Raw genomic sequence first — 72,089 nt, forward strand, 5'->3', positions numbered from 1 at the left:
TTGGAAAAGGCAAAACTATGCCAACAATAAAAAGATCAGTAGTTATCAGGGGTGGGAGGGATGAACGAATGGAGCACAGAGGATTTTTAGGACAGAGAAACTACCCAATATGATACTATAATGATAATACATGTCATTATTATATATTTGTCCAAACCAATAGAATATATGGCACCTAGAGCGAGCCCTAAAGTAAACAGTGGGGCTTGGTGTGGTTATGATGTGTCAATGTAAATTTATCAATTGAAACAAATGTACCACTCTGCAGGGGTATTGATAGTGGAGGGGGTGCTGCAGGTGTGGGGACTTGGGGTTTAGGGATAATTTCTGCCCTTTCCTCTTAACTTTGCTGTGGACTTAAAACTGCTCTAAGAAAGTCTTTATAAACAAACGACCAAACATGAAAAGATGATTTCTCTCTGGAGAAGCAGAGCACGCCCTTCAGGCACAGGTAGAGCATGGGTAGACTGTACCTTATCCTTCTAATGAGCTGTGGGGGTGGGGCACGCAGGACCCAGGACCGAGGGAGAAGGATGTGCCTGACCAAAAAGAAGGGCTGGCCTGTTCCTGGCTGGGCACAGTTCCTGATGGCACAGGTGTCCCTGCTGAATGGGGTCCAATGTGGTAGCCACTAGCCACAAAGAGTTACTTAAATTTACATTAATGAAAACAAAAACTGACTATTCAATGCTCACCAGCCCTGTTTCGAGTGCTTAGCAAACTATGCAGCTAATGGCTACTGTCCTGGACCACATGGATTCAGAACATTTCCATCATCTCAGAAAGTTCTACTGGAGTGCGCTGCTCTAGACTCTAGGCAGAACGGCACGCTGACCTGGGGATGGAGTAAAATCACAAACCCAGAAGGCGTGTGGTCCACGCCCCCCAGCCCCAGATCCTGAGTGACATCTGAGCGCAGGACACTGCTCCTACTGGGGCGATATCAAAAGGTGGGGCCCACGCGGGCCGGGGTGGGGAAAGGCCTTGAGAGGCGTGTTAACTGAATCAGTGCTTGAAGAGCGACTTCTCTTTTGCAACTCTTGCTGGTCTGACAGGCTCCTACAGAATTACATCACTTCCTAAAAAACAGGCAAACACCTCTCCTTCAAGTTAGCACCGACCCAAACAAGCAGGAAACAGGAAATGTTCACGTTTCAGCGGGACTGACACTGCGCGCAGCAGCATCACGATGCCGGGGCGCGCGCCCCCCGAGGCTCCGCGCGCCGCCCTCTTCCTCGCCGCGGTCCTCGCGTCCTTTCCCACCCGCCCGGCGCAGGGTAAGCACCCCTCGGCTTTCCACTCCCGGCGAGGAGGATGAGGAAGGCTTGTCTGGTACCCGAGGCTACAGATCTCTGCCGGGGAGCGTAACACTTGGAAAAACCTAAGCCTTACTGTGAAAAAAGTGGAGGAAAGTCTAGCTGTCTTTTTGTGAGGGAGGAGGGACTTGGCTTCGTTCGCTGCCGGCTGATCCAGCTGCAGTTCGCTTCTGGAATTTAAGCTCCCCGCAGTCTTTGTTTCCCAAGATGTAATTTACCGGTCCTAGTCATTTACCGGCTTTAATGGGCATATTAAGAAAATGATCAACTCTTTGGCAGTTCCTGGAAAAGACCGTTTCAATCAGCTGAAACAGAGAAATCATGAATTAACTTTTAGTAATGTGGGCCGAGAAGTCTGCTGGTTCCAAAAAGTCCTGGAAAAACTGGGCTATGGAAATTTAGGGCTGGAAAGTAGACTAAAGAAACACCATGTTTAAAAAAAAAAAAAAAAAAAAGTAAGCAGGAAATTGTCTGAGGAATCCCCAGGCATCCATTCCAACTTGTAAGGTCTTTCATCAGCTTTCCTTTGATCTTGTTACCTTGGGAGAGATTTTCTTTGCGTTGATTGTGACTGATGAAGCTTTGTTTTTAAAAAGTTATGTGATTGTAGTGAATCAAAGGTATCAGAAAAGACAAAGTATTAAATCTCCTAGTGTTGAGCTAAGAGCAGCAATTGACAGTTGCTACAACCAGCACAGTCACTCCAGTTGCTTCTTACCCTTGGGTGGATTTGCTCTTGGGTAAACAGACTAGCTGCAGGTGGTTCCTGTCGGTGGACACCTCCTGCTGCTGGCGAACAGTATTGGGCTCACAAGGAAGGTTCTCAAGCTGAGGTTCTTTAAATAGGATGTGGGGAGGGGCATCAGACACTAACAGACAAGTAACCTCCTGGAGATTAGAAGTCAGCACACAGCCACCCCGCCCGGCCAGTCTCCGTTTCCCTAGCGTTCCAGGTGGAGACTGGAAAGGCCAGCCATTCCAACTGGAGGGAGATTTGGTTGAAATTGAGGTTCATGTTCAAAATGAGTTTGGGTGACACTGAGTTTTTAATGCATAAAGTTTTGGAGCAGGGGTGCTGTGTGCTTAGTCGCTCAGTCGTGTCCGACTCTTTGTGACCCCATGGACTTGGCCCACCAGGCTCCTCTGTCCATGAGGATTCTCCAGGCAAGAATACTGTAGCGGGTTGCCATGCCCTCCTCTGGGGGATCTTCCCAACCCAGGGATCAAACCCAGGTCTTTCGCATCGCAGGCGGATTCCTTACCGTCTGAGCCACTCCCTTCCCCATTTGGAGCAGGAAGGGAGCTTAAAGATGATGCTCAAACTGTACTGAGTGTTTAGCTGTGCTGGAGGTGCAGCTGTACTGGGGGTACAGATGAAGGAACTGAGAGGAGAAAGGTAAGACCCACTGCCGATCAGCTTTCCTGACTTGGACTCCAGGGTCTTTCCTCTGCAGCCAGGGAATCCACCATGCCCCCTGCTAAAACCTCTGGACCACATTCCTTTACCTGACAGGCATCCCTCAGCACCCATGGGAGCAGGGCCCAGCTGTCTTTCTTCCCTGCTTTTAACTCTTACTGCTACCACACTTGCCTCAAACAGGCTCCTGAGAGTGATATTTAACCTTAGCTGAGTAGTTTTCTTGAGCAGCTGAAAATGATGGAATCAAAGTGTCTGCAATTCAGGAGCTGTCTCTGGGGTCTGTATGTGATCAGTGACCCTTCCCTTCACAGAGGTGGCCCCTGGCCTCTCCCTGCAATCTCTTTTCCACAGCATCTCCTTGAGTCTCTCCTGCTCCCCCGCCGCAGCCCCTCAGTCACACGAAATGGAGCGTGTGTTCCAGGCCTCTGTGGCTTTGGCTACAAGTGATGACAGGTTCCTTTTTTTTTTTTTCCTACAAGTGGATGCCTATGTAACCTTAAAAGGCTCAGACTGAATGTTACCTCCTTATTGGTGTCTGTCTCACTGCCCCTTCTGTGGCACCTTGCCTATTGTGCCCCCATAGACCTGCTGTTGCTGCTGCTGCTAACCACTTAGAATCATACCCAGGCCTCCCTCCAGGCTGTGAGCACCTCCGGGGAAAAGAAAATTTCCTTTTGTTCATCTTTGATTTCCTCAAATCTTGTAAAGGGTCAGCATAAATTAGGAATTCGGTGGTTGTTGAGAAATACTGAGATCATCCTAGAGTGGGTGTGAGACTGATCACTAAAACTGATGAGCTCCTGAAGGCAGGTAACGTTAGGATGTCAGGAGAAGGACAAGGTGAAAAGCTGCATTTGAGGGGAGCACAGGGCTTGTCTGGGTCACCCCACCCTCACTGGGCTCTGTCTCCATTTTCAGTGCCTGAAAATGCAAAAATGCCCACTTGCAAGCAGCTGGATAATCAGAGCTTATTACTTTGAGATTAGCCAAGGGAAAGGCTGTTCTTAATTAAGGACTGAATGAATATACATTGTAAAATTGAGTAAGATATACATCCTTTTGAGGGGCTCCCCTGTGGCTCAGCAGTAAAGACTCTGCCTGCCAGTACAGGAGACGTGGGTTCAATTCCTGGATCGGGAGGATTCCCTGGAGGAGGAAATGGCAACCCACTCCAGTATTCTTGCCCGGAGAATTCCATGGACAGAGGAGCCTGGTGGCTACAGTCTATGGGGTTGCAAAGAATCAGGCACAACTTAGCTACTAAACAACAACAACATATCCTTTTGGGCTAATGGTGTCTAAGTGTCACGTTGCGTGCATGCTAAGTCGCTTCAGTTTTGTCCAGGTGATCTTCCCGACCCAAGGAGCAAACCTGTGTCTCGTGCTTCCTGCATTGCAGAAAGGTTCTTTACCACTAGTACCACCTGGGAAGCCACGTGTCATAGCTGTATCTAAATATTTCCTTGAATTCTTCAAAAAAATATCACAGAGGTGTTCGGTAGAAGAATGCAGTCTACCAAACAGCCTGATTCCCCTTTGCAAGCATAATCCAGGTTTATCTCAAATCAAACAGGCGACATTATCTAATACCTGCAGTTACCTGGGACCAGCATCGTTACTGCTGAGTCAGCATCTTTTAATCTTTTGTTTTGTGTAGCTATAGAGCCTGGTACAGAATGGATTACTATCTCAAGTGAAGTCATCCACTCAGAAGTCACCAGGGGAGAAATGAGAAAATACCTTTTCTGGGATTTTGACCAAACAGATGAGAACAGTTAACAGCTCTGGGCCTAGGGATCTTGGCCAGTGTAGGAGGCTAAGAAAGTTCAGAATGAAGGCAGCGTTCTGCCTGTGGGAGGAAGGGCCACCTTGTTCCTTATCCTGCGTCCTGCCAGTGTCAGCTTAACACTATCAGAAAGTTCAGAGCAACTTCCCAGATACCAAAAGCATGGGATTTATTAGCTGCTAAAAGCAGAATAGTGTCAGTGTTAGTGTTAGTTGCTCAGTCGTGCCTGACTCTTTGCGACCCCATGGACTGCAGTCCACCAGGCTCCTCTGTCCATGAGACTTTCCAGGCAAGGATACTGCAGTGGGTTGCCATTTCCTTCTCCAGGGGATCTTCCCATCCCAGGGATCGAACCCGGGTCTCCTGCACTGCAGGCAGATTCTTTACTGACTGCAGAATGGTCTGTAGAAAAAAAGAACTGAGAGGCATGGAGCAGGAAGAAGGCAGCTATAAATGTTCTGATGGCCAAAGTTAAACACTGGGTTTGATGGAGAGGACTGGGAGGTTTTCTGGGCTGTTTCAGAAGAGTAAGGATCATACTTGAGAAGGGGAGAAAAAAGGATTGGATGAACCTTGAGAAGGGGAGAAAGAATAGAAGAAAGTACTAGTTGCATAAATGAAACTAAACTTTCTGAAGCTGTTCTTATTTCAGTGACTGTGGCCGCCACGTGCTATTTCCTGGGACAGTCCCAGTTTCAAGTACTAATAATGATGATGGCCAACAGATAGCGCTCAGTATATGCCTGTTCTGAACACTGTACATATACCAGCTCATTTGATTCCTTTAACAAATGTTATATAGTGGGTACAATTATTGCAGTTTTTCAGAGGAGAAACTGAGGCACAGAGGGGTTAAGTGACTTGCCCAAGGTCACACAGCTAAGTAGTGTATCTGAATAAGATTTAGCCTCATGAGTCCATGCTCTGACAAGATGCCATATTGCCTCTGGGTTTTCAGGCTCTGCCAGGCTGTGTGTGTGAGTTTCAGGTTCTGTCTCTGGTGCCTTCCTGACTGTGTAGGTGCGTCACATCGACTGTTGGCTGGGCTCTAAGACGGTCACACTTGGGGCTGTGTGTGTTTGGTTGGACTGGAGGCGGGCTCACAGGAAAAGGGACAGAGGAGTTGGGTTGAACTTTGGCCTGTGGAGGGGGAGGGAGGGGCCGAAAGGTACAGGGTAAGCAACAGAGAATCTGAAGTTAGAACAGTTAAGCCCAGAAGCAGGAAAAAGAGGCTACAGGGTATGAGAAGCAGGGAGAGGGAAGCACAGCCTTCGTCAGGTGTCAGGTGGAGTCTCTGTGGGAGAACCCTGCTGAGATCTGACCCCCAGGCAAAGAGAGGAAAAGCAAGCAGAGAGAGATTTATTAACGCCTGAAGTCCTTCTGTGTCTAAAGCCAAACCCAGGAGACCAGAGGAGGGCAAGACGTTGGCTGGGATGGGCTCAGTTCTATAAAGCAACAACGCAGCCTGCAATCTGCCTGCCTGTGTATGCTTTGTGCCGCCCTCAGCTGCTGGCAAAGGTGTGGAGAAGCCGGAGCCCTGCGCCGCCCGTGGGAGGGCAGATTAATGTAGTCATCTCCTGTCGCCTGCTGCTGAAGCTTTTCATTTCAAGAAAATTCGAGAATATAGAATATTCATAAGGATATATGTGTGTGTATACATATATATATATGTCTTCGTTTTATTTTTTCTTTGTGTTCTTTATTCCTTCTTTTATGTCTTTTAAACATGTTGTTAACTATTTGACAGTTTTTGTCTGACGTTTATGTAGATCTAATCTTGTTGTATCTGTCAACTCCCATCATGATGGACATCTTGGGTGCACTGAGGGCAAAACCCAGCACGCAGAGCTGGGCCCACCCTATTGAACAGAACTTCGACTTTTCTGATCCTGTCATCAAGCTGCTGTAAATACTTTCACGGCACAACTGCAGTCCTGTCACTGCAAAGTAGGGTTTGGAAAAACTCAGACAGGGATGTGCACGGGGCTTGAGGAGAGTAGGGGCTTGGACCTGAGGCTTAAACCCCAGCCCTTGGGTGTGGAGGGAGCAGCCCCCAGGGGTCGGCCTCCAAGAGCTGTGTGAGGTGCCAAAACCTCGTTAAAGGGGCAAGCCAGTAACTAGAAGCAGGTGATCAAAGTGAACAAAGAGACTGCCAAGGAGCAGGAAGCAGACAGAACCAAATTCACAGCCGGGCCATGGGCCAGGGGTCCACAGAGTCAGGATGATGGTGAGGTCAGCCTAGGGGAAGCACTCCTGACTTTGGCCTTTGCCAGAATCACCGCAGCTGCTTTTCTTTTTTTCTTTATATTTTACAACCATGACCTGGTGTTTAAGCTTTAACTTTTGACCCAGTGGGTGGACTGGAACCCCTGAAAGCACTACAGAACCGCTGATATCCCTGTGGGGTTCTGGGAAGTCCCCGTAGGTAGGTAGGTATGGCTGTGAATTTAAATTTCCTCTACAAGCTGTTGTTTTGCTTTCTCCATGTTTTCTGGGCCCTGGGGATTGCCTTGCTTTTTTGTGATTTCTTTATACATTCAAGAAGTTTCTTATATAGCCAGTCCCCTACGTACAAACCTTCAAGTTGCAAACTTTCAAAGATGCAAACTTGTGTTCTGTCGTCGTCAGGCATGAGTGAGATGGCAGCTTGCTCTCCGTCTCCTATCGCTGACAATCCTTCAGCTCCACCATCTTCCACCTCCTCTCCCTCCTTGAGTCAGTAACTCTTCTTGCCTGTTCACTTGATGGCAGCTCCAGTATGCCAGCTATTGTACTGTAATGTGAGATTAAAGCCATTTATTTTATTCTGTGTTTGTTTTTTATGTATTATTTGTGTGAGAAAATATTATAAACATATTACAGTAAGTACTATATAGCTGTTTGTGTTAGTTGGGTATCTCAGCTGTTATTTGTGTGAAAAAATATTATAAACATATTATAGTAAGTACTATATAGCCGTTTGTGTTAGTTGGGTACCTCAGCTAACTTTGTTGGACTTATGAACAAATAGGACTTATCAATGTGCCCTCAGAATGCTCTTGTTCGTATGGAGGGGACTTACTGTATTTCATTTGTATCTCTAGGTATTGAGTATTGGGAGAATTTTTCAGGTTACTTACTATATGAGATTATTGGAAAAGGAAACTTTTCTATACAACCATTCTAGGGAACAGTTTGGAAACATCTAGCCAACTGAAGATGCTCATACCGTTATAGCTTCAACAATCCGCTCCTAGGCATCTACCCCAGACCACTCACAAATGTATAGCAAAGAAGTATGGCTAAGAATGTGGAGTGTAGCCTTGTTGGTAAAAATGGAAAAAATAGAAACAATCTCAATGTCTATTAACACAAGAAAAATATAAAGTACTCGATATAGAATGAGATAGCATAGAGTAGGTAAATTTAATGAACTGTAGCCAAATGTATAAAGATAAATCAGTCTCAAATGTACTGTTGACCAAAAACAAAAAAAAAGACAAGAAAAGTTGCAGATTATTATGCACAGAATAATTATATTTATTTAAAGTTTTAAAAACACTCCAAGTTCTGCTTCTGTGGCTTGGGGACACAGGCATATCTGAAAAGTGTGGGACGGATACATGCTGACTTGACAGCAGTTAACCTGAATGAGATCAGGGGAAGGAGGGCTTCAACTCTATCCACAGTGTTGTGTTTCTTTCAGAAAAAGCATGGCGGTCCGGGGTCAGCAAACCAGGCCTCATGGCCCCAGTTCAGCAATCATCCTGTTTTTTATCCAACCCTCAAGCTAAGGCTGTTCTTTAATGGTTATCTAAAAACAGGTAATAGCCTCTATTTGGCCTCTTGGCCACAAGGTCTATAACCTTTACTCTCTGGCCCACTAAGAAAAAGTTTGTCAACCCCTGCTGTAGTCATTATGGAGAAATAGAAGAGAATTGGGGTGGGTCCCCTGTTATTCGTTGTATTTGTTTCTGTTCTCTTCGGTAGGTGAATGTTCATAACAAAAAGTGAGTTCTTTCCCAGTTCCCGGGGGTCCCTGCTGGCTGTCCGCCCTCTCTTCTTTCCATGGCTTCCCATCTCTCTGAAAGACAGCCAGCACATCTTCATTTTCTCCCTGTTCATTCATCTTTCAGCCCCCTGTGATCTGGCTGCCGTGGCAAGCGCAACACTCAGCCGCTCTACCCGAGTCCGCAGTGCCTCCTGATAGCTGAACCCAAAGGGCCCATTTCCGTCTTTATCTCCGGTTTCTCTCTGTAGCCCTTTCCGTAATTAATCTGTTATTGAAAGCCTCGCCTTCCGAGGCTCTTACGAGGTCATTTTCTTCTTGGTCTCCTACGAGGCTGGTTGCTCCTTTCAGGTTTGGGGTTGCGATCTTTCTCTTCCACCTGTTCCTTTCATGTTTTTCTTTTCTCCTCTCACTCCTTCCGTCATCTCAGGGCCACGTCTTCCATTTTCTTGGCTTCCTTCCTTCCTTGGCTGATGATTTGCCCCGTATCACTTCCAGTCAGGTCTGAAGGCCCAGTCCCAGTCCTGGATTTTGATCATCTGTCCTCCTTGGAGGTGTCCCAGGGGCCTTGGGCTCAACCTGGCCAAAACAGAACTCTTTCTCTGCTCCCTGCTGGTTTAGGTCCTTCCTAGCTCTCACCTAGGGTACGTTATCAACTTCTTAACTAGTCTTCTTGGCTTTGTCTCCTCTCCAACTCCATTTCATATAACCTCCAGAGTGACGCTTCTCTAACAAAAATGTGATAATTTTTCTCTTGTACTTACCCCTTCAGTGGTTTTTCATTTCCTTTGGATAGACTCCAGTCTCCCTGGCATCACCACAAGGCCCTTTCTAAGCTTGTGCTGACCTCCTTTCCCGCTGGACCCTTCCCACCACACATCCTGTGATACAAGTACTTGAATGTGCCAAGCTCTGTTGGGCCACGGAGTCTTTCCTTAGCGGTGCTTCAGCTGAATGCCTTTGCAGCCATCATTGCTTGACAAATCCTGAGATTCAATTCAGTGATCACTTCCTCTGTGAAGATCTCCTGAATCCGCCCCCCCCAATGCAATGAGTGTCTTCCCCTCCCGAGTCCTCATGATGCTCTGTACCCAAACCTGTTACAGCTTTTATGAAACTGTCATGTGACTATTAATTTGAATGCCGTTGTCCCTACTGACCCACCGCTTCCCCGGGAAGTGGTCTCATTCACCTTTATATCCCAGAATAGGGTTTGGTGCCTAGCAGGGACATGAATGGCGTGAAATTTATTCAGTCGCACAAGACATACTCGCGTTTCTGACAAAGTTATAATCATTTCAGTAATGCAATGTGGTGAAAACTGGATGCATGTGATTTTTTGGTTAATCCAGTTTTATTTTATTCTCCAATGTTAACTCTCCAATCATTTGGTCTGGGAATAGTTCAGGTCTGGCTCCTCAAACCAAACAGGCCACAGCTATTCCTCCCTCCTCCTGTGGAGAAAGCTACGTGGCTGCATCAGTGAGTAGTTCCGAGAACGCCTTCTGTCCACCTCCCTCTCAGAATATGGAGGGAAGTTCAGGAGAGAAGCATTGAGCGGCATGACAATTTGCAGAAAATCCAAGTAGTTACAGAAGTGCTTTTGGGAAAAAAAATGGAGCGTATACGTTTCATAGACATGAAATTTCAAGCCAGTAAGAACTGATTTGAAAACTTGAAAAAAAAATTATGTAACATAAAAAGGATGGAAGAGTCTGGTGCAGGTGCTTGAGGACATCACAGAAGGACTTCCTGAGAAGTTAAAGAGGTGGGTGGAAAGGAGGGCTACCCACCTGAGTAGGGTCTGATGGGTGGTAGTATTTTTTTTTTCCCATAAAATAAAACCAATTAATCTAGTTTGTTTTTGAAATCTGAATTTTTTCTATAGTCTTTATTTTATATGTATTAAAACCATCATTATTATTTCCTATTTCCCCATTCCATTGTGGTTTTCAGAAACAGGAGCCCAGTAATTAGTAGGATTTGCTGATTTTTTTTTTCCACCTGACATCACTGTTTATTAATTTAAAATCTATTTATTCTTTTCTAAAAATTATGCTTATTTGTCTACGATAAAGATGGCTAGCCTAGTGGTAAAAAAATCCACCTGCAATGCAGGAGACCTGGATTCAGTCCCTAGGTTGGGAAGATCCCTGGTGAAGGGCATGGCAATCCACAGTAGTGTTCTTGCCTGGAGAATCCCATGGACAGAGGAGCCTGGTGGGCTACAGTCCAGGTGGTCGCGCAGAGTTGGACACGACTGAAGTGACTTAACAAGTACGCAAGATGGCCAGAAGGCTTCCCAGGTGGCGCCAGTGGTAAAGAACCCACCTGCCAGTGCGGGAGACCAAAGAGACTCAGGTTCGATCCCTGGGCTGGGAAGATTGCTGGAGGAGGGCATGGCAACCTGCGCCAGTGTTCTTGCCTGGAGAGTCCCATGGACAGAGGAGCCTGGCGGGCTACAGTCCATGGGGTTGCATAGAAATGAACATGACTGAGGCGACTTAGCTTGCATGCACGCAAGATGGGCAGATTTAGCAAATAATATAAAACACTCAGATATAAATTTTAAATAAAAAATTTTTTAGTATAACTATACCCCATGTAATTTATTGTAAGTATACATATAAATATTACATATTAAAAAAATTATTTGTTGTTTACCTGATATTCAAATTTAACAGGTGTCCCATATTTTATCTAGTAACTCTATGATTAGGTGACCTTTTGCTAAGCAAAGACCACTCCTATTTTGGTGCATCACTAAACCCAGAGACATATTGACTATGTAGCCAGTTAACAAATATTAGAAGAATATTTAAACTGAGTCCTAGATCAGTCATTCAAATAACAAGGAATTATCACTAAAAAAAAAAAAAATTAAAACAAAGAAAAAACCTTGGTGATGAAGTATAAGAAATCAGGACTGCAAGGGTGGATCAACTTGAAAGCATATTTTGACGTAATTAGTCTCATTAAAAGCAAAGTGAGAAAAAAGTCATGGGGTATATTAATAAATGCAGAAAAGAGGTGGGCAGAAGAGAGTGGGGCTAGCACGTCAGAAGGCCACCAGCAGTACTAAAACTCTGAGGGGGCTTCTCTGGTGGCTCCGTGTAAAGAACCCATTTGCCAGGGCAGGAGACACGGGTTTGATCCCTGGGCTGGGAAGATCCCACATACCGCAGAGCAACGAAGCCCATGAGCTCCAGAGCCCAGGGGTCGCAGCTTCTGAAGCCTGCCTGCCCTGGAGCCCATGCTCCAAAACCAAAGAAGCCACCGCAGTGAAAAGCTGCAGCACCTCCAGAAACAGTAGCCCCTGCTCTCTGCAGCAACAGAGACCCAGCACAGCCAAAAATAAACCAATAAGATTCTAAGAAAAGACAGGTAGAATTGTAATAAAAATAGTGATTATAACCAACCTGAATACTTTCCATCACTTAAGAATCTTTAAAAAAATTTTAAAATACTTTTCACACTGCTGTGTATAAAACAGATTATAAGGACTTACTGTAGAGCACAGGGAACTCTGCTCTGTATAACCTGTATGGGAAAAAAATTAAAAAGAGCTGGTATATGTGTATGGATAACTGACCCACTCTGCCGTACGCCTGCAACTCACACAGCACTGTCAATCAACCATACTCCAATATAAAATATTTTTTTAGTTACTTTTGTATCTATCATCCCACTGAAGATAGGAAGAAATTTTAAATGTTAGAAGTGTATTCTGTGTCATATAAATATATACATTTCTTTAAACTGCCAGGTACTGACAGGCCAGGATAAGATGAAAGGTACTCAGATGGTCAGAAATGTCGCTTCCCAGGTGAGTAACTTCAAGCCAGAGACAGCCTTAAGGTCTGGACACGTCTGCTTAGATACAAGTAAGCTTTCTTTAAAAAAAGACACCAAATAAAATGTTTAAAATGGAAAAGACATCTGAGCACTGGGGGCCCTGTGGTGGGCATGTTTTCTGTTTTTTCTCTTTTCTGCATTTTGTTGGAGTATAGTTGATACACATGTTGGGTTAGCTTCTGGTGTGCAGCTAAGCGATTCGGTTATACGTATATTCATTCTTTTTCAGATGCTTTTCTCATACAGTTTATCACGGAATGTCGAGTAGAGTTCCCCGTGCTATACAGCAGGGCCTTGTTGATTATCTGTCTTGTGTATAGTAGTGTGCATATGTTTACGCCAAGCTCCTGATTTATCCCTCACCCACCCTCACTCTCCCCTTTGGTAACCATGCTTGTTTTCAAAGTCTGTAAGTCTGCTTCTGCTTCCTAAACAAAAGTTCATCTGTGATACAGAATTGGTTTCCACATATGAGTAGGCATGTTGTATCTGCAGTCATATGATAGGATGTTGTAACCTGAGGGTAGATTGCAATCGCAGGGCCGCTTCTCAAAGCAACGGGGTCAAACACAGCCCAGCTTCGCAGGTGCCTTCCCAGAGCAGACTGTTGTATGGAGGCCTTCATCAGATGACCTCCTCAGAATGAGCGAAAGAGACGCTGGTTTCTTCCACGTGAGGCGCTGTGACCTTTGGTCATCTGATGGCCGAAGAGAAAGGGTATAGGAAACACAGACACTGCTTTACCCAGACTGTGGTGCTTACAATCTGCCACTAACCTTCGCTGATTTTGCACTGAGTCTGTTCAACCAACTGTTTATTCTTCTTCAAGTATAATGTCAGAAAAAACATCCTGAGTGAATATTTTCACTTATTAAAATTTTATTATTATTATTATTGTCCAGTATGTAGTGAACAGAGCTTACAGAGGAGTTAATAGTCCCTCCACCCCTAGTCCTGCTCCCCAGAGAGGGTTCAGTCACTCGGACTTTATGGGGGGAACCCTAAGCTACACCTGATTCCAAAACCAAAACCCACAGAAAGAAAACCCCAAAGGCTAGAAACGTGAAATCTCATCACTAGAGGTTCTTGTCTTTTCACTCAGTTCCTCTCATTTCCCAGTGTTTTCTTTAAAATTCAGATAACGTTTCTGAGAAAACTGCTGTAGATCCCTTTTCTGTCTCTAAGAACACATTGTGTGTGTTCCTGGAAGGGGGTTGATTGAAGAAGAAGATACCAGACTCTTGATAAAAAGGCGTGACGCCTGTCTAGCACTTTGCCTCCGGCTCATCTGGCCTTTCTCCTAAACAGCTGTTCAGTGAACGGCAGACAGGGTCCCCATGCTGTAGAGAGATGGGGGGCAGGACGGTGGAAGAGACAGCCGATAAACAGACAGGTACAGGGGAGAAGTCACTTCAGATAATAAACAGTTCAGAGTACTATTTCAAAGCCAAGTGAAGGGACTTTCCCATGCTCCCAGTGGGATGGTGTCCCAGGGCAGCCTCTGGTCCACGCCAGAGCCCCGACATCAAGTACGCGGTCTGTCCACTTGGCATCAGTAACCCCAGCATCAGCACAGCCATCCTCCCCCACAGCCTGGCTGGGGCCTGGGGTGTCTGGTAATGTTTGTTCCAGTTTTATTCCCATTTTGCCCCTGACCACATCACAGTCAGATGTCACAGATGCTGAACAGCTGATTAAAAAACAAGATACCAGAGCTGAAGAGATAGACTCTTTGACAAGTACATACACAGGTATTTTTATTGTTAAGGTATAGTCGATTTACATTGTTACATTAGTTTCAGGTGTACAGCATAATGGTCCAGTATTTTTATAGATTATACTCCAAGTATTACAAGATAATGGACTTCTCTGATAGCTCAGTTGGTAAAGACTCCGCCTGCAATGCAGGAGACCCCAGTTGGATTGCTGGGTTAGGAAGATCCGCTGGAGAAGGGATAGGCTACCCACTCCAGTATTCTTGGCTTTCCCTGTGGCTCAGCTGGCAAAGAACCTGCCTGCTGCTGGAGACTTGGGTTTGATCTCTGGGTTGGGAAGATCCCCTGGAGAAGAAGAGAAAGGCTACCCACTCCAGTATTCTGGCCTGGAGAATTCCATGGACTGTATAGTCCATAGGGTCGCAAAGAGTTGGACACGACTGAGCCACTTTCCCTTTCTTCACTATGATTCCCTGTGTTGTACGGTATATCTGTAGTGCTTATCCATTTTATACAGTAGTCTGCCTCTCTTAACCCCATATCTCTAATTTGTCCCTCCCCACTTCAGTCTCCTCACCTGTGACCACTAGTTTGCTTTCTGTGTCTGTAAATCTATTTCTGTTTAGATTCCACGTATAAGCGGTATCATACAGCATTCTCCGTCTGACTTATTTCGCTAAGCATCGTATTCTCTCGGCCCATCCATGCTGCCACAGAAGGCAGAATCTCATCTTCCACGGCTGAGTGGCACCCCCTGTCCATGTATACCGCGTCTTCTTCACCTGTTCATCTGGTGACGGACACCTGGATTGCTTCCATATCTTGGCTGTTGTAAATAGTGCCGCTGTGAAGACTGGGATACACGCATCTTTTTAAATCAGTATTTTCTGAATATATACCCAGGAGTAGGATTGCTGGATCACATGGTAGTTCTATTTTTAGTTTTTTTGAGAACATTTCATATCGTTTCCCACAGTGGCTGCATCAATGCACGTTCCCACCAACAGTGTAGGAGGGTCCCCTCTTCTCCACACCCTCGTCAGCGCTTGTTATTTGTAGACGTTTTGATGATGGCCATACCGACAGGTGTGAGGTAGTATCTCATTGTGGTTTTGATTAGCATTACCTAATAATTAGTGACACTGAGCATCTTTTCTTGTGCCTGGTGGTCATTGTATGTCTTCTCTGGAAAAGTATCTTCAGGTCCACTGCCCGTTTTCTGATTGGCTTATTTGTATTTTTGATATTGAGTTTTGTGAGCTGTTCATATATTTTGGATATTAATCTCTTGTCAGTCATATCATTTGCAAATATTTTTGCACATTCTGTAGATTGTCTTTTTGTTTTGTAGGTGGTTTCCTTTGGTGTGCAAAAACTTTTCAGTAATTAGGTCCTATTTGCTTATTTTTATTTCTTTTGCCTTGGGAGACAGATCTAAAAATATATTGTGGTGTATTCTGAAACCTGGGAGGGTTTGCTTCCACCTTTGTTCTTTTTCTTCAGGATTTCTTTCATGATTCTCAGTCTTTTATGGTTCCATATGAATAGTAGGATTAGTTGTTCTAGTTCTGTGAAAAATGTCATGGGTATTTTGATAGGAATTGCATTAAACCTGTAGATTATTTTGGGTAGTATGGCCATTTTAGTAGTATTAATTCTTCCAATCCAAGAGTATGGGATATCTTTCCATTTCTTGGTATCATCTTCAATTTCTTCCATCAGTGTTTTATAGTTTTCGGTGTATCGGTCTTTCACCTCCCTAAGGTATTTCATTCTTTCTGATGCAATTTTAAACAGGATTTTAAAAAACTTTCTGATAGTTCATTCTTAGTGTGTAGAAATACAACAGTTTTCTATATATTCATCTTGTATCCTGAAACTTGGCTGAATTAATTTATTAGTTCTAATAGTTTGGAGCTGGAGGCTTTAGGGTTTTTATATAAAGTAGCATGTGATCTGCAAGTAGTGACAGTTTTATTCTTTCCTTCAAATTTCAATGTCAGAATACACCTTATTAATTTTGCTCCCAAAGACGTCTTTCTCTGTAGAGTTCTCCAGTCATCTTTGAAGCGAATAGACTGTCTTCATGAATAACAGCAAATTAAAGTTAATTGAATTATGATTTAACTCAGTAATTTTCAACCCAGCATAAATGCTTAATGGACTCACCTAGGGAGCTTTAATAAGATACTGTTGCCCAGGCCACGACCTCGGCTGTCCTCAGGAGCCGGTTTCGAGTGGACCTTAAACAGCACCAGGCGCTGTCACTGTGCAGTGAGTGCTGTGAGCGGCTGTGGGTGTAAACTCAACCCCGTGAGGTTGTCTGCGCCACTCAAACCCCTGGGTCTCAAGGTATGGGCCCCAGACCAGCAGCATGAGCGTTTTATTAGAGGTGAAAGTTCCTGGTCCCATCCCGGACCTGCTGAGTCAGAAGCTCTGGGGACAACGTCTAGCCGTGTGGGTTGGGCGGGGGGACCCTCCTGCTGACTCTGGCATAGGTGCGCTGCTGTGTGGGTCGTCCAGCAGTTACTTTTGCTTGAGGTGAGGTTTTAAGCTCCGGCATGATCTCTCTTGTTAATGCCTCTTAGTCACATAATAAGGCATGATTGTCACAGCTCCCTCTAGTATATCCAGGCTAGAGGTTCTCAGAGGGTCAAGGCTCCAGTGATGCTTTTTAAACGACCATGTTCTTATGACACAGTGGGCAGCTGCTGGGAGCTGGGAATCCACCCCCTACCCCGATTCTCCTCCAGTTCACCAAGAAGGAACATAGAGAAAGAGGGGTAGGCTGGGGAAGGTCGGGAGTGGACAGGGTTTGGAGCCTCTGTCCTCAAGCTTGGCTGCACACTGGAGTCTGTAAAGGGTACTGAGACCTGGGTTCAGACCGAATACCACAGGTATTCGGATGTCATGATTTGGGCTGGGCTAAAAGGTCCCCAGGTGGCTCTAATACTCCGCCGAGGCTGAGAAGCTGGAGGACGTCTCAGCTGGTTTGACCCTGCCTTCCTATGAATCTGGCTCTTTTCCGTAGACAGAGGTACAGGGTTAATGGAAAGTTGGTAGACTTCTTGGGCTTGGTTTCTTGAGCATCCTGAAATCCTAAATCAAGTTTCTCCACCGAGCAGGACAGTATTTGACTACCTGACACCTGCTCTGTGTGTGCGTTTCATTTCACTGCCTGAATTATAAAATGGTTTCAACCAGCTGTGTGTTGGAGTCGGCATAAGTGAAAGAACGGGGCGTCTGACTGAGGTCCAGTATGCTTCCTGACATTCTGAGTTTAATAATATTCTCTCGCCAGTGTTATATTTTACATTGTAATACGAGTGTGGCAACCTTTCAGTTGCTATATAACACTTTTGTTTAAACTTTAAAAACGAGAGCTTGATTGTGCATTTGTTCCACTTTCAAAAAGAGAAGTTAGCGAGTTTGCGTCACCAGGAAGCAGAGTCACTTCCACTTGGGGACGAGGTGTGGGGCGGTAACAAAGGGGTGAGGTGCCTGCTTGGTTACCTAGCTCCCAGGCTCACCTCGGGCATTTCCCCCCTTTGCCCATGAATGAGGATCCCTCCCAGGGTCCTCGCCAAATGTCTGAGACACACATCCCACTGTGTTTGGGTATTGTCAACAGTCTTTTGTGACTCTGTGCACTGTCCAGTTATCTGGTAATTCTAGGATTAAAAGTAAAATGAATATTGCAGCTTAATTTCACTGCTCGAATGACCATTCCCATCATCTCATGTTAATGCTCCATTTTGTGAGCAGAGAGAGAGATGGAGAAAAGATCGCCCTGGGGAGACTTTGCATGGGGGTCACAGGAGAGAACACGACCAAACCCCCTGGAAGAGGAGAGTCCTTGCAGACCCGCGCTGAGTCCCCCCTCCTCCCCTCCAGCGCTGGCCAGGTTCAAGGTCACGCCCGGAGCCCTGCCCACAGCCCTTCTGGTTTCAACAGCAAGTCCAGTTCTTTCTTCTGCTTTCTTCTCTTCTGCACTTTGCCGGTGGCTGCCTCTATCCCTTCCCAGGCTTGAGCCTCTCTCTTTTTTTTCTGCAGCTTCTTCAGTCTTACACTCTGCCCCCACCCCCCAGGCCACACCCCTCTTTTCTGAAATATGTCCTCTTGTAGATAGAAAGACAACAATAAAATAGAGAAGTTTTACCGGACAGATGAGTCTCCTGGGGAAGAGAGAACACGTCAGTCTAGAGCGGGAAAACAGACTGGGCGGAGGATGAACAGTGACCTTCCGAGGCCGGTTGGAAGGAGGCCGCTGTGGGACACACAGCGTCTTCGCAGCTGGGATGCCTCTACCCTTCATGTGATCACTGTGGGGTGGGCCGGGCTGGTGGCCCCCTCTGGGGCCTTTAGGAAAGGTAGAACTGGAGGAGAAAGAGGCTCTTTCCAGGCCCCACGACGCAAGAAGACGTCCATCCAGTCGGCGCTCAGCACAGGAGCCAGCCCCGTACTTTATGCAGGCGACGCGCTGCAGACTCACTTCTGGGAAGAGTGTGGGTTCGTCCATAGTGGAGGTGGACCTCTGAGTTTCTAAAATGTACTTTTACCCAAGCAGCATGGGACGGTAGGATGGCTCCCACACGACTCACCACGGACGGTTATGGGCCTGACCTGGAGTTCCCTAGAAAAGGCAAGGCGCAGGGGGCTGTCTGGGCCACACAGTGGTCCACCGGGTTAAGAGTTACTCTCAGCCCACAGGGCACGGGGGGAACTGCCGTCAAGCTTTGGGGAAATTCCCGACCTGCCCTCCTTGGCTCCACTCCCGCCCTGCTCTTGTGGCCTCGGGATCCTCTCTGGTCTCCACCTCTGTCCCCCGTGTGACTTACTCCTGGCTAGGGGCTTGATACGTGGCCTGCCCCAGGTTTTCAGCTCCGCCTCTGAGGACATCTGATGCTCTTGGCACAAACTCTTGGGCTGATCCGCAATGTTTTCCGCTTTTCCATCAGAGATGCCCTGGGTACCAGCTCTTCCCCAACGTAGTTTCTGCCAGTCCTCACTGTGTGGGCACCGGGCTGGTGTTGTGGAGTAGATGTTAGGGCAGACCCCCAAGACTAGTTTGGCGCTGCACGCTCACCCTCTCCCCACTCGAGATGACGCTGCTCACGAGCAAACGGACAGGTGTGCTGGTGCAACTGGGGCCACGGGAAACACAAACTTCCAAACACAAAGAAAGGACCCAAGTCCCCGTCAACAGGAATAGATGGCAATACAGCCAGATAATGGGAGGAAAAGGCAACTCTCTATATGCAGACATGGAATAATCCTCAAAATCTAATCTTAAGTAGAAAAAACACAAGGGGCAGCACTCTATATAAATTTTGCTACCATGTGTATTAAAAAAGGAAACAGGAAATGATACTTATGCTAGTATATGCAGAGAGTTTTCTGGAAGGTGGCAGGAAAGCGTGGTTACCTCTGAGGAAAACTGAGCGGCTGAGGAAAGGATGTCATGAAGTGTCCTCTGAACTTGGCGCTGTGTTTGCCATGCCTGGCAAAAAGTCAAACTGAAGACAAGATCAGTGCTTCCGAATCAACACAGAGATGTGGAACTAGAGGGGACCTTGGGGAGATAGAGACTAGCCTAGAACATTTAGCCAGTCCTTAGAGTACAGATTAGAACATTTAGCCATTAACGGGATTTACCAAATTCCCATAATCGCTGAGTGAGTAGACCCCCACTGTCGTTGGCACCCACACTCTAGGGAGGGCAGCCTCACAGCCCTGTGGGCCACCTGCACCCCTGTGTTCCCAGATGCACTGTTTACAGTGACCAAGACGTGGAGACAGCCTCGATGCCCATCCCTGATGAATGGATCAAGAAGGCACGGACTATCACTCAGGCACGAAAAAGAAGCAGATGCCACTTTCAGCAGCATAGGTGAATCCATAATGAAGATTATCTATTGCATTACGTGAAATAAATCAGAAAGCGGAAGACAAATATTTTATAATGTCACTTCCACATGGAATCTAAACTGTGACGCACATGCACTCATGCACAGAGAGACACAGACACACAGCCACAGGGCACAGGCCAAGGGTTGCCAAGGGGAGAAGGGGAGGAGGGAGGACTGGGACTGTGGGATCAGCGGACGCAAACCATTATACGCAGAGTGGGTAAACGATGAAGTCCCACTACACTGAATAGCCAGTGACAAGCGATAGTGGACAAGAATGTATGTGTGTATGACTGAGTCACTGTGCTGCACAGCAGACATCAACACAACATTGTAAATCGACTGTTCAGTTCAGTCACTCAGTCGTGTCCGACTTTTTGTGACCCCATGGACTGCAGCACGCCAGGCCTCCCTGCCCATCACCAACTCCTGGAGTTCACTCAAACTCATGTCCATTGAGTTGGTGATGCCCTCCACCCATCTCATCCTCTGTTGTCCCCTTCTCCTCCCGCCTTCAATCTTGCCCAGAATTAGGGTCTTTTCAAATGACTCAGTTCTTTGCATCGGGTAGCCAAAGTATTAAATTTCAGCTTCAACATCAGTCCTTCCAATGAATATTCAGGACTGGTTGGATCTCCTTGCAGTCCAAGGGACTCTCAAGAGTCTTCTCCAACACCACAGTTCAAAAGCATCAATTCTTTGGTGCTCAGCTTTCTTTATAGTCCAACTCTCACATCTATACATGACTACTGGAAAAAACCATAGCTTTGACTAGATGGACCTTTGTTGGCAAAGTAATGTCTGTGCTTTTGAATATGCTATCTAGGTTGGTCATAACTTTCCTTCCAAGGAGCAAGTGTCTTAATTTCATGGCTGCAGTCACCATCTGCAGGAATTGTAGAGCCCCCCAAAATAAAGTCAGCCACTTTCCACTGTTTCCCCATCTATTTCCCATGAAGTGATGGGACCAGATGCCATGATCTTCGTTTTCTGAATGTTGAGCTTTAAGCCAACTTTTTCACTCTCCTCTTTCACTTTCATCAAGAGGCTTTTGAGTTCCTCCTCACTTTCTGCCATAAGGGTGGTGTCATCTGCATATCTGAGGTTATTGATATTTCTTCCGCAATCTTGATTGCAGCTTGTGTTTCTTCCAGTCCAGCGTTTCTCATGATGTACTCTGCATAGAAGTTAAATAAGCAGGGTGACAATATACAGCCTTGACATACTCCTTTTCCTATTTGGAACCAGTCTGTTTTTCCATGTCCAGTTCTAACTGTTGCTTCCTGACCTGCATATAGGTTTCTCAAGAGGCGGGTCAGGTGGTCTGGTATTGCCATCTCTTTCAGAATTTTCCACAGTTTATTGTGATCCACACAGTCAAAAGCTTTGGCATAGTCAATAAAGCAGAAATAGATGTTTTTCTGGAACTCTTGCTTTTTCGATGATCCAGCGGATGTTGGCAATTTGATCTCTGGTTCCTCTGCTTTTTCTAAAACCAGCTTGAACATCTGGAAGTTCACGGTTCATATACTGCTGAAGCCTGGCTTGGAGGATTTAGAGCATTACTTTACTAGTGTGTGAGATGAGTGCAATTGTGCATATAAGTTAAATAAGCAGGGTGACAATATACAGCCTTGATGTACTCCTTTCCCGATTTGGAACCAGTCTGTTGTTCCATGTCCGATTCTAACTGTTGCTTCTTGACCTGCATACAGGTTTCTTAGGGGCAGGTCAGATGATCTGGTATTCCCATCTCACAGTTTGTCATGATCCACACAGTCAAAGGCTTTGGTATAGTCAATAAAGCAAAAATAGATGTTTTTCTGGAACACTCTTGCTTTATCGATGATCCATTGTCAATTTGATCTCTGACTTCTCTGCCTAAATCCAGCTTGAACACAGTTCATGTACTGATGAAGCCTGGCTTGGAGAATTTTGAGCATTACTTTACTAGTGTGTGAGATGAGTGCAATTGAGCGGTATTCTTTGGCATTGCCTTTCTTTGGTACTGGAATGAAAACTGACCTTTTCCAGTCCTGTGGCCACTGCTGAGTTTTCCAAATTTCCTCATATTGAGTGCAGCACTTCCACAGCATCATCTTTCAGGATTTGAAACAGCTCATCTGGAATTCCATCACCTCCACTAGCTTTATTTGTAGTGATGCTTCCTAAGGCCCACTTGACTTCACATTCCAGGATGTCTGGCTCTAGGTGAGTGATCACACCATTGTGATTATCTGGGTCATGAAGATCTTTTTCGTACTATTCTGTGTATTCTTGCCACCTCTTCTTAATATCTTCTGCTTCTGTTAGGTCCATACCATTTCTGTCCTTTATTGAGCCCATCTTGTATGAAATGTTCCCTAGGTATCTCTAATTTTCTTGAAGAGATCTCTAGTCTTTCCCATTCTATTGTTTTCCTCTGTTTCTTTGCATTGATCACTGAGAAGTCTTTCTTATCTCTCCTTGCTGTTCTTTGTACTTCAATAACAGTTTTAAAAAGAAATCCTGTGTATCAGTAGAACTGCCAGCATAAATACCAGAGTTATGCCACCGGGCGAGACATTTGAGACTGTTTCTTTGTTTGTATTGTGAACAATGAACTTGGGGAGATTGTCAGATGGTACATATTTATCCTGGTACCAGCATACTCTATCAACATCTAATAAATGACTGTTATTTATTATTTGCAGCTATCACAGTATTGTTTGGGGAGGGCAGGGTATGAGGAAGGTTGTCACAGGAGTGTGTGAAGATGAAGACTTGCAGGGTAAAGAAAAAGCACACACAGAGAACCCTTGACTCATTTATTTAAATAATCACTAAAGAATCAGAGAGAGTAAATGATGGTTAAATCGAAAACGTGTTAGAGTGTGTGTGAGGAGTACTGGGGGGAAATTTCACCCCAGAATGCCACTAAGAGCCACTTGTCACCAGCCTTGTCACTTGTGCTAAGAAAGAAATGTGCACAACCCAGGACCATCTGTGAGCTTCTCCATTTCTCTTTCATGCCTGATTGTCCAACACCCTCATTATTCTTGCTAGCTTATTTCTTTTCCAATTCTCTCCTTTTCTGGAGCAACAGGTCAGATGTGACTCAGAGTGCTGAGTGTCCTACTGGGAACTTGTCTGCCTTCCGTGGAGAGGCTGGAAGGATCCTGCCCTTCTGGGCAGTCCTGCTCACAGCCGCCTGGCCCCAGGAGCCCAGTGAGAGCCCTCCCCTCCCTCTGTGCCAGAAATCTCCCTCTTGTGGGCTGAGGGGCAAGAGCGTGAGGCTCCCTCTCTCAGTCACCACCTCATCATTTGTAATCACTCCATTCCTGCCTGGTAGGAAGGAAAGCACCATGTGAGGTTCCAAGCTCACGTTCTTCTCCCAGCCCTCCAGGGTTTAAATCTTCACTCCTCCATGACAACTTTGTGGGTGTGGGCTGGTTGTGTAACCTCCCTGCCCCAGCTGCTATCTGAAAAAATGATGGGAGCAGAATGAGATAATCTGGGCACAAGGCAGAGCACAAGACTCGGCTTTCAGTAAATCATTTGTAAAAGTCAATGTGAAGCAGTAGCAGTAGCAATAGCAGCGGCAGAAGGAAATAAATACAAAGGAGCTCTGGGTATTGGGGGAAGGTCCTCAGCGCCGACCTCAAGGAATGGGGCTGTGGTCACCAGCCACAGGCGTCTGTGTGCCACCGTCCCTGTGGCCCACCGTTCCCCTCGCGGCATACCGTCTTCGCTGGCCGAGGTTACCAGTGAAGAATGATGCTTGATTCACTAGTTCTGCGAACAGGGGGATGTGTCAAATCTTTTAACAAATACATTATTGACTTACCTTATTTCAAAGACATAAATGTAGAATGAGGTCACTTAACCCTGAAGGCAGAAGTCAATAAGTGGTGGATATGTTTTGAGCCCTGCTTTTGGTGTATACGCATGAGGAATACCAGTTACTTAGCAATTTGGAATTGATTCTGATTGTTTGGGGTGGCATTGACTGATATGATTACTAAGTGGATCCCCTGGTCTTGGGGAAATGGAAGTGTTTATATAACTGAAAAATTAGACTGTGATCAAACAAATATTTTTATAAATGATTGTCATGCAGACATGTGGAGAGCTAAGGCCTAAGCTGGCCATGCTGTGGCCAGTCGGTCGTTCTCTGGGAGGTGGCCTAACCTGCAGTACTGAGCGTGGCTTCAGGCAGTGGACATCTTCATCTGAAGAGTGCCTTTCACCTTAGGAGGAACTTTCATGTAAATTATCTCATTGTTGCAGCCTCAGCTAATATGCTCCTTTTCACAGCGGGTCCCACCTGAATGATAAGCAATGCCGTAGTACCACGATGGGAGGAAAAGCCGACCATGGTCACAACAGAGCCAGGCGAGGCAGGATTTTTTCAAATAATCCCCTAGCTACTAGTCCTTTCCTGTCCTGTGATGAGCCAAAGGATGGTTTTCCGATACAATCCAAAGTCCCAACAGAATAAGCCTATTAATAGGGCAGGCTCTAAAGAGTCATATTCTGCAGTAAATTTAAATGTTGGTGCAGTTTCCTTAGTTTCTAAGGGAGCATCCCGTTGAGAATTTCACTTTACAAGAAAAATACACATGGTATTTTTAGAAACATTTATTTGTTTATTTTTGTCCGTGTTGGGTCTTAGCTCCTGCAAGAGCTTCCTCTAGCTGCGGAGGGCAGGGACTATACTCTCTAGTTGCGTTGCACAGGTTTCTCATCGCAGCGGCTTCTCTTGTTGCAGAGCACAGGCTCTAGGGCCCGAGGGCATCAGTAGTTGAGGAAGTGGGCTCAACAGTGGCGTCTCCAGGGCTTAGAGTACAGGCTCAGGAGTTGTGGTGCATGAGCTTGGTTGCTCCTTGGCATGTGAGAGACGTCCTGGATCAGGGATCGAACCCGTGTCTCCTGGACTGGCGGGGGGATTCTCTACCCCTGAGCCACCAATGAAACCCCCACGCATTGTGTTTTTATCTAGATCATTTCAGGATTTCTGTGAGATCATTTCAGAGGCAGACTCAGTTCCCTGCAGAACTGAGGCCTGACATTGACATTTGATCAGTCACCCTGTTTTGAAAGAATTCATTTCCATTGTTAGGAAACCTTTTATTAAAAAAAAAAAAAAAATTAGGACACAGTCCATTTCCTCTACCTAAAAGTGTTATGTAATGAGTGCTTAACTCTCAGGAAGTTGGAATTTAGATTTATTCAGAAATATTATTAGGATACCCTATAGGATATCCTGGAATATTGTGCTAGACACCGCCAAGCTTCTCAGTGCCCTTTGCTGAAGTGCCTCTGAACCGCCTGCCTTTGTGGGAGATTTATCTCTGGCTTCTGATTCCACGTTGAATGTACTCCCAGCTTGAGCTCCATTTATGTTCAATCAATACTCTGTGTCATACTGAACTGGAAGACCAAATCCAGTGGATCAAGTTTCTCGCTGGATGCATGGAGAGTAAGTTTCAGATCATTGAAAACATACCGTACTAGCTTCATCTCCATGACAGTCTCAATTTTGTATGTGTTCCCACAGGAGAGGAGGACACAGAACTGTCAGGAGACGTGCCCCCAGGCACGGGAGGCCTGGATGAAGAGTCAGAGGCTCTAAGCACACTTGCTTCAGTGACCACAGAACCTTACATCACCAGTATAAATTCTACCCTTATTGACGAAGACACAGACCAGTTAGAGTTTATATTAATGGTGTTGATCCCAGTGATTTTACTGTCTCTCCTGCTTCTATCAGCGATACTCCTTGTAATATACCATAAAAGAAAAAGGAATAAACAAGGTAAATATTTTGCCTGTTCTCATTTCTAGACAACTGCTCCATGTGTTCATGAATAATTGATAAAACACAATACTTTCTGCTTCCACACAGAGCCCTCTAGCCAAGGATCTCAGAGTGTTTTACAGACACGTGAGTATTATTCTAACACCTGCCTGGAGATGGGATGGGGTGGGCAAAGAAACTGAGATGTTTTTAAGTGAAGCAACTACATAAAATAATGAGTGATGACTTGTTTCAGTGACATTTTCCAGAACTTAGAAATGTCATATACCTTTCTATTTAAAAAAAGAAACAGAAAATGCCTTCAGCCTAAACTGAAAATTGAAACACATAGCTTGCATCTCTGTATCTAACCTGGGTGAGGGCCTTATGTAATTTGGGCCAGTGTTGGTTAGTATACTCAGCTGTGGATGTGACTGCTGATAGAAGCAAAGTCTGATGCTGTAAGGAGCAATATTGCACAGGAACCTGGAATGTTAGGTCATGAATCAAGGTAAATTGGAAGTGGTCAAACAGGAGATGGCTAGAGTGAACACTGACATTTTAGGAATCAGCAAACTAAAATGGGCTGGAATGAGTGAATGACCAGATGGTCATCACTCAGATGACCATGATATCTACTACTGTGGGGAAAAATCCCTGAGAAGAAATGGAGTAGCCATCATAGACAACAAAAGAGTCTGAAATGCAGTACTTAGATGCAATCTCAAAAACGACAGAGTGATCTCTGTTCATTTCCAAGGCAAACCATTCAATATCACAGTAATCCAAGTCTATGCCCCGACCAGTAATGCTGAAGAAGCTGAAGTGGAATGGTTCTATGAAGACCTACAAGACCTTCTAGAACTAACACCAAAAAAAGATGTCCATTTCATTATAGGGGACTGGAATACAAAAGTAAGAGGTCAAGAAACGCTTGGAGTAACAGGCAAATTTGGCCTTGGAGTACAGAATGAAGTAGGGCAAAGGCTAATAGAGTTTTGCCAAGAGAACGCACTGGTCATAACAAACACCCTCTTCCAACAACACAAGAAAAGACTCTACGCATGGACGTCACCAGATGGTCAACACCAAAATCAGATTGATGATATTCTTTGCAGCCAAAGATGGAGAATCACTATGGAGTCAGCAAAAACAAGACCAGGAGCTGACTGTGGCTCAGATCATGAACTCCTTACTGCAAAATTCAGACTTAAATTGAAGAAAGTAGGGAAAACCACTAGCCCATTTAGGTATGACCTAAATCAAATCCCTTATGATTATTCAGTGGAAGTGAGAAATAGATTGAAAGGATTAGATCTGATAGAATGCCTGAAGAACTATGGACAGATTCATGACATTGTACAGAAGATAGGGATCAAGACCATTCCCGAGAAAAAGAAATGCAAAAAAGAAAATGGCTGTCTCTGGAGGTCTTAAAAATAGCTGAGAAAAGAGAAGCGAAAAGCAAAGGAGAAATGGAAAGATATACCCATTTGAATGCAGAGTTCCAAAGAATAGCAAGGAGAGAGAAGAAAGCCTTCCTCAGTGATCAGTGCAAAGAAATAGAGGAAAACAACAGAATGGGAAAGACTAGAGATCTCTTCAAGAAAATTAGAGATACCTAGGGAACATTTCATGCGAAGAAGGGCACAATAAAGGACAGAAATGGTATGGCCCTAACAGAAGCAGAAGACATTAAGAAGAGGTGGCAAGAATACACAGAAGAACTGTACAAAAAAGATCTTCACAACCAAGATAATCACAATGGTGTGATCACTCACCTAGAGCCAGACATCCTGGAATGTGAAGTCAAGTGGACCTTACGAAGCATCACTACGAACAAAGCTAGTGGAGGTGATGGAATTCCAATTGAGCTATTTCAAATCCTAAAAGATGATGCTGTGAAAGTGCTACACTCAGTATGCCAGCAAATTTGGAAAACTCAGCAGTGGCCACGGGACTGGAAAAGGTCAGTTTTCATTCCAATCCCAAAGAAAGGCAATGCTAAAGAATGTTCAAACTACTGCCCAACTGCCCTCATCTCACATGCTAGTAAAGTAATGCTCAAAATTCTCCAAGCCAGGCTTCAACAGTACATGAACTGTGAACCTCCAGATGTTCAAGCAGATTTAGAAAAGGCAGAGGAATCAGAGGTCAAATTGCCAAAATCCGTTGGATCATCAAAAAACCAAGAGAGTGCCAAAAAACCATCTACTTCTGCTTTATTGACTATGCTAAAGCCTTTGACTATGTGGATCATGACAAACTGTGGAAAATTCTGAAAGAGATGGAAGTACCAGACCACCTGACCTGCCTCTTGAGAAATCTATATGCAGGTCAGGAAGCAGCAGTTAGAACTGGACATGGAACAACAGACTGGTTCCAAATAGGAAAAGGAGTACGTCAAGGCTGTATATTGTCACCCTGCTTATTTAACTTCTATGCAGAGTACATCATGAGAAACGCTGGGCTGGAAGAAGCACAAGCTGCAATCAAGATTGCCGGGAGAAATATCAATAACCTCAGATATGCAGATGACACCACCCTTATGGCAGAAAGTGAGGAGGAACTCAAAAGCCTCTTGATGAAAGTGAAAGAGGAGAGTGAAAAAGTTGGCTTAAAGCTCAACATTCAGAAAACTAAGATCGTGGCATCCAGTCCCATCACTTCATGGCAAATAGATGGGGAAACAGTGGAAACAGTGACAGACTTTATTTTTGGGGGGCTCCATAATCACATGGTGACTGCAGCCATGAAATTAAAAGACACTTGCTCCTTGGAAGACAAGCTATGACCATCCTAGACAGCATATTCAAAAGCAGAGACATTACTTTGCCAACAAAGGTCCATCTAGTCAAAGCTATGGTTTTTCCAGTGGTCATGTATGGATGTGAGAGTTGGACTGTGAAGAGAGCTGAGTGCTGAAGAATTGATGCTTTTGAACTGTGGTGTTGGAGAAGACTCTTGAGAGTCCCGTGGACTGCAAGGAGATCCAACCAGTCCATCCTAAAGGAGATCAGCCCTGGGTGTTCATTGGAAGGACTTATGCTGAAGCTGAAACTCCAATACTCTGGCCACCTGATGCGAAGAACTGACTTATTTGAAAAGACCCTGATGCTGGGCAAGATTGAAGGCAGAGGGAGAAGGGGACGACAGAGGATGGGATGGTTGGATGGCATCACTGACTCAATGGACATGAGTTTGACTAAACTCCAGGAGTTCGTGATGGACAGGGAAGCCTGACCTGCTGCAGTCCATGGGGTCGCAAAGAGTTGGATACGACTGAGTGACTGGACTGTACTGAGCTGAACTGGTCAGTGTAATGCTTTCTGACCTTTGGAGGAGATGGTCAAGCTGGTGAAGCAGTGGGTTCGACTGGGGGCCTGGTGGCCAGGCTGGCATCCTTGAGTCATCTCCACAGGGAGAGGATTCTTCCGTCTGTTTTGTCACAGGCACTGTTTTCTCTACCAGGCCACACACCCATTTGATCTTGAAAAAGCCTGGGTAAAGCATGGTTCTTAGTCCTATTGAAACTATGCTCACTTTTAAAATGAAATTCCTAATCGGCTAAAGATGTAAATAGTAAACCATTAGTAGTGAACCAATCTGATAGATCATTCCCTGGGTCAGTGATACACTCTGAGAAGATTCACTTCCGATGGCAGGACTTTCAAATACAAGGTTTGGGGATGGTTCTGGGTCCAAAGCCAACTTGGGTACTTTTGGCTTATGTTGCTAAAAATGACTCCAATTAGATTTTCAATTTGAAGCCTTTAGACATTCCAAAAATCACTCAAGGGTGATAAGATGTATATTTATATGTGCATACAAAACTCACTTTTTGTCTTTCACATCCACTAACAGGGGTCCCCTGTCTTTGAGGGCATGCCTTAGGCCTGCAGGTCCCCACATCGTCCTTGTACCAAGAGAAGCTTTAAGCTCTCGCAGAGCTGTAAATGGTCATTTTCCATTATGCCCACAGGTAGGGCAGACGTGAACTGGGAAGGAAGCACTGAAGTGCATTACCTTTCATGGCAAGGACTGATGTAATAGATTCCAAGAAAGTAGGAAATACACGTTTTTCCACTGCTTGCAATTTCGGGGTGACCTAAGAACAGTGATCACGTGGCAGCTCTTTTGTAAGCCAGAGAAAAAGAAAAAGCAGAGATGCCTGGATCTTTTTTTTTTCAAATTAAGGAAAGTAGGACTTCCCAGGTGGTCCAGTGGCTAAGACTCCATGCTCCCAGTGCACAGGGCTCTGGTTCGATCCCTGCTCAGGGCATGAGAGCCCCATGCTGTAACTAAGACCCAGCACAGCTAAATAAAAACAAAAACAAAAATAAGTAGGGAGAGTAGAATTTCCTGCCCAAACCGTAGGCTACAGCTGGTCTTAGCTAACAGAGTCCTGGGGTCGGGGGAGTTTGGGGTTGACTAGTCAAATGGTCATTCTCTAAGGCACTGAATCCAGAAAGGGGTTTTTTACTGAACTTCATTTCGAGACGCTCAAGATTCAAAAGCCATTCACAAGTGAGCACTGACCTTGGACAGGGTCCACGGGTTTGTGCCGCTCCCTTCCCTAAGGCCTCCGTACCTGGTTGATGCTGTGTCTTCTGTCTGGAATTTCCTTCTTGGCTGCTTGGCAGACTGCCAGCCCATTCTACAATGTGCCGTTCTAAGGCTTTTAGGAAGAGCTGAGTACTCAGACCCCAGGCAGAATTAATTAAGTGTGACTGTGTTCACACTTACTTTGCACAGTCGTGAATACTGTCATCAGCTGGTGACTTGCCTTTTTTGGGTCTCTCTTCCTTACTGGGTGATGTTCTCCTTAAGGTCCAAAAGAACCAGGAACTTGTCTTTTCATCTTGTGGAGTAGAGTGGCAGGAAGGTTATCGGGACAGATTCTGGAATACTCTGCCTAACTGGCTTTTCTATGTCCTAGTTTTATAAACTCTGGTTCAGCTTCCTCATCTGTTAAATGGGCAAAACTCAGTACCACCTCATAGAGTTGTTGGGAGAATTAAGTGGATTCACTTATGTAAAGCACTTAGAAAAAAACAGTAGGTGGCATATTGTAAGTGGAAGCTAATTATTTTTACCCTTTATCTCCCAGAGTGCCTTCCCCAACACATTAATAGCTGCTCAATAAATGTGTATTGCAGAGATGAGCTGATGAAAGGATGTGAGAACTTTTTTTAGAGAATACATTCTCAGAGGTAAAAGTAAATTTGCACATTATTCTTAACACAAATTGGCACATTGTTTTTACTTTAAATGTGCCTCACCTTAAGAAAACACAGATGGAAACTTAGAATTTCAAAGCAGTTGCTTATCACCGACGTTCTAGGTCAAGAGAGCTGTATTTGAATATCTTTTACTCACCATTCCTTTAATATAGGTACAGATGGTTAACGATGAATCTCTCTTCAGACAGCTAAAAAAATTCACAAACACTCCCCACCAAAATCCACCCATTCATATTTAACATTATAATACAAGGCAGTAGAAGGAGACTATTTAAATGAACAGAATTTGATTTAAATATATTTTTTATTTATCTTTCCAGGAAAAATAAAACTGTCATACTGGGTCAGGCCAGCATGTTGCTTGGAAAGTTCTCAAAGGAACGTTTTGTGGCAGGTCAGAGAGGATGTCCTGTGCTTAGGAATAGACTACAGCCTGATGTATTCTTCCACATCAAGAAATGTCTGGAAATTTGACAGCTGGGGAGCATTTGGCCAACATTTTTGGAAAGAATACTTCACCTGCAGGGGAATCACCCTTTTTGCTTTGGCCCTGCCTGTTCCGTGTCCGGGAAAAGGGAAGGCTATGGAGTGACTCGATGTATAATGGCCCTTCTCCCCAGACTCGCACGCATGAGATCTGCAGTTGATATTATTTAATAATATTTATTAGGTGTCTTGATGGGCTGCCTCTCTGGGAAAGAGCTGCAGGGGATACAGCTGGCAGTAAAGCATCGCTTTAAACAGGCTGTGGCTCCAGGACACCTGGCTCGGCTCACTCTCCAGAAAGACCCTCGCGTTGAGCACGGAAGCCAGATAAGCAGGATGGTCTCCTGCTGCGCTGCGGCCCCCGCCCCACCCTGCGCTGCTCCCAACGGCTGCAGCGGGAGAGTAGCAGGGCTGGGCCCCGGGGGCCAAGGGGGCGTCCGGTCGGGGGAGGAAGTGTCCTCACGGAGGAGGACAGGGAATGGCAGGGCTGTAGGAGGCAAAATGGAATCAAGTGCAGGTGGGGGGCTGTGCGAGAGCCTCGGGGGCGCACAGGGAGTAGGTGGCTGTTAATAAAGAGACGAGGCCAGGTGGAGTGGAGCGGGCAGGGCCTGATTGCAGGGGACGGGTAATTGGTCTCCCTCCCGGTTTAATGCTGTGCTCGGGGAGCGCCCTCCGAGATGTTTTCGCGTTGCCATGGCGGCCGGGGCAGGGGTAATGGCCGTGGAGCAGGGGAGATGAAGCCACAGGAGGCTTTTTGCTCTGTTTGAATACTGATTACAGGAGCTTCGCATTCGGTGCATCTGGAGCACTTCTGTAATGGGTTTTTAAACTTTCCCATCATCTGCACGCAGGTCTAGCTCCAGCTCACAGCGAAGCCTGCGGGCACCCAGATTAGAAAGATAAATCCACCCCCTCGAGAGTCGGGCTGTGGGGCCGTTTGTTCTGAAAGAAATTAGTAAGGGGCTATTAAGCAGGGAAAGAGGGGGAGCAGGGAGGTGGTAGTGACAAACAGGGGCATTTTTGTGGGTCACCTGTGAAGGAGGTTCGGTTGTATAGGAGCTTTATTTATAGTAAAGTCCTTTAAGGAAAAGAGCCTGTAAATGTTAGATGAAAAATGCATGTATATAAAAATAAGGTGACCATCCCTCCCTTTCCCAGTCTAAGTGTCCAGAGGAGTCCGGTGTCTGCAGGAAGCTTCAGATTCTTGCCCAAGAGTGGGAGGACACAACCTACAGCCCCTCAAAGGGAAGCAGTGATGGTGTGAAACTGGCAACCGTGCCCGGCTTCCCGGGGTTAGTGGTGCCATTAAAAGCTTGCCAACCCACAGGAAATTACAGCGGCTCCTGGCTGCCAGGAGCTCAGTTCCAGGTGTCTGCTGGTTGTGCTTCCTCGCTGGGGGCCTCCCCTCTGCCCACCAGACAAAGGAGGCCTCTGATGGCTGAGAATCAAGACTATCGGACTATTCAGTGGCTCTCTGTAAAACCGTGTGCTTCTCAGTGGTTCTTCACATCATAAGAGGTGCAGTGGGGCTGTGCTATCCACTCACTCGCCATCACTGCCTCGTTTCTCTGGGTGCATCTGTTCCCCTGCCAAGCAAAAGAGAGGCTGAACTGGGGCACTGGGCTCTAATTCTTGCCACATGTTCATATGGAATCTGATCCGTATCCAAGCCATTTTGCAGACTGTTACCTGATGCATCTCAACTAAAGCAACCAACAGCAAGCTTGTTGGAAGTTTCACTATTATGAGATGCTAAATCCAAAACACTGGGCACGAATTTAAACCCAGAGTTGGATGATCCAGATGAAGACCTGTTCGTTTATTCAGTTCCTATTGGGTGTTTGTCGGGTACAGTGCAAGCTGGATGAGGGGGGATGTCGCGATGAACAAGGCAGACATGATCCCACCCTTTGGGAGCTATGTATGGTCTAGTGGGAGAGACAGACATGAAGAGTTAACCAGAGAACCTGATTGATGGCAAATTGTGGCAGACACTATCAAGGAGCAAAGAGAAGCTGAGCTGGCAAAGATGTGCCCTGTTTCAGACAGAGGAGATGGGGGAGGCCTCTCTGAGGAAAGCTGATGTAGTGGGCCAAAGGACTCTTGTGCCTGCCATACAGGAAGCTAGGCTCTGACAGTGGGAGTCTGCAGCACGGGAAGGGTTTATTACAGGTTGCCCTGAAAGTGGGCAGGAGAGAAGCCTCAGATCCACTCCAACTTGGTGGCTGAGTTTGGGGTGTTTTTAAAGGAGAAGAACAAAGAGGCTGCAATCAATCATCAACGGTGCCATTTCTTAATCATGACTTTGGGAGTCAGGATGTCTCTGGCTTATGATTCTCTGGCCAGGTGGGCCATGGCTGGGGGTCCGTGAGCTTCTCTTGTCCTGGAGAGACAACCTGAGTTTGTGCTTTAATGATGACATATTCACAACCATTTTAGTCATCGGACTCTGGTTGATTCATGTTCAGTTAGCCCAGGATTGAGGTCAGACAGAATAAGAAAGGAAGAGAGATTAATCAACTGGCAGGGGTCCTTGTGTCTTGGGGGGTTGGTTTCACTGAGACCAGAAGGCTGTGAGGGGAACAGCCGTACAAAGAGCCGGGGTGAGAGAAGGGTGCCGAGGGGAGCCTGGGATGGATGCACCACATCCTACTCCGTGACAAGTGGACAGGGTCACAGAGTCCAGTTTGCTGTGTCACAAGGAGATGAGAGAGCAGTTGTGTAAACGCTCTCCGAGGATCACGCATTTCAAAATGGCCATCTGCCCTCGATTGACGTAGACGTTAACTATAGCCCCTTTCAAGATGTAATCTCTTGGAAGTCATTTCCCTGCTTTGTAGAGGAGATTTCAGCTGATGTGGAAATAAAGAGTTGTTACACATACTGAACAGTAACATGACTTTTATATTTACTGTCTTTCAGATGAACTGGGAAGTGAAAACGTGAAAGTGTAAGTCCCCCCCGCCCCCGCCCCCAGCCCGTGTCCAGTTCAGCTTTGGGGTGGACCAGGATGTTGGTGGAGGAGGATGGTGGTGGTGAGCAGATCAAAGGGCCAGATTTCCAAGAGTTCTGGTTTGACAGCCCCGGCAGGGCCCTCCTACTTCCCTAACCCCAAGAGAATGTGCCAGAGTCCCCACACCTCACCACAGGACAGGGGATCTGACGGGGGAGAAGGTCCTCTGTTCAGAAAAGAGCCCTTTTCTGACCGCCATCAATTCCAAATGCATCGGTGACTGAGTATTCTGACCCTGGGTGTATTTCAAGGACATCAGTTCATTTATTCTGATTAAAAAATTTATCACCAGGGAAGAGATGTTAGTTGGTATTAAAAGAGGGAACCCTAGTAGAAACCCAGAGTTTGTGTGGTGAGAAGAAGATCCTGGTGGGGAGTGGGGCAGGACGAGGAATGGAGGTGGCAGGAGGGCTGGGGAGAGAGGATTCTGCCTGGAGGAGTGGCCGGGGGCGCTGTCACCGGCGTCTCTGCCTCCCCCCACACTCCCCCGTGCTTGTTTTGACCCTAGGCTGGCCTCCTCTGCAGGGGGGCAGCGAGTGGATCAGAGCAGGTGGGCCCCTCCCCCAATCCTACCTACATTAACTGGGGCCTCTTCCCTCCCCCAGGAGAGCTGAGCCCCAGCCAGGAAGGGCCCTGGATTTCTGAGCATAAGGGCTCCAATTCTTCTAGGCAGGAAAGCCTGGAAATGGAAGGGCGAGGTGGTGAAGGTGGCCGGTCCATCAGCCTCCTGACCTGGAGCGCTGATCAAAAACCCCTAACGATAGGGAAGTGAAATTGAGCAAGGCTAAAATGCTAAATGTGGCAGCTCCCTGGAGGAGCCTCAGACTCATCTCAGTACCTTCGGGGGGAGCCAGCTCTCCTGGGCTTCCTCTCAGCCCATCATCAGTAATGGACGAAGGTTTATTTTCGTTTTTGCTTTTTTTCCTGTTACAGTTTGGTCCTCTTGAATAGAGCAAATGCCTAGATTACCCTGGAGTATAAGATGTTGAATCAAGTTCAGCTTCCTCACAGCCAACAGCCCAGGCTGTCCTCAAACAAAATTTAGCACATCACAAAACATGTTGGTTTTGTCTTTTGTTTTTCCAACAAGCTCTTGACTTTCTCTCTCTAGCCCTATTTTTGAGGAAGACACACCCTCTGTGATGGAAATAGAAATGGAAGAGCTTGATAAGTGGATGAACAGCATGAATCGAAACGGTACGTGGTGTGGAATATGGAAGGTGGTTTTCTTAGTGCTCTGGTAAGAGGAGGCTGCTCCCTCTTCATAACTGTGCGGTTGGATCCTGGGTGGGGTCCTGTGAGCCCACCTGCCTTACTTCCAGCACATGCCAGGAGTTAGCTGGGGCCTGACCATCCTTAAATACATAGTTTAATTACCACATCAGTTGTTGCCACTCCAGTGGAGTTTTTCAAGAAGAAAACGGACTGTTTTTTTTTTCAAGTGAGGAAATCTCTTGAGACCAAACTCTGGAAAAAGTGAGCATCTGGCATTACCCAAAATATTATAGAATTTAGATATCTGTGATTTTAATGTGTGTTTAGATGTAATCACATATAGTTTACATAGATCTGCCCTATAGGCACTAGCCATCTATGTCTATTTAACTTGGAATTTTAAAAACTAAGTAAAAGTTTAAACCTTCATACCTTAGTCAATCCAGCCACCTGTGGCTAATGGCTATTAGATTAGACTGTGCAAATCTAGAGCACTCCCTTCATTGTAGAAAGTGCTATTGGACTGTGCTAGCAGGGATAGTAATATGAACATCCCATTATAACTTAATTTCCAGTGGATATCTGACGGTAATCGCAGTATATATTCCTTGCTGGTGGGGGTTTAGTGCTGAATCATGTCTGACTCTTCCAACTCCATGGACTGTAGCCCACCTGGCTCCTCTGTCCGTGGGATTTCCCAGGCAAGAATACTGGAGTCATAGCCATTTCCTTTGCCAGGAGATCTTCCAGACCCAGGGATCGAACCCTGGTCTCCTGCATTGCAGGCAGATTCTTCACCGACTGAGCCACCAGGGAAGCCCATATGTTCCTTACTTTTCATTAAATCAATATTTGGACTTAAAAATGATGACAGCTGGGTTTTTTTCTATTTTTAATTTCTCTAAAAAAATCAATAAATTATCTTAATGCTCATGTTAAATTAATACAATCCACTATTTATATTATCATACCACTTTTTTAAAAAAAACATTTATCTAAAAAAAAAGAAACCTGGGGATTTATCAGATTCAACAATCGACAATGGAGTTCTCAAAAACCAGATACTTGTTGTCGGAATTTTTGTACCAGAGGCTCATCAAGGTGAACATTCCAAAAGATGAAAACTACTTAACTAACATGGACAATTTTGGGGAAGAATGGCTTGGTAAAGCATTTGAGGATAGGGGTGAGTCACTGAGATAATCCTTAGAGTAGTTTCCTTTTGTGGCTTTTAGTTTATAAAAGTAATGTACATACACAGCAGAATTTGGAAAATGCAAAAAAAAAAAAAAAAGATAGAATGAAGAAAAAATTTCCACCACCCAGAGATAATCTCAATATTTTGGTGTATTTCCTTTTTTGTGGCTGAGATAATTGCAATACAAGTCATGGTCCTGTTACAATCACTAAAACCATTTCCATTTGACAACTAAAGAAGAGAGTTGTTTTGACGCGTCGGTGATAGATCGAGCAGGTTTCCCTCCCTTGAAAACAGCAGGCATGTAACGGGAGGAAATTCTGACGGCTTTAAGAAGGTTGGTTGTTCCCCACTTTACCTGCTTCTTGCTCCTGACTGAACTCATTCTGCAGCCACCGCAGAACCTCGGTGAAGCTGTTTTATTCCAGCGTCTACCCTGAACTGTGCAGATTCTAGTCTTTGGAGCCCCTGGGGGGTTGTTCGGCGGCTGAACAACCAAGCAGTGATGAATTGTGCCCTTTTCCGCTGAGGCCAGAGACATGCTGAAGTCTTGCATCTGCCCCATTAGTGCTTTTTCCATTTCAAGAGCCTTGCCATGATTAATCTTTTAACCTCTGAAATTCCCTGGTGAGGCTATTTCTGCACAAGTAACAGATCAGAGAGATATGATGTTCAACTGCATGAGTCTTGTGGATAAAAAGTAGAATTTCAGTGACTAATAATGAGCCTGGTTTTCTTCTGTCCTAGCCGACTATGAATGTTTACCTACTTTAGAGGAAGAAAAGGAACCAAACCACAACAACCCAAGGTATTTCTTGTTTCTACCACATATGTGAGTGGGGGGTGGGGGGGTTGGAGGCCACAGCTGAGGACTTTCACTCACCTTCTCGGTGCCTGTAAATTTTATGTGACCATTTTCATGGGCGTACATTGGTGTCTTGTGGAGAAATGGAAGTGTGAGTTATGGAAAATAGAAAAGTACAAAGTAAATATCTTAGTGATTCTTTATCTTTAGAAATAGATTAGTACTTGTCTTCTTGGCCTTCTAAAGAGACACTGTTAAGTAGGCATCTGCTTTAGTCCTAAAAGTTTCTGGTTATAACAAACTGTAGGTTTGTTTATCTTGGATGAATAGATGTTTGGTCAAGAAAACAGATGGAGGTGACAATCTCAACCGGATAACTGAACAAGAGTGAGTAAGAATGAACGTATAACAAACCAAAGAAAAGAAAACCCGACTTAGGTTGGATGATTCTTAGTGTCAGTGGCTCAGTCATGTCCAACTCTTTGTGACCCCATGGACTGTAGTCCCCCGGGCACCTCTCTCCTTGGGATTCTCCAGGTAAGAATACTGGATGCTACTGCTAAGTCGCTTCAGTCGTGTCCGACTCTGTGCGACCCCCTAGGCAGCAGCCCACCAGGCTCCCCTGTCCCTGGGATTCTCCAGGCAAGAACACTGGAGGGGGTCGCCATTTCCTTCTCCAATGCATGAAAGTGAAAAGTGAAAGTGAAGTCGCTCAGTCGTGTCCGACTGTTCACAACCCCATGCACTGCAGCTCACCAGGCTCCTCTATCCATGGGATTTTCCAGGCAAGAGTGCTGGAGTGGGGTGCCATTGCCTTCTCCAGTGGGTTGCTATTCCCTCCTTCAAGGGATCTTCCCGGCCGAGGGATCAAACCCATGTTTCCCACATTGCGGGAGGATTCTTTACCATCTGAGCCACCAGGGGAGAGAAATTAAATGAGAATTTTAAAACTTCAATACTGTGGTCACCTGATGCGAAGAACTGACTCACTGGTAAAGACCCTGACACTGGGAAAGATTGAAGGCGGGAGGAGAAGGGGACGACAGAGGATGAGATGGTTGGATGGCATCACCGACTCAATGGACATGAGTTTAAGTAAACTCCCGGGGCTGGTGATGGACTGGGCGTGCTGCAGTCCATGGTGTCACGCAGAGTCAGACAAGACTGGGCCACTGAGCTGAACTGAGCTGAACAAAAGCCCATATTCTGTGCTGCCACTAGGTGGCTCTGCTCGATAGAAAATTTTAGTGCACCAGGGCAGGCGTGTTCTTCAGCCCTCCACAAATTTCTCTTTTGTGAGGATAGAAATGATCACGTTTGGGTGTTTTTGCTCAGAGAATTCTCAGTCAAGACTTGGGACGTGCTGGTAGGAAATAGGATTGATGATTCAGCAAGTCAGGGACTTGCTCTGTAGAGCATGGCTGTGATTTGGTGGGGCGGGGGCGCTGAATTGTTGACGGCGTGACTAAGATGAGCAGTGAGCGGGGAACTTGACTGAGCGCGTAACTGAGATGTCAGACTTCCATAAGAATAAATTTTCAAAGCAGCGTAAATACCCACCCCGTCTCCCTCCAGGTCAACCAGAGGGCCTACCCTAGTCACCATAATTGGGTCCAGAGTGTAGTCACCTTTCATAAGCAGTTCCTGAAACCAGCAGGTCACAGGGAAAGACTGGTTACTAGACAGTGATTGAGGCAGTCAGATGTTTGTCTGGCTTGTTCTGCTTCTTCCGCTAAACCTTGCCTGGGAAGTCAGGCTACCACCGTCTTAGTCTTAGTGGGTCAAACCTCCACTCTGATGCAGAACCTACATCTTGTTGTAGGTATCATTGTTACGTCTGTAGGTGCTTGCATATTAAAACTCATCACTGGTCCAGGAAAGAGTTTATCCTGTTTAAATGAGTTGTCAGACATTAACAAGCAGATAAAAGAAAATATGCTAGTGAGACTTCACAAAGCCCATTACCAAGAAATATTTTCCTTGCATTTTTACCTAAAATGAACATCTATGTGTGTCCAGTATAGGGCTCAGATCACCATGAACCCCCTGTAAGTATCTTATTATTGAATCTCTGATGGGTACCCTCTAAAGATGTGAAATGCCATTGGTTTTTATATACCTGCCTCTTGTTCTGTGAAATTATTGGCAACAGAAGAGACTTAGAAATTGTATGATGGTAAAAGCTTTTTAGAAGTAACACTTCTTTGAAACATTGAGAGGCTGGTCTCTGAAATGAGTTCTACCACATTTCACCTGTAAGGCAAAAACTTTAACCTATTTGGAGAGCTGGTTGATACTCAATTATTGTTTTTAAAGGGAATGTCTGCATTCCTCTGTTGGTCCAGAGCTTTCTGTTTTAATTCACAAGACAGCTCTCAGCGCATCACTTCATTCTTTCTTGATGAACCCAGGACCAGAGTTATAGAACTGAAAGTGGCAAGTCCCGTCTTTGGTGTCGGAGACACTGTCTGATTACTCCAAAGGGTATCTTGATATTGCAAAGCAAATTTAGTTTTTATTCACTAAAATCCATAAGAGTACAAAGCACTTAGAACAAACCTTGGTACAAGATTAGCTCTTAGTTAGTTGTTCTTAATTGTTATTAAAAAGTTAGAATTGATGTACATAAACTCATTGCCTTTTGGGTTAACGAGCCTGTGTCCCACGGCCGAGGCTCATCTACTACCTGAAGCATTATTTTTGCCCCTGGTTCCCCTGGGGACTTCTTTCTGGAGCTTTCTAATCCTGAGAAATCATGAATTTATTTAATCCCCTAGGAATGATCTGGAGACTAAGTTCCCCATCCACTTTCAGGATAGGTTCCATTCATGTTGATGATTTCAGAATAGCCATCTTAGAAGTTTGGAGGGTCTGGAAGGGTGCCTATTTTGGATTATCTCATAGTTTATATAATCTTTCTTTTCCATCATGATTTTATTTACATCTCTCTTTTTTAAATTGTCTTCATTACATTGATAATTGATGAAACATTTATTTGGAATATCTAATCCAGGACAGAAAGAAGGTCCTTTTTTCCTCTGACACGTTGTGAATCATTAGAGATATAGGTGGCAACTGCATTGATCTTTGGACTTAGATCAGACGGCTGGTTTGAAGACCTGATCTGGATGCTCATTTGTTCTTTGTACTAAGACAAGTCACCTGAATTTTGTAAGGTTCGATCTTCTTATCTTGAAAAATGGATATAATGCCACCTGTCCTCCTAGTTTCACAGAATCTTAAGAGAGAAAAAAACATTTTGGAAGTTTCAAAGCACCATGCAAATGAAATGATTTCTTTTATGCTCTGGCAATAGTTCTCTCCATCTCTTCCAGTCAGCTTTTTTTTTTTTTAATCTTCTATTTTGAGCAAATTTAGGTTCCCAGCAAAATCGAACAGAAGTACAGAGAAATCCCATACACTCTGGTCCCCACATACGCAGCCCTCCCCACTGTTGACACCCTCGCCAGGGTGGGGCCTTTCTTACAGTTAGCCTCTTTTGACACACCATTACCTCCAAAGCTCCCCAGTGGTTTCTTCCTTTACCATCTAAGCAATATACAAGTGATTCTACTGCTTCAGAAAATGCAGTTCAGTTCAGTTGCTCACTCGTGTCCGGCTCTTTGCGACCCCATGGACCGCAGCACGCCAGGCCTCTGTCCATTACCAACTCCCGGAGTTTACCCAAACTCATGTCCATTGAGTCAGTGATGCCATCCAACCATCTCATCCTCTGTCGTCCCCTTCTTCTCCTGCCTTCAATCTTTCCCAGCATCAGGGTCTTTTCTAATGAGTCAGTTCTCTGCCTCAGGTGACCAAAGTATTGGAGTTTCAACTTTAGCATCAGTCCTTCCAATGAACACCCAGGACTGATCTCCTTTAGGATGGACTGGCTGGATCTCCTTGCAGTTCAAGGGACTCCCAAGAGTCTTCTCCAACACCACAGTTCTAAAGCATCAATTTTTTGGTGTTCAGCTTTCTTTATAGTCCAACTCTCACATCCATACATGACTACTGGAAAAACCATAGCCTTGACGAGACAGACCTTTGTTGGCAAAGTACTGTCTCTGCTTTTTAATATGCTATCTAGGACTGAGTGACTTCACTTTCACTTTTCACTTTCATGCATTGGAGAAGGAAATGGCAACCCACTCCAGTGTTCTTGCCTGGAGAATCCCACGGACGGGGGAGCCTGGTGGGCTGCCATCTATGGGGTCGCAGAGTTGGACACGACTGAAGTGACTTAGCAGGTTGGTCATAACTTTCCATCCAGGGAGTAAGTGTCTTCTAATTTCATGGCTGCAATCACCGTCTGCAGTGATTTTGGAGCCCCCCAAAATAAAGTCTGACACTGTTTCCCCATCTATTTCCCATGAAGTGATGGGACCAGATGCCATGATCTTTGTTTTCTGAATGTTGAGCTTTAAGCCAACTTTGTCACTCTCCTCTTTCACCTTCTTCGAGAGGCTCTTTAGTCCTTCTTCATTTCCTGCCGTAAGGGTGGTGTCATCTGCACATCTGAGGTTATTGATATTTTCTCCTGGCCGTCTTGATTCCAGCTTGTGCGTCTTCCAGCCCAGCGTTCCTCATGATGTCCCCTGCAGTAAGTCCCCCATGTGAGAACAAGTTCCATGCCAAGAGTGCGTTCCTATTCCAGTTTGTGTTCATAAGTCCAACAAGTTAGCCTAGATACCCAACTAACCCAATCACCTAGATACCACTGCTTTTGTGTTTGCTTCCGGACATCCTCGGCCTGACATAAAGATCCTGTACCACCGTACTCTATACGGTACTGTACAATAAAGTGCACAATAGCACAGCCTCTTATAGGGGTTGCACGTACCTGACAGTATCCACTAGATATGTGAGCTAACTTATTTGATTAGACATTTGAACGTGTGCTCGCATCTTTGAAAGTTTGCATCTTGAACCTTTGTATGTCGGGGATTTGCTGTGTATAGAAATCACTGGAGACTGAAGTGAATGGAAAGCACACTTTTCCATCCTGCTTAGATTAGCAGGAGGATGAGCAACTAGAACTTCTGGAGGTCATTTACTTGATGCTAGGGAGACACTCCGACACAGAGCCTCTGTGGTCCATCAAGTCCACTGTGCTCCTGGGGAGAAGGAGTTGATCTGCCCACCATCCTACACTTCACGCACTACACCGTGCGTTGAAGACTTCAACCCTTCAACCGTCTCCTGTTTGGGTCCATAATCTCAGGTCTTTGGGAGCTTTTCCTGTTACTTTTCCTTGTCCTCACTGAGTGGACATTTTCTTTAAGCTGTGGAGTCTAAAATTTCACACAGGATTTTGGTAAGGGCCAGAGATGTACAAAGTATAATGGGAATTTTGCAGCATGGTTTTCATGTTTTCAAAACAATCAGTGGGTAAAGACAGCAAAGGGATTGTGGGGGAAGGAGGGTTCTAGCTCCTTAGTCCCCACCTTGGCATGCTCTCCTAGAGTTCAAACTTGTTATGTGCCAGGCCACGTACGAGGAAGTGGGAACAGCATCAGTGCGGCAGTGTCCGAGGGGTGGGCAGGGCAGAGCAGAGGTCTGGGCTGGAGTTGAAGAGAATTGCATCACTGACATTGTTCAGCCTTGCCAGTGCGTGGTAAAAACACAAACAGATCCACTGAGTTGGTTTCTTAATTGTTTAAACTCTCTGTAAAGAATTCACTCCCTTATTGTCTACCCCATCCTTACCATGCTTTTTTGAATACCTCTGGATAGTGGCAAAAGCAAGATAGAATTCCTTTCATCCTGGTGCTTTCAGTCTGGGCAGCCTCTTCCTTGTTCCTAAGGCCTTTGTAACCAGACAATTTCCTGAAAGCTTGGTGTTTCTGTCTCTGTAAGCGTAAGTGAATGATCACAGAGGAGGAACTGCAAATATTAGCCAAGTGCCTGTCGTCTTTCCCTTTATGCCTGTTGGCCACAGTGATGATGTTACGCTGAGTAACAGCATTGGGAAAGATTAGGGGGAAATTAGATTTGGTTTCATCCAAGCAGATTTATAATTTTGAAAGTACAATAATAACAAAATAATGAGACAGTTATTCTAGATGTCAGATGCCTAGGTACTACTCCCTAGGAAATTAACCAAGTCAGAGAGGGTAAGTAATAATATTCTAGTTTTGAAATAATTCTGTTATTCATTTTATGATTCATGTCTGAGCTCAATAATGTTGTAAAAATGTTTCACTGCAGTATTTCTCAGGAAAATCCAGGTTAGCTTAATAGATAATTTTTTTTAACTTTTCCTGTTTCTTCCCTTCTCTTTGTTTTTCTTTCTTTCTTTTTTTTTTTTTTTTGAGAAAATACAATCATGGATGTAGTTTTTCATGATATTGAGCGCCTAATATTTGCCTGGCACAGTCCACATCATGCCAAGACAGCCAGCTAAAAATGAAATAATCCATTTGAATAAACCTGGAACGTAAAGAGATTAAGTAATTTGCCCAAGTTTACGCAGCAAGTTTATGATGACGCTCTATCTAGAGGAGAATTTCTTTGAAAATCGCATTTTCATTTTCTTTGATTAGTTAAAACAAAAGAGATATTCCAAAAATGAAAAGACAAATTATAGTTTTTTTTTAAAAGACCCCTCAGCGCCAGAAAGCCAGCCACCACGAGACTGATAATGAAAGTCTTTGGTGGCCAACAAATCCGTCGTGCAATGCAGTCATTGACAAGACTGCACCATGAATTGCAAGAAAGCAGCAGTTCTGTGTGAACTCTCTTGGGCTCTCCACTGCCGTAAATCTCTGTGGCCACTTCCAGTTACTTTATGGGTTTCTTTCCTCTTTTTCTCTCTAGTCCCAAAAGTCATTTAAAAGTCAACAAGTATTAAACATTAAGTATATTAAGTGCCAACTGATTTCGCTCAAATCCAAGCTAAGCATCATGAAGGGTACAAAGTAGCAGTTTATAATCCTGCAGTATGCTAACTTCAAACGAGATGGCTAACCTGCCCGTGTGTGTGTGTGTGTGTGCGTCTTATATGTGTGTGTGTGGTGGGTGAGAGGAGATGTACTAAATTCAATCAACCACAGCCTTGCTTGAACAGCGGCCCAGACTGTGTCTACACTGTGGGCATGATCTATATGTCTTGGCCCAGTTCTAGGTCTGGCTCTGCTGTCAGCCAGATGCGTGTCTCTGTAATTCCACCCGGGCCAGGCCTCTTACGGGAAGGAGAAGGGACGTGCTACTGATGAAAAGGAAGAGAGCATGAGCTAACTGTTGCATGATTCCATGCTAAATTGAACTCTGCTGCTGCTGCTGCTAAGTTGCTTCAGTCGTGACCGAAAATTGAACTCTGGACGCCCTCAAAACCAAATGAGAGAGCATCATAACTAGAGAAAGGTGTAGCATAGGTTTATTGCATCTTGGGAGATAGAACATTGGCTGCTGTCAGAAAGTGGGACTGTTACAAGATAAACTGGTCAGAAGGGCAGAGATGGCTTAATAGATCCTGACTGCAACAAAAGGACAGTTAGGAAACGAGGTGTCAGAATTACGCTTCCTCATTTGACTGGTGGCATTCCATTAAATGCTTTCTTAAAAATCACCAGATGATGCTTTTAATCAGTTCAATTGGTTTTTAGAGTTTGGAGGCCTGTTACGATACAGCTTTGGGGAAAGCTGTCCCACATTCTTAAAATACCTATCTAACACTCCGAGAAAAATCACTCACTCATGCCGCTGTCACAGATAAGTGACTAAAACCATACGAATTACCATCAAGGCAAGCAATAGAGGTTTGAAGCAGGATCACTGGTTTTGTTTGTTACAATTCCGTGGCAGTCTGCCAAGATATTTTTAACAGGGAACTCTAGGATTTGCCAGAACTGAAAACGCCTGGGCTGATTCGATCATTTCACCGAGATGATAAATAGCCACAGAAACAGCAGGGAACACATTTAAAGGAATGAGCAGGAGAGAGAATAATGCCTCCAGGCTCGGGGGTGGGTGGGGGCCAGGTCCAGGTTGCTGATGTGCTAACAGGATGGATGGCCCTCACACACCTGCAGCAATCCTGTGTGAGAGTTGTGACCCTAGGAATGACCTGATGCCCCATAGCTGAAGCAACGTGTATCCCCGCTGGGACTATCTCTGGTGTGGCGTGCCTGGAACGCTGTCACAGTGCCCAGATCCTTAAGCACGTAAGCTCCACATGTAAATATCATGCATGGAATCTCGTGCTCTCTGATGCTTTAAGTGAATGGGTTCTGGTTGGTAGACAGTCTCACATGCTAAGTCTTCGTGATCCTTGTAGAGTGTTCTAAACAAACCACACTGAAGTACATTCTCTTCAGAAATTGCAAGTTTGGGGGCTTCCCTCAGTGGTAAAGAACCTGCTTGTCAATGCAGGAGACACAGGTTCGAATCCTGGTCTGGGAAGACTCCACATGCCGCAAAGCAACTACATCAGTGTGCCGCAGCTCCTGAGCCTGTACTCTGGAGCTTGTGAGCCGTGACGACTCACCCCGAGTGCCACGACTGCTGAAACCCTTTGCCCTATGGCCCATGCTCTGCAACAAGACGAGCCACTGCAATGAGAGGCCCATGCAGTCCAGCCGGAGAGTAGCCCCTGCTCGCCGTGGTTAGAGAAACCCCCCCAGCAATGAAGGCCAGCAAAACCCAAAGTCAAATAAGTGAATAAGGTAAAATTATTTTTTCAAAAAAGAAATTGAGTTTGTTTTGGAAGATAGTTTCTTAAAGCCTTTGGATATGTGAAACACCGTTCAAGGTCAGGTTTAATGGACGAACATTCACTAGTGTAGAATCTTCACCATCAGAACATAGGTTCCTGTGTCTGGAGGTCAGGCCCTTGGTATTGAGCTTTACCTACATTTCCTCATTGATTTTTTCCTAATACCCTGCTAAGGTACATGGTATTATTAGTATGTTTTGCAGACAAGATGAGATCAGAAAATTTGAGCTGAGGAACGTTTGCTTGCCCAAGGTCACACAGCCAAGGAAGTGGGTGAGCCCTGATTCAAGCTCTGGTCACCTGACCCTGTGCTCAAAAAGCCCCTGTGAGCATTGGCTCAACCAGGAAAGAGGCCCAAGAAGAGGAATCCCCTGCAAAAGCTTAATCAAAAGATGTATGGGGTACTAGAAAAGGAAAGTGTTCAGATTTTTATGGAGGAACATAAAAGATTTAAACGAATAGAGACATACTGTATCTGAACGAAAGATTCATCATTAAAAAAATCTACATTTAGAGTCAACTTAGTGTCTTAAAGAGCCCAATGGGCATTTCATCTGGAAGGATACTTGGGCACAAATAGCCAGGGTAATTCTAAAAGAAGAAAAAAGAACAATCCTGTATAGGTGGGTGGAATTGCAGGAAAAATGTGCAATAATTAAAACTGTGTACACTCAGAGCTAAATAAGAAGTTTTAGTGGAATCAGTTCAGTTCAGTCGCTCAGTCGTGTCCGACTCTTTGCAACCCCGTGAATCGCAGCACACCAGGCCTCCCTGTCCATCACCAACTCTCAGAGTTCACTCAGACTCACGTCCATCGAGTCAGTGATGCCATCCAGCCATCTCATCCTCTGTTGTCCCCTTCTCCTCCTGCCCCAATCCCTCTCAGCATCAGAGTCTTTTCCAATGAGTCAACCCTTCGCATGACGTGGCCAAAGTACTGGAGTTTCAGCTTTAGCATCATTCCTTCCAAAGAAATCCCAGGGCTGATCTCCTTCAGAATGGACTGGTTGGATCTCCTTGCAGTCCAAGGGACTCTCAAGAGTCTTCTCCAACACCACAGTTCAAAAGCATCAATTCTTCAGTGCTCAGCTTTGTTCACAGGAATATTCAAAACAGCCTCAAGTATATGTAAACATTTAATATACTCTAAAAGTAGCAAATCGTAGCAAGTGGAGTATTTGATAACCAGTCTTAAGACAACTGACTAACATTTGGAGGGAAAATTTAGAACTCACACTTTAGATTAAAATAGACTCCAGATAAGTTTAAATGTGAAAAAGAAAGGAAAAATTCAGAAAAATTATAGATAAATATTATTATAATTGTTAAGTGAGGACTGGCTGAAAAGTCAGAAACTGTACCAGAAAGGAATAGACGTAACTACATTTAAAAAAAACATGAATAAATGTGTCAAAATTGCAAAAACAGAATTTAACATACTTAAAATTTCCTGGCTCTTTGAATGACATTACTTTAAGATAAACAGATATGCTCAATGCTCTTTTGTTTCTGTAGCCAGTCTTTTTAGAAATCATAAAGATTACTTTTTGAAAGTTTTTTAAAAGCACAATAAATAAAAATAGCAGGAAAAAGCCCAACTAGGGAAAAGCGTGTGCAGTGTGTGTGATGAAGAAAAATGACTGCTATTGCTAATACGTAAATCAGTAGGAAGGCAATTGTCCCGTATGAGCAAAGAATGGTGATAAGCAATCTGGCAGAAGAAGTTAAAATTACCAACACGACCTTGAAAAAATCTTTAGTCTTCCTAGTAACACAAAAAAGCAACACAAGAGGACATTGAGGTAAATATTATACTAAGTTTACAAAAACTGAAAATAATAATATTAGAGAGAATGTTGGGGAAAGGATATTTCCCGAAAGGAAAGTGTCAGGAGAAGGTAAATTTTTAGGGAAGGGGGTTGACAGTGGACTGTTTAAGCTTTAAAACTGCATACCTTTAACCTAGTAATTCCTCTTAGATATTTATGCAAGGCTAACAACTGGAAGCATGCAAAGATGTAGCAATTTTTATAATAAATGAAAACTAAAAATTGGAAATAGCTTGAATGTTTAACAATAAGGATATGCCTAATTTTTTAATCAAGTGTGCTCTGTAGTCGCTATAAGATATGGTATATTTATTAGCCAGGAAAGAGGTCTATAGATAAATGAGAGTGAAAAAAACAGATTATATTTCAATATGCATAATATGATTCCATTTTTGTGTAAGAATATGTATATCATTATCACAGAAAAATATTTTGAAACTTAAACACCGAAACGTTAATTGTAGTGAGATTGTTAGTACTTTTATATTGTTTCTTTGTATTTTCTATTTTCAACAATGAATATGGATTGGTTTTATAGTAATATATTAGTTATAATAATATAATTAATTTCAAAAATCACTTTTCTTGTAACTGCTGGACACAGATCAGTCACGTGGACAAAAGAGGGATTGTGCCCCTTGCTGTACAGCCTTGTGTTTTGGTCTGCTTAGAGTAGCTGAAATGTCAAGATAAGGCGCAAAAGAAAAACATGCAATCCAGAGACTTACGCTCCGTGGAGATGAACTCCCGGATCTGAGAAATATTATCTTGCTACCACCCAATTTCCAAGAAATGAGGCCTCCTTGCCTAGTTTAAGAGGTGTGCAGGGTGACTTGTGAAATGGGTTGTTATGTCTGCTCTTCAGATAAAGAATGTCTTCATTTTCAATCAGGTTTCCGTGAAATAAGTTTTGCTACAGAAGTTGTCTTTTTCCCCACGTCCACCTTCCCCTTTCTTTCCCCTCGATCAGCCCTCACAGTCACAAGCTTCTTCCCTGCCTTCACTACACAGACGCAGACACAAGTAGGCATGTCTCCCCTCCCCTTTCTTGGTTGGCTCTGTGTATTTTCCATCTGTCTGTCATCTATCAAGTTGCTCCACTGACCTTTTGGAAACACCTGGTGAGCGCTGAACAGGTGAGCACTGCAGTAGGAGTCTGGGGAGCACGATCATTCCCAGCCTCCCACGCCTCTGAGCAAAGGTGACACCGGTCCTGATGGCCATCATTCAGACATAGGTCACTTTAAGTAGAGACGTGCTAGAATTTGGTTGAAGGGACACAAAAGTTAAAAAAAGAAGGGGGTGAGGAGGTCTAGTGGTCTGCTTTCCAGGAGACTTGGGTGGAAGCGTGGTCTCACTGGGAAAGAGCCGCTCAGCCAGACATATGTCCAAGGTAGCCACGTTAGAAACACAGGCAGAAATGTGCCTGCCGGTACGGCCACGTGCAGATACCACGTCCATAGCTTACGCCTGCTCACACCCAAGACGCCTGGTGATTGAATTCTGAATGGCACCGAGAAGGCCCCTTCCAGATCCTCTGTGGATGTGAGCAAAACGGGCTTTTGAAACCATGCCAGGACCACAAGCTCTGAGAGAAATGAACACATGGAAATTTTTTTTCTAAAGGAAGAAAAAGGCAGTTTGGCATTTATTCATAGAAATGGGATTAGATTTAATTAAAGGGGGAACCCCAGCTCCATCTGGTTCTCTCTGTGTCAGCCCTGGGGAGGGATATCGCTGCAAGAGCTAGGGATTATGTCTTGGCTTTTCTAGATTTCCTCCTCAGGGTTCAAATATAAAATCCAAACCGACCTTTGTTTGGGAAATTGTAATCTGGACACTGTTGGCTCCCTGACTGTTTATCCTCTCTTGAGTCACCTCCATAGCTGAGTGACCAGCTCTCAGGAACTTCTTGGAAATATACTGTTGTTCTCTTTTTCACAGTGACAATGAATCCTGAACCTGAATGGTGCTAATGCTTTCCAAGAGAAGCAGCCCCAGAGGAAGCCCGCTGGGCCTGCCAGCAGAGGATGAAGGGGATCCGAATTTAATTAACTTCAAATCAGTGTAAACACAAGAACCTTTTGCTGTTGCTTCCAACGCCCACTCTTCCGACGCCCAACGCATCACCTTTACTTGGAAGAATGCTTGATTGAGAAGTGCTGGGCAAAGGCTGGATGCCATCCATTGCTGAGGGTGGTGGAGCCACGAGGTGCAGTCAGCGCTCATCACGGGGTGTTCCCTCCGCTCAGCCGACCTCTGGGGACTGGACCACCACTCTGGCCATGTTGAGTCCCTGTTACCTTTCTGCTTCATTCCTTCGAATACAAAACTGGAAACTGTCTTCATCTCTGGTTTCCTTCTGGGTCACCTTGGGTCACCTTAAGAGCTAAATAGCTGGATAGTTTCTTCTGATTAGTCAAGTCCTCTGATAGGTCAGTTACGTTCAGCAGGAACTTTGCTCAAGATGAGTTATGTCATGGAAAAGACAGCAAACAAAGCAAGTATTTCAATGTGTACGCCATCCCAGGGGGGTGGTAAGCTTGTTCCTGCCTGCCGTGAGACACAGTGTGAGATACACAGTCAAAGGGATGCTGTTTGGTGATGTGTGGACCGTAAGTTGGCCAGGTGACAGAGAAATGGGAATTTTCCATGAGAGATCGACTGTCTTCCTTCTCAGCTAGAATCAGCTGCTTATTTCCACTTCCCCATGGCTCTTCCTTGTCCTCACCCCACCTCCCTGGCGTGTGATGTGTGGGTAGATGGGAGCAGCTGGGCCTCTTCTGTCACCTTCTGTGTCCCGGAGATCTTTAAGGTCACCTGGAACAAACAGAACGGCATGAGGCTGTCTCTGTGCAGGTGGCGGGGACCTCTGCTTGCACTCAGGACTTCTCCTGCCCTTGGGACAGGTCTGGTGTGCTCAACACCACTCCCCAGGAGGCCAACACCCGTCTGTCAGAGATGACATTCTACGTGATATTTGTTGACATCCTCCTTCTAGAAATGACGGCACAAAATCAGAGGGGCCTATTTATCACTCCCACTCACGTAAAATCAATCTCCATTTAATCCTTAATTTTCCAGTTCTGACCTTTAAAGCAATCTAGCAAATTAGGACACCTCAGCTCTTCCACAGCACCCAATATTTTATTCCAGGAAAGAAACAAAGAATGAAAATGGTCTTTTACTCCCCACCCATAAACTGAGGCAGGGTGGGGTGGGGTGGTCACCAAACATTTGCTGCTGAATTTGGGGTCTTGTGTTTGAAAGGCTGCCATAAGGCGTGACACAAACTGCCCTCCCCCTTTCCAGAATCCCTTACCTTCTGAACTCTGCCCACAATTTTAAAAGCAGAGTTCCAGGCTAAGGAGATCTTTCCGCGCCACTGAAAAATAGAACTATCTGGCTGTGTTTAACCACTGCTCTTATGCCGTCCTGGGACTGTGCGGAGCTTTGGCCAAAAAACAGTCTTCATGGTACAGAACCACAACAGATCTGTCTGTGGGATTCTTTTTAGCACATCCTAATATGGCATTTTTGTTTTGCATATTTTCTAAAGTCTTTTTCTGATGTGAATCATTTTTTAAAGTCTTTATTGAATTTGTTACAATATTGCTTCTGTTTTATGCTTTTGGTTGGGGGGAATGGTTGGCCAAGAGGCATGTGAAATCTTAGTTCCCAACCAGGGATCAAACCTGCAACCCCTGTGTTGGAAGGCAAAGTCTTAACCGCTGGACTGCCAGGGAAGTCCCCTGTTTTGCATATTCGTATTCAACTTGTGGTCCACAGTGACTCAGATATTTATGCCAGAATTGCCATTATACCAAATCGTCATTTCTGCCTGTTTCATTTCTTTGTTTCTCATCAACATTTTGACTCTCTGAAGAGTCTCTCCTCTCTCTAGCTAGCTGTGTAAAGATTTTTGCTGAACGCTTAGGTAGGCAAACATCACCCAACCCTATCAAATAATGGATGTTAGCAGTTCAGAGAAGGACAGGGATTCTTGGAATCTCACTTGATGAAGCAATATTTCATAATATGGTAAAAATATTCTTATTCAGTATGTGAAATTACTTCAAATTCCAGAAGAAGCCAGCTTCAGCAATATGTCATTGAATTTATATCTGAAAAATGTACTAACCCCTCTAATTGCACAATGTGCAAAGCGCTTTTAAAAATACAGTTTATTCTGGCAAGATGTATGACATTAGTATGGGTCAGAACAGCCAAGGGTCGCCTCTAGTGCCCTGTATGTTTTATTTACTATCCAATCAAAAGGCATAGGTTATGGTCCTTCTGAGAACTGTTTTTTAACCCAAACTAAATTTTTATGTTTTAGATTTTTGTTAATAAAAATCTTAATAACTTGCCCTAATTGGGTGGCCAATCAGAGCATAATGTGGCTTTAGAATATTTTCAAGATGTTTACATGTTATTGCCGTTTTGAACATGTTAAGCAAGTTAGGTTAACAACGCAGCCTCGTTGAACTCCTCAGGAAACTTGTGGTAATAAACGTGTGAAAGCCTCAGTCTAAACTCAGTGACGTGACTCCTTTCTCTGGGAAGGTCATTGTTATCCACACACTGAGCACGCAGCTCACGTCAGACTTGACATCCAAGAGGTGACGGGCACCTCTCATCACCCTCACAGCTCTGACAATGTAGAGGGACACTTTAAAAAATACATCTGTCTCGTTGCTTGTTTTGGTTGTTTAAACTCTCAGTTTTCACCATCTCTGGGAGAAGGCCCTTACGTTGAGCAAACATGAAGTGTACACATTAGTTTCAGCTCTATCAGAATCATAGATTCTGAATATACTGGAGTGAGAGGATGTGGCTTCACGCTGGGAAGACGGCTAAAATCCTCACTGTGAGGAAAACATTGGCATTTTCTACTGAAGTACATTTACACATGCTGCTTTCTCACACTCAGGATGAAATCTGGGTTTTCCATTTAGATCTACGATAAGCAATCCAGAGTAGCTTCATAGGTTGTATTTCTTCTATCTTACGATAACCAGAAGATCATGGTATATTAATGTGGCATGGAAGTAATCAAATTGGTTGTTAATAATTACATAACGCCACTAACCAATTGCCTGAATGATTTATTTTTTTGAACAGCTCTTTGACACTGTCTTTGACACTGTCTTGTCTGACACCCTAATTTTACTTTCCTCTTAGTCCTTTTGGGGGTGGTTATTTTTAGATATCTGGTGGGAGGTTTCTGGTTTGTTTTGGTTTTTGTCCTTTTCTAAATGATATATCATGTTTATGAGATAGCAATACATACAAGTATATAAAATAAACCTTTTTAATTAACTCAATAGATGCTCTAAGCCCCTTTTGAAATTATATTTTAAGAAGTTAAATTCTTAAAGCAAAGTGTTAACAGTCACATGAAGGCTTTAATCTCATTGTTCTACAAGATTAGAAATATGTGTTGAACTATTTATGACAAGCAAAGGTGGATGGGGTCCCTTACCAGTTGAACCCCAGGTGGAGAAGGCTCAGTTAAGCATCCTCCTTCGTTCCCATCACATTATTATCACCGGCCTTTGTTGTCTGCCTGCTAAGTTGCTTCAGTCTTGTCCAACTCTTTGCAACCCCATGGACTGTAGCCCACCAGGCTCCTCTGTCCATGGGATTCTCCAGGCAGAAATACTGGAGTGGGTTGCCATTTCCTCCTCCAGAAGATCTTCCCGACCCAGGGATCAAACCCATGTCTCCTGTGTTTTCTGCTTTGCAGGCAGATTCTTTACCCGCTGAGCCACCTGGGAAGCCAAGTTATAGGTAAATAACTGGACTCTTTTACAAAAAGCCAATTTACATTTTTTTTACTTCTTTGGTCTGCGTGGACTCAGTTAATAGTCTCTAGATACTGCAAACAGTAAGCCCTGTCTTTTCCAGTGTAAAGACCAGTAGAGATTGATCTCTGTATTCCTCTGACTTAGGTGAAATCCCTGAAATTACAAATAACAAAGGAACATGGGAAAACTGCATGTTTAATAAATGTCAGTTTTCAGAAAGAGCAGGAATGGTAATGATTCAACAAGTTAAAAAACAATATGATAGACTAGCAATAATTACGGAGAAGGCAATGGCACCCCACTCCAGTACTCTTGCCTGGAAAATCCCATGGACGGAGGAGCCTGGTGGGCTGCAGTCCCTGGGGTCGCGAAGAGTTGGACATGACTGAGCGACTTCACTTTCACTTTTCACTTTCATGCATTGGAGAAGGAAATGGCAACCCACTCCAGTGTTCTTGCCTGGAGAATCCCATGGACGGCGGAGCCTGGAGGGCTGCAGTCTATGGGGTCGTACAGAGTCAAACATGACTGATGAGACTTAGCAGCAGCAGCAGCAGCAGCAATAATTAATATATATGTATCCTGCTTTTAAAATTAAAAATAAGATTAATGTAAAAAAAATTCTGTTGGATGCTCTCACAGCCATGTAAAGTATTTTCTCAAGAGGTCAGTAAGATCATCATATATCATATTTATCAGTTGGCATTTGTCCCAGCAATATGTAAGTTCTACCTTGTAAGCCTCATATAAGAAATGGACCCATTACTACTGAACAGAACTGATTTGCAAAGCTATCAAAGTTTTACAACTGATTGAGGGTTTCAGGCTTTTTCTCCCACTTTGCATGCTGAGAAAGAGGCATAATTCACCTCTTTACACTTGGTCATCAACATTTTAGTAAATATCTCATTGTAAATAAATGTTTATTCTCAATATTGGTATACATTAATTATATAAAAATTAATGTAGAAAATATTCTTTCATTCTATCTTGTTGTGCTTTTCAATTAAATTTAGAAATACTTCTCAGCATATCACTGCTAAATGAGCAATTTGGATTATACGCATGTATGTACTTACTTATTTTTATCAGAAACTATGCAGCTGAGGGTAGAATATACATACATATTTAACCGTGTATATGTTAAATACACATCCACAGCAGACCGTGGAAGAGGGCTCGTGTTCCCGGCGTGGGGCACGTCCCCTGACTCCTGTCAGAGCTGGCGGGCCAGCTGAGGGAGGCGGCAGGTCACCTGCGTCTCTGCCCGGATCGAGAGTGGCCACGTGAGGAGTGGACAGGGTAGGGCCCAGAAATACATGAAGATGCTTCTCCTGGAAAGGGAGAAATATACTTTTCCTAGTTTCCTTAAATGCTGGTGTGTTTGTTTAAGTGAGACTCTTGGTTCCTGTAAGAAGATGTCCCACTCAGAGCAAGAAGCATATGGACTCCAGATCCAAACTGGGGAGAAGCAGGAAGACAGGCAGGGGTTGGTGCGATGAGGCACACCAGCAGGGGGCCCCATGTCCAGGCTTCCAGTTTCCTGTATTTCCTTCATTCTGAGACCAGCTTTCTCCACAGCTAGGGACTCCACGGCTCATCCTTCCATTTTTGCCATCAGAGTAGAAGGGAGTCTCTTTCCTTGCATCTGATTAAGAAAAGTCCTCCAGAAAGAATTAGACTGGACCGCTGGAGTTTTATGTCTAACCTTGTGAAAATGGAGGTTGGAACTGACTGGGATGGACAGTTTTTCTCTTGATGTGGCTTGGAGTGTGTGCATGTGTCTACGTGTACTGGTTGGTTGGTTGAATGAGTGGATGAGTAGGGGGGTGGTTGACTGGTGACTTGGTTGGTTGGGGAAAAGAGGATGTGGGGAGGCAGTTTCCAAGGGGAATCCGAGTTCTGTGACCAGACTGGGGCATTCCGGCCCAGCCAAGGACGCGGTTATGCACCACTGGTTATGTTCCTCTTTCCTGACCCACTTACATGCAGAGTCAGAGCTCCAGAACCATCCAGGTTCTCAGGATGGGATTTACTGATGCTTTTCACATTCTTTGGGCATTTAAAATATTTTCTACATATTTTGCAGCAAATATCCATTGCGTTTATAATATAAGGTTTTGTTTTTTAAAGAACAGAATGGGTAAGTTTTCCGTAATCAAGGCAGAAATATTAAGAACAAAAACATAGAAAAATCCTAATTTTACATTGATGTTCTTGCAGTATGTCCTTTGAAATTTAGTTGCAAAGCTGACAATATATTTAGGTGTACGTCTAGGTAGGAGAAAGGATACTGAAAAACAAACAAACGTAAAAAGTAAGAGTTTCTCAAAGCTTTGCTCCATAAGGCAGAATATATACATTTTTCTACATGTAATGCAGGCAACCTTCTGGAAATCTGTATATACCTTGTGGATGAAGTCACTGTTTACAACAGGATCAGAGAGGGTTAAAGCAGTGGTCAGGACCCTGATAAACTAAATGAGAATAAGACAGAACAGAAAATATCTTCTCTCCCCATAATGCATAATATCTAATTACTCAGGGTCTTTTCATTTTCGTGCCCTAAGGATCATTTAACATTAAAGAAGATTTTGAATAAAGAGCAAAAATATTCTCCATTTAAAATTATCTTTCTCATGTACTTTTGTCACTGCCCAAGTTTCCACAATGAATGCACGCAACTTTGAAAAAGGAAAAAGCTATTGAAAATAAAGTCCAGTTAAAATCTGCTTTCTAAGAAAGAAGAAGTGAGAAGAGGGCTGGGGTGGACCTTGGTGGGATGTTCATGGGGTGACTCCCTAGAGACAGCCAGCAGGAGCGAGTTTTCCTTAAAAGGGCAGGCACACTTACCAGCTCCTGTTGGAGAGTTTGGAAGGGTCAGTGAGAGGGGAAGCCAGTCAGAAATTTTGGATAAAGAAAATACTGGAAGTCTTCCCTGAAGATGCCACTGGGATTCATTTATTCAGCAAACACGTATTGAGTGTCTATTATGGGAGGGTAGGTAGAGCAGCCGGAGAAGGCAATGGCACCCCACTCCAGTACTCTTGCCTGGAAAATCCCATGGACGGAGGAGCCTGGTAGGCTGCAGTCCATGGCGTCGCTAAGAGTTCGGCACTACTGAGCAACTTCACTTTCACTTTTCACTTTCATGCATTGGAGAAGGAAATGGCACCCCACTCCAGTATTCTTGCCTGGAGAATCCCAGGGACGGGGGAGCCTGGTGGGCTGCCGTCTATGGGGTCGCACAGGGTCGGACACGACTGACGTGACTTAGCAGCAGCAGCAGCAGCAGGTGGAGCAGCAGGATGGAGCCCAGAGCTGCTGGAGCCAGCCACCTGGGTTGAAATGCTGGCTGTGTGCCTCTGGGCAGGCCACTTAACATCCCTGTGCTCCTGTCGCTTCATGAGATTTTGGGAAGACCGCACTAGTTGATCCACATGAATGCTCTGAACAGGGAATGCCTGCTGCTGAGTGTTAAGAATTGTATGTTGCTGGCTGGTACACTTATGGTCTCTGTCCTTAAGGAGGAGGCTGAAACAATACAAACCGGAAGTCTATGAAGCAAGATGAAAGACCTGCCAGGTTCGTTTTGTCAGGTCACAGAATTGCTGGGAGGCTCCCCAGCTGAATAGCTTGTGGGAAATCGTGCTGCCCAGGGCTCCTGCCCCAGGCAGCCTTTTGCAGGTCACTGGGTCACAGAAGGCAGGTCTCATGAAGGGAGTTTCACCCTAAGTCAGCATGACAGGGTGATGATAAAGAGTTTTACTGAGCATTTCCTCTGTAACAGCTACTTTTCTAAGTGTTCATGGGAGTTAACTCCCTCACCTGCTCAGGCAGGTATATTATTACCCCCATTTTACAGACGGCACAGAAAGAAGAGATAACTTGCTCGTGGTCACACGGGTGGTGTATGGTAGAGGTGGGATTTGAACCCAGGTCATCCATCTCCAAAATTAGCTTGGATGTCACCACGGGCACCCTGTAGATGTGCCGTTTTTATTGACTTCGTAGGAACTCTGCAAGTGTGACGCTGGCTGCTATTTGCCCACTTCCTTGAGTTTCATTCATCTGTTCCTTCAGCTGACGTGCACTGAGCTCCTTGCTCTAAGTGGGGCACAGCGTGACCTACGAGGTGCAGAATGGAAGCCAGAATCCTCCCATCAAGCTGTTTTGGGAGATAAGGCTTTTGCCCAAAGGCGGAAAGTGACGCGTTTCTAGTGAGGAGCAGCGGATCAGGGCTCAGGGACACAGGGCGAAAGATGATTTGGGGCTGGCAGAACAGGCAACACCTCAGCTCACTCAGGGCCGAATCTTGAAGGACAGAAGGTTTTGACAGATGGTCATTCAAGAACACGTCATTGCAGTCAATGAGAATTTCTTGGTTTGACAAATGTATCATGGTCCTCATGTGGAAGCTCTTTATACTATCTTTGCAACTTTTCTGAAAGTCGAAGTTTTTTCCAAACTAAAAAGAAAGTTATTTAAAAAGTAATCACAGAAGAATATGAAAGTGCATAATAAGTTTTTGGATACATTAAATGTCCACTGAATACTGTTTACACATGAGACAGTGAATCTCCATAGGATACATGTATTTACTGCAGAGAAGTGCCAAGATTACATCTGTACTATAGCATTTTAATCAACGTGTAGCAAACTGTGGCTTTGAATGTATGACTACTAACTTGCTAAATTAACATCACACAATTTTACCTATCAGGCAATAATATCTATCCTAACTTCATAATTATTTGAATGTCCTAGTAAAATCTTCATGTTGACTGATCAAATTATTTTTCATTTTTGTTTAAAAGCACATTTGGCATCTTCACTGTATTATATCCCATACATTATCGTATAGGCAATCTTAGGAATATGTAACAACTTAGATATAATGGGTGTTTAATAAATAGTTAAATAAATTTAATAAATAGGCTGAGTCAATTTAAAAAAGTTCAGGAAGAGAAGCAGGTACTAGGGAGCCTGTGTCTCAGCAGAAGGAATTAAGAAAAGAGGAGGGAAGAACTAGGAAGAACCTGGTCAGGGCAGTGTCCTCCGTTTCTTTGCTCTTAAAACCCTGGGGATGGCTTCCTGTGAGAATGAGGCCCTAAGTCCTCGTCATGCCTGCTTCCTGCCTTGCCTCTTGGATCCTGTGAGGCTTCTGGTGCCTCAGCCAATAGCCTTCTTTCCACTCATGGACTAGAGGCTGCTCCTCCTTCCTCGGGGCCCCCTCCCCTCCCTGCTCACTGTCACATTAGGTCCCACGCATCCTTCAGGTTTCAGCTCAGTTGAAGCCTTCCCTGGCCCCCACTGTGTGTTGTCAGCACACTTTTTTTGGTAGCACTTGCTTGTTTGCGTGATTAGTCAACTAATGCTTGCTTTGATGATAAGCGCCATGAGAACAGATAAATGCTTGCCCTTGATTGTACACATCATAAAAACAGATAAATATCTGTTCGGCTTACTCTCATACCTCAGCACTGAGCATTTCTTGAGATAATACGCCCTCAAAACATGAGATCAGTGGAGACGCTACCAGATTTGATAACTGATTAGGAGGAATGCAGGCTTTAGAACGCTAATGACGGAAAAAGTGGCGCTGCCATTTGCTATGAAAGAGAGCACAGGATAAAGGGTTGCCAGGAGTCATTTATGAACCCAGCGTTGTACATATTGATTTGGAGGGCCTGAAGGTCATGAATTTGTCCAGCAGGACATAGCACATTTAACACTTAAGGGAAATATTACAGCTAAGGAAAGAAAGAAAGGATGAAGAGTTTGTAGGTATATTAGTGAGAATTAGTTTAGAACAGCAAATAACTCCAAAAGAAGAGCAAAAACATCCAAAAGACGGAGACTGAAATTTGTAAGGACTTCTTTCTGTCTCCCCTAAAAGAGTCTGTAGGTAGGAAGTCCCAGGCTGTCTGGCGGCTGCATGGCCCCTGAGCCCGCCCTCTCCCTCTCTTCTCTGTGCCACCGTTCTTAGTGTGTGGATTCGATCCTCAAAGTTGCCTTTGGCCCCAGATGTCTGCTGGGGCTCCAGTCATCAAAGCTGTCTTTCTGGCAGCAGGAAGGAAGGAGGAGGAGGTGAAACAGACTCCCCTGAAAGCCCAGTCCACTTCCGTCTCACTGGCCAAAGCTTAGACAAGAAGTGACTCTTGCTTTAAGTTAAGCTGAGGATGTAGCCTTTGAGATGTGTGCATTGCTACCTTGAAGAAAGTCAGTGATTCTTTTACTAAGAATAATAATGGTTCTCAGGTGAGTGAGGGCTGATTGTACCACAGCCCAGAGGAGACAGTCGAGAGAAATGTGGCTTCATAAATACTCCCCCTGCTGAGAGGCACAAGTCTCCAGTAACAGAGGTATGGGATGTTAGTGCAACAGGGAAACTCGGGAATCGCCTGGTCAGTACGCGCATGTGGCTGTTGCAGAGACTTGACCCCTAGAGATGATGAGACTTGGCCAACATCACATAGCAAGTGGAAGGCAGGGCTGGGCAGAACCAGAGTCCCTGGAGGAAGTCAAGGACCATTAGACAGGGAGTTTGTGGCAGCTCCATCTGAACCCACCCAAATAAGGGCTCACTTTACACAATTTTACAGTCACTCAAGGGAGACCTCGGAGAAGGCAATGGCACCCCACTCCAGCACTCCTGCCTGGAAAATCCCATGGACGGAGGAGCCTGGAAGGCTGCAGTCTATGGGGTTGCTGAGGGTCGGACACGACTGAGCAACTTCACTTTCACTTTTCACTTTCATGCATTGGAGAAGGACATAGCAACCCACTCCAGTGTTCTTGCCTGGAGAATCCCAGGGACGGGGGAGCCTGGTGGACTGCTGTCTGTGGGGTCACACAGAGTCGGACACGGCTAAAGTGACTTAGCAGCAGTAGCAAGGGAGACCTGGCAGGGGGCGGGCTTGGATCTGCATCTCAGCTGTGTGACCTTCTCTGAGCCTCAGACTCTGTGCTGTGTGAAGGCGGAATGGCACACACAGGCACCCCATATTTGGTAGTCATGATTATGATTATCATTATCATTAGAAAGCAATAAATCTTTTTGGAATCATGGAATGAATTGGTGAACACGTAAAACATGAATGAATGAAATGAGAACAGCCAGCCAGCCCTCTGAGATGATTTCACTGTAAAACTGGATAGGTAGCTTCTCATGAATGAGTGAAATTCGTTGGATGGTTCACCCGTCCATCTGAGATATCTCAAGTGTAAAGCTGGGTAGGGAGCGTCTTGTGTGCCCCAGCTCCCCGTTCCATCCTTCCGGTTCTGCATGTCTGTCCCCCTGCCGTCTGTGTGCCTTTGGGTCCACTGCAGCCTGCCTGCCAAACCGTGCCTCGCCCCTTGTGACTCTGATCCCCTTCCAGACACACCAGTCCTATAAAGGCTGCCTCCACACCTTGATCTAATTTTCCCGTTTTCACCTTCACGTATCTCCTCTTCCACTATTTCATCTTCAGCTCACCCCCTCTCCCATTCATCGGGCAATATATTGTGACTGTTTCCATGAGGCTGAGCTCAGGATTGTGGGCCAGTATAAAGAAGACCACAGTCCCAGACTCTGGCCTTGAATCATTTCCATCATGATGACAAATGCCTCTCAGACGTCATGACTTGGAGGTAAGATACAGACACCCGCACTGTAGCTATGTCTTCCTCACCGGCCCCCTTCATCACTGACACTTCTCAGCTCTGTCTTGATCTACTATTTGCCGCTTAACACCGTTTTGTGTTATCGTTAGTAATTCTTATCAAATTTAAAATGCTGGGAAATAGTTATATTTGTGGTCTTTTCTTTTCTATGTTAAGGAAAAAAAAAAAACCAAAAATACTTCATCAGTTCAATATCAACACTCCAGGTAAAATAGCATTAAATTACCAGGTGAAACATGCAACATCCAGAAACACTGTGAGTGAGATCCTCATTAAAATTAATTTGTTTTCCCTGAACATACACCGGATTGGAGTTTTATTTGGAAACACAGAATTTATATCTGTTGTAAAATATGGCAATAAGTCTCCTGTGGCCGTGGCCAGGACTGTGTGCCAGCTGGAGCGAAAGCAGAACTCTGGTGTTAGTTTGTCTGGGGAGGCTTCTCATCCAGGGAGCCCGAAGCCCTCCCTGTGGCGAGAACAGCCCGAGTTTCCTCTCCCACCACTTCTGCATCTGCCACTAACTAGCTGGGTGACTCTGGGACCGCCGCTTCACTTCCCTGGCCTCAGTGTCCCCATCTGCAATATCCAGACGCTAGAGTCAACCGTTTCCAAGTCAGCAGTTCTCACACTAAACAGTGCACAAAAAGCATCTGAGCAGCTGCTTAAAAATTCCAAGTCCTGTCTTCATCCCCGAGGGGGTTTGGGCCCAGGAATCAGGGGTTTTAATAAGCATCCCAGATTATTTTCCAGGGGGTAGTCTGAGGGCCATGCTGCGGAATCCACTGTAAGCTCTTACTGAGATCCAGCACTTCGGTGTGCTGGGTCTTCCTCAAAAGCATATTTCAAATAAATTCTCAAAGAAGAAGGAAGAGAAGACGGAGGAAGAAAGCAGAAAGGGAATAAGAGAGGCCCCTATCATCCCTGAAAAGGAGCTCTGCAGCGCAGGCAGCGTGGTCCCGGGCAGGCGCTCCCCTCCCCGCCACGCACGGGGGACATACCGGACATTTTTAGCAGCCCCTCGCAGTGCCAAGCGATTCCCCCAAGACTTGAGGGGGTAACAGTACAAGTGAGGCATGACCAGCTGAGTCCAGGGAGACGAGGTGTCTTCGGTGTTCCCCCGGGAGGAAAACACAAGCATGAGTCCCTTGGCACCCAGGAGCAATCACCTTCAAAGACCAGCTCCCTTCTTCAAGGATCTGAAAGGCCGCGGCTGCTGCCGCCGCTGCTAAGTCGCTTCAGTCGTGTCCGACTCTGTGCGACCCCATAGACAGCAGCTCACCAGGCTCCCCCATCCCTGGGATTCTCCAGGCGAGAACACTGGAGTGGGTTGCCATTTCCTTCTCCAATGCATGAAAGTGAAAAGTGAAAGTGAAGTCGAGTCTGACACTGTGCAACCCCATGGACTGCAGCCTACCAGGTTCCTCCATCCATGGGATTCTCCAGGCAAGAGTACTGGAGTGGGTTGCCATTGCTTTCTCCGGAGAGGCAGCGGGGAGAGACCTAATTTCCCTTAACGAGGTCTTCTTATTGCTGATCTAGGGTGATAGGTACCACCAGGCACTTTGGGGCATTTAAATCAGGAACTGCTTAGAACAAGCGTGGAAATAACAACAGTGGCTAGAACTCACTTTATGCCGGGGAAAATTCTAAGCAATCTACCTGCACTAACTCATGTAAGCCTTTCAGCAATCCCCTGCAGGAGGAATTATGACTGTGGTCATTTTCCAGAGATGGAGGGTCATGGCTATGAAACAGAAGACCCGGGATTCTAGGTAGGGCAGTCTGACCTTGCAGCTGAAGTTCTCCACTTGGCTCTGCCACTGTTCTGAGGCGTCTCAGCTCTCCCTCGCTGTAGCTCATGAACCCAAGAGCTCCTTGGTTGTCCCTTTCTCAGCTTGCTCATCCTCATCATCCTCATTTCTTTTTCCCATCTCATCTCTGTTCTGCAGGAGGGCTTCGCAGAGGGAGGACCAATCCAAGAGGAGTCCGTGCTCAGGAGGATAACAGAGGGCAGCCTCGTACCCTCCTTGGCAGCAAACACTCAGAAATCTGGGGCAAGCCAAGTCTGGTGCCTAGAGAAAATACAGGGGCAACACAGCCTGGATGATCAGACTCTTCGGGGTCCTGCTATTAACACATAATTGCAAGAAAAGCTGGTGCAAGCCCCTCTCCAACCCTCTCCACTCAGCTCAGTCCCCTTCAGAGTGGAGGTCTAGTTCATTTTCTTTTGAGAGCTGCACTTTTTTCCCCCTAAGTAGGCTCTTCTTAGTCTTCAGGTGATTAGATGAAAAAGATAAAACGCCTTGTGCATGTAAAGTTTCCTCCTGCAGGGGGTGAGTGGCTGGGAGAGAGCCTCTGTAATGATGAGTCACCGGCTGGATTTGAAACATCTACAAAGATGCACGGGCGAAGACTCGGGAAATAACCAGCTGACTGGCACTTCTGAACCCAGTTTCTGCCACGGATTAGCTCTCCTAATTCTTTTCCTCGTCGTTTTTCACTGCTGTGGCGCTAAGCAGCAGCCTGCTCGCTGGCCTCATTAAAATGCAGATCTATACTTCCTCCTCTACCTGGAGTCCTGGGAGCCAGACTCTGCACAGAGGGGAGAAATGAGAGCAGGGCTAAAGAGGAACATATAAAAAATAAATGAGCCATTCATAAAAGTGAGTATTATTACCAAAAGGAGCCGTCTGCCAACATCTCTGTGTGTATATTAACTCTGGATGCTGAGCTCTGGAACAACACAGAATTAAGCCAATGCATCATCTTTTTAGCAGTTGCTCAGTTGATCTACTATTAACTTTAAACAAACCAATTGTGAAATGAGCGCTTCGCTCTGCCATAATGATGATGAGACTTCTCCCAGTACTATTTTTTATAATGTAAGCTTGAAAATTGTGAAAATAAATTCAGCTGTGCTTAGTACACGCTCACAGTTCTGCAAAGAAGCCAGACATTCGGATCAGGTTCGGGGGGGAGGGTGGCCTTGTTTCACTCAAACAGCTTTATGAAGTCATTTGCACACATTCTAAAAACTGACTTTATTTTTCTTTAACTTAGCATATCTTTCCCTGAAAATCCGATATGCCAATATGTTGGGCTTTTTGCTGTCTCCATGAGCAACTGCAGATGGCTTTTTTTCTTCACACTGAAAGATGTACATGTTCGATGCCTGTCTTGTCTCCTAAGGCCTGTGAATCTACTGAGGTAAAAGTAGCAAAGAATCCCACAAAGAACCTTCTTGTCATCAGCAAGGTCCCCAAGACAGTCTGAGCACCTGTTTCTTTTCAGTTTTTTAAAAAAATATTTGTTACTGCCGTATCGTTGCTTTGGGGCTTCCCAGATGGCGCAATGGTAAAGAATCTGCCTGGCAACCCAGTCCAGCACTCTTGCCTGGAGAATCCCAGGGACAGAGGAGCCTGGCGGGCTACAGTCCATGCGGTTGCAAAGAGTGGGACACGACTGAGCAACAGGATGTATGCACGCAGTTGCTTTACAATGCTGTGTTAGTTTCTGCTACACAGCAAAGGGAATCAGCTATACGTACACATGCATCCCCTCTTTTCTGGATTTCCTTCCCATTCAGGTGTCCACAGAGCACTGAGTGGCGTTCCCTGTCTGAGCACCTATTTCTTAGGCAGCTGAATGAGTCTTATTGCTCTTCGCTTCTCACAGTTGGAGCTGGGCCCAGGCCCCTCTGGCGAACTGTGACTCTGCAGGAAAAAGAACAACTGATCCCCACCCGCGGCTGGTGGAATCAGGGTCGTGACTCTGCAGGCACCCCTTGTACATCTCTGCGGGCTACAAGCTCGCGTCCGTCGCCCGCAGTTCTGAGAACAGTCCGCTGCAGACGCTGGCCGGAAGGGTCATTACGGTCGCTGATGTCCTCACCATCTGGAACGATCACAGTTGTCAGCATCCAAGCTGACTCACCGTGCTGAGGAGTCGGTTCTCTTGTGGCAGCTCCAACCAGGAGGGGCGAAGCCGTTGCTTAGTGCTGTGGTGGGAAGCAAATGCCAGCCAGATGAAAAGGAGGGGCTGCTGATTTGCTCTTGCCTGTTTGTTTGAAAATAAAGTGACGTGGAATCTCCTGCTCAGCTGCATCTGATAACAGGCCACATTTCCTGCCAGGAGCTGGGCTGTGTCCACGGCAGAGGACCTGTGCTTCCTCTCGGTGGTACCCTGAAGGAGCTGCAATTCCCTGGTGGAGGCTGAAGCAGTCTGGTGTGGAGAGGCTGCACAAACAGATGAGGGTATGATTTCTTATGCAACACTCGCCCGGCAGCATTTGCCCTTAGGTTGCTCTGTGCAGATCCTGCCCTCACCAGAGACACCTGGGGGCTGGCACACTTGGGCCCTGCGGAAAGCCCCATCGGCAGGTGGACGCTCAGAGGGGTTACTCATCCTGCGTTTCAGCTCTTACCTCCTGGCCACCCTTGATTTGGGACTTGCAACCTCCAGAGCTGTGAGCGAACACGTTCAGTTTGTGGGCATTTGTATGGTAGCCCTAGGAAACTAAGCCCATGGGGAACCCTCAGACCTTACACGTCATGAGAAGCAGCCGGCAGACCAGAGCCGAGAGGACTCTCCTTACGACCGAGGCTTCCGTCAGCTCCTCCATGAGACGCGGCACCGAATATCCTTAGAGTCCGTGCTATAAAATATGAAAAGTTTTCATCTCATGGGGGTTTGATTTCTTTGAATCAACTCCTTTCGTCACCATCAAGGATGCTGAGTCTAGGCTGAAATCTCACCTCTGTCCTTTCCAGGTTGGGCAGAAGCAGGCATGCCATGACGATTTCTCCTGGAGGTGACAGTGCAGGGCGTCTTTTTACACCATGTCCTGTTCATTGCCATGTGGTGGCCACGTCGTCCTCTTCTCTGCTCGTCTTTCCAGCCTCCTTTCCTCCTTGGTCTTGCCTTCTGCAGGCACTTGCTCATTTCACCTGTGATCCTGAGGACCCTGTTGTGAGGAAATCCACCAGCATCCTTATTCTTAAAAGAAAAGTGAACACTGAAGTAGCATTTACACGTTATCCAGTAAGCTCATTTAATCCTTACAACTAACCTGTTGCATGCCTCTTTCATAGACAGTGAAACTGAGGCCCAGAGCAGCTAACCTGCCCAAGGTCAATGGCCAATGAGTGACAGGAAGACATAAACCCACAGAGTCTGACTCAAGAGTCCCATGCGTAACATGGGATAAACTACTTCCAAATGGGCAGCAGAGGAAAAAGTGCCACTGGGGCTGGTGACCACATGCCACCTTCTCCTCCCCATGCCCACCAGCCCTTTGGGACCGTCCCACTTGAGAGCAAAGCACCTCTCATCGTGTACAACTCCCCCTTGACCCAGGAGACACATGAAGCTATCTGTAATTTCCTACAGCCTCAGCCGTGAGTGAGCTAAAATTAAGCCTAAATGGAAGCTGCAGAGAGTGATTCAAGATCTGCTGGCTTCCAGAACAAGCCTCGCCCCCTTGCGCCCAGGTGGCCCCTAAGTGGAAGCCATCTCGCTCCCTCCCCTAGAGGGGCGGGGCTGCAGAATATGTCTAAATGTCTGAATATGTCTCAACGTGTCTCATGAGAAGAAGGGGCTGCCCTTCCTGTCTGTCCACGCTGTCCTCCCACTTCTGGCTCCTTCCTGAGGACCAGCCTCCTTCCCTGGCAATGACCAATTCCCCTCCCCACCCATGCCAAGAAAAGTCCTCTCCTTCCCCCCCAGGATAGAGTCTTACCCCATGCTCTCAACAAGACCCCTTCCTGACACAACACAGTAAACCCAGCATCAAACATCCTCTGTACAACGCAGGGGGCAGGTTCTGGACTGTCACCTCCTGACCCTGTAACCTGTCAACACAGACACACTCTTACCCTACTAGCCATTTACTCCCTGCTATAATCAAAAGGACAAAAGGAGCTAAGTTTACTGGGGAGTATAAGGAACATTGGGCTTCCCAGGTGGTGCTACTGGTAAAGAACCCACCTGTCAATGCAGGAGTTGCAGGCTTGATCCCTGGGTTGGGAAGATCCCCTGGAGGAGGAAATGGCAACCCACTCCAGGATTTTAGCCTGGAGAATCCCATGGACAGAGGAGCCTGGCGGGCTATGGTCTGTAGAGTTGCAAAGAGTTGGACACGACTGAAGCAACTTAGCACATAAGGAATGCTTATTTCTTGTTTCAGGTATTCCTTGAGTTCCCTGGTGGCTCAGACGGTAAAGCGTCTGTCTACAATGCGGGAGACCCGGGTTCGATCCCTGGATTGGGAAGATCCCCTGGAGAAGGAACCGGCAATCCACTCCAGGACTATTGCCTGGAAAATCCCATGGACAGAGGAGCCTCGTAGGCCCCAGTACATGGGGTCACAAAGAGTCGGACACGACTGGGCGGCTTTGCTCACTCAGGTGTTCCGGCCACAGGGGACTCATGGCATTGTCCAGTCAGCCCCAAACCCTTAGAAAAAGAAACTGACAATAAGACCGCAGTGAAAGTTACCCTTGGCTTCTGGGAAGCTGTCTTGACCCTAATTGCTATATTTCATTTGGTCCCTTCTGCCAAAAACTGGCATCTGATTTCTGCCTGTGCCAATGACTCCAGTTATTAACTCGATGCCAGGGTGTGACACGTTTGAAAATTACTGCAAATTTAGTGACGGCTCGGTGCTGGTCAAAGGCTGTGCACACTGCAAAAGTGAAAGTATGGTTTTTGCTTCAGGAAAATCTGCAGAACACTCTCTTAAACCACTGCCTGATGTGAAAGGGAGGGTTTTGTTCCTTCCCCAGTAGAAACCAATTTCTGATTGGTATATTGGTATATTGGTATATTTCTGAGCTGTATGTTATGTGCTGAAAATGAAGTTATCTATTTTTTAAATCACTTCTGGTTCAAAAAAGCAACTTGCTATCATGATCATGATAGTAGTTTTAAGATCAAGTTCTTCAAAAGACAAATAAGATTTTTCCAAATGTTATCACACTGAAATATTGAACATTAGAATCTCGATTGATCAACAGTTCATACTCAGGATATTAGGAAAGCAACTGACTCAGTTATAGGGCAGCCTCTAGCAGAATCTAGAAATGTGCTTAGGAAATGAAGGTTATTGGTTTTTAAGTTAAGGAAGGAAACTTGGTGATTCAACTTCTCATCTTAAAGATGAAGGTGAGGGGCTCCGCTGGTGGTCTGGCGGTTAGGACTCTGTCTCTACTGCAAGGGGCAGAAGTTCAGTTCCTGGTTGGGAACTAAGACCCTGAATGCTGCTAGATGTGGCCAGTAAATAAATAAAAATAAAAACCCCCACAAAACACCATGATGAACAACAGCAAAAAGAAGAAGAAGAAGAAGAAAAAAAAAACAACGAAGAAGGTGGGAGAACTTCTCTGCTGGTCCATTGGTTAAGACTCTGTACTCCCAAAGCAAGGGATGTGGATTTGATCCCTGGTTGAGGAACTAAGATCACATATGCTTCATGTCATGGCCAAAAAATTAAAATTTAAAAAAAAGATGAAGGGGAAAAAAGGTTTGCAGGTAAGTTTGGGAAAAATCGTCAGTCCCCAGAAGGGGTGCTTTCCAGCCCTGCGGAGTGTTCACATTTGGCGGCCTGTGCTGTGCTCAGGACTGCAGGCTACTGATACTTTTGGTGTCTGACCTGAACCAAATGCCGCAGGGCCGCCCCAGTGTTTTTCACACCTCCCTTGCACCCCGCGCCTGTCCAGCTCACTTCAGGATGGAAGTCTTCATCTTTGAAAACCTCAGGGTTGCCTGGCTGCACTAACCACGTCAGCCACACCCCTACTGTCTCACCAGCCCCAGGGAAAGCCAGTGCTCACAGCAGCCATTCTTCTTTGCTTGCTTTCTGTCTCGTTTTCCTTCTATTTTATACCTAATTATATTCCTCTAAACCTCTGGCTGGCTTCATTTTAGCCCATCTACTAACATAAGAACCAGAAAGTCTTACCATCAAATTTCTGAACTTAAAAAGGCTCTTAATTTTGCCAAAAGTTACCCCGAAGATGACCTTAACCACGTCATCCTTATAGGTTTCCTCTTTCCCTTCTCTGGATCATGCTTTTTAAAAGGGATCAATTTGGGCAGAAAAAGAATTGATCCTGTATTCATTTAGGCAAAAGAAATCAGGTATTTAGCTTTGAGACGAAATTTTTTTAATAAAGGAGAGCTGAAACTTACTTTCATATGTTAATAAACAATACAAAAGAAACAAAAAGTGATTATCTGGGTAGAATCAAGGGGAAAGCCCTCCTGTAGAGAGATGCTTGCACATTGCTTCTATCAACATAAAGTTCAATCAGCACTCTAGTTCTGAAAATATTTTTATAAATAGTTTTATTGTATATATAATAACTACCCATTTTAAAAAAATAAAATGAATTTGGATATCTAAAACAAACAAGAGCAACACAGAAACATTCAGGAGACCTGAATTTGAAGCTTAACCCTGCTGCTGCACAGCAGTGTGACTTCGAAGTTGTCATTTGAACTCTCTGCACCACATTCCCTCATTTGTAATATGGAACTCACAAACTAAATCGTTTTTAATTTGCTGAGATTTCTCTCCTTTTTGTAGATGAAGAAATTGAAAACAAGGGAAATTAAATGAATTGCCTGAAACTATCACCCCAAAGGACTGAGAATAAAAATAAGATAATAAGCAAAGAATATATCATAACATCTAATACTTTGAATTTATAGTTGTCTTTGGCACAATATTGGGGAGGATAAGGCCTATTTTTCTTAGCTTTCAGTCCTCACTTCTCTCTGAACACCACTCAAATTTGCAGCCATTGTTTGCCCAGAGGGACAAGGCAAGCTGGTAATGCTGTCGTATTAATAGCTATCTGATGTGGCTTTTAATGTTACACTTCAGGACAGCTGGATTGGTATACCTCAGAAAATACACTATGAGAAATATTGCAAATTCAGCAACTTTTGGAAGTATGATGGTTGCCTGCTGGTAGCTTCTCAATCTTAGCCTTTTGTGACTGCTGTCCTGTCTTGAACATAAAAAGGTTAGGGTGCAAGGAGATTGTGCCTGGAGATAAATGGACTAGATGCTGGCAGCTTGAAGATAATTTCTGGGTATGAAAATCATGCCCTGTTCTCCCTTCCTAAAAAGCTGATCATTTGGAAGGCAACCCAATACAAAGCAAAGTTAATTTAGAAAAGTGCCTGTGAATGAAATGTGATTTATTTTCAAATATCGTCATTTCAGCATACTTTAGCTATTTTAGGTGAAAAACGTTCGTCCAAATTCCTAAAGGGGACCTAGAACTGCATTGGCTCAGGACTGCAACCAAGAGACCCAGTTGCCAGAGGCTTGTGTTGGACTTTGGACCAACAGCATTAGAATCACTGGGATACGTCTTTAAAATGAAGGTTTTCTACTTCTGTTTCATTGACTATGCCAAAGTCTTTGACTATGTGGATCTCAACAAACTGTGGAAAATTCTCAACGATGGGAATACCAGGCCACCTTACCTGCCTCCTGAGAAATCTGTATGCAGGTTAAGAAGCAACAGTTAGAACCAGATATGGAACAATGGACTGGTTCAGAATTGGGAAAGGAGTACGACAAGGCTGTATATTGTCATCCTGCTTATTTAACTTCTGTGCAAAGTACATCATGCGAAATGCCAGTCTGGATGAATCACAAGCTGGAATCAAGATTGCCATTAGAAATATCAACAACCTTGGATATGCAGATGATACCACTTTAATGGCAGAAAGTTAAGAGGAACTAAAGAGCCTCTTGATGAAGGTGAAAGAGGAAAGTGGAAAAAGCTGGCTTAAAACTCAACATTCACAAAACAAAGATCATGGCATTCAGTCCCATCACTTCATGGCAAATAGATAGGGAAAAAGTGAAAACAGTGACAGATTTTATTTTCTTGGGCTCCAAAATCACTATGGATGGTGACTGCCATCCAGCCACAAAATTAAAAGACACTTGCTCTTTGGAAGATAAGCTATGACAAACCTAGGTCCATCTGGTAAAAGTGATAGTTTTCCCAGTAGTCATGTATGGATATGAGAGCTGGACCATAAAGAAGAGCACTGAAGAATTGATGCTTTCAAACTGTGGTGTTGGAGAAGTCTTTTGAGAGTCCCTTGGACTGCAAGGAGATCAAACCAGTCAATCCTAAAGGAAATCAGTTCTGAATATTCATTGGAAGGACAGATGCTGGAGCTGAAGAACCAATACTTTGGCCACCTGATGTGAAAAGCCAACTCATTAGAAAAGACTCTGATGCTGAGAAAGACTGAGGGCAAGAGAAGAAGGGGATGACAGAGGATGAGACGGTTGCATGGCATCACCGA

General features: G+C 45.1%; 1 protein-coding gene across 1 annotated transcript; it reads left to right on the plus strand.

Moving 5' to 3' along the window:
* Positions 1-1,189: 1,189 nt before the first annotated feature.
* Positions 1,190-50,523, plus strand: TMEM154 (transmembrane protein 154). The gene is made up of 7 exons (XM_068990212.1): positions 1,190-1,277; positions 25,529-25,786; positions 25,877-25,915; positions 34,420-34,447; positions 35,622-35,707; positions 37,671-37,731; positions 50,218-50,523. Exons 1-7 carry the CDS (start codon positions 1,190-1,192, stop codon positions 50,231-50,233), a joined length of 576 nt encoding a protein of 191 aa, XP_068846313.1. The 3' UTR covers positions 50,234-50,523.
* The last annotated feature ends 21,566 nt before the right edge of the window (positions 50,524-72,089 follow it).

This window comes from Capricornis sumatraensis, chromosome 17, assembly GCF_032405125.1.
Source record: "Capricornis sumatraensis isolate serow.1 chromosome 17, serow.2, whole genome shotgun sequence".
In the NCBI taxonomy this organism is placed as follows: Eukaryota; Metazoa; Chordata; class Mammalia; order Artiodactyla; family Bovidae; genus Capricornis; species Capricornis sumatraensis.

Bases quoted from the DNA above. Each gene is read 5' to 3' on its own strand.
- TMEM154 (XM_068990212.1), top strand. From the start codon at position 1,190: ATGCCGGGGCGCGCGCCCCCCGAGGCTCCGCGCGCCGCCCTCTTCCTC. The intron at 34,448-35,621 runs GTAAGTCCCCCC...TTCTCTCTCTAG, and splicing joins GGAAGTGAAAACGTGAAAGT to CCCTATTTTTGAGGAAGACA. The intron at 35,708-37,670 runs GTACGTGGTGTG...CTTCTGTCCTAG, and splicing joins GAACAGCATGAATCGAAACG to CCGACTATGAATGTTTACCT.